At 59.2% G+C, this 65,263-nt stretch overlaps 3 protein-coding genes across 3 annotated transcripts; all 3 read left to right on the top strand.

Moving 5' to 3' along the window:
* Positions 1-12,391: 12,391 nt before the first annotated feature.
* Positions 12,392-17,111, top strand: LOC140914012 (uncharacterized). The gene is made up of 3 exons (XM_073350835.2): positions 12,392-12,849; positions 14,767-14,957; positions 15,730-17,111. The coding sequence occupies exons 1-3, from the start codon at positions 12,639-12,641 to the stop codon at positions 16,264-16,266; spliced, it is 939 nt and encodes a 312-aa protein (XP_073206936.1). The 5' UTR covers positions 12,392-12,638; the 3' UTR covers positions 16,267-17,111.
* A 15,239-nt stretch (positions 17,112-32,350) lies between these two features.
* Positions 32,351-44,586, top strand: LOC140914011 (uncharacterized). The gene is made up of 5 exons (XM_073350834.2): positions 32,351-32,562; positions 38,381-38,766; positions 39,597-39,757; positions 40,296-40,428; positions 42,231-44,586. Exons 1-5 carry the CDS (start codon positions 32,400-32,402, stop codon positions 42,423-42,425), a joined length of 1,038 nt encoding a protein of 345 aa, XP_073206935.1. The 5' UTR covers positions 32,351-32,399; the 3' UTR covers positions 42,426-44,586.
* A 3,733-nt stretch (positions 44,587-48,319) lies between these two features.
* KLHDC8B (kelch domain containing 8B) lies at positions 48,320-64,991 on the top strand. The gene is given in 8 exon segments (XM_078853527.1): positions 48,320-48,444; positions 51,986-52,834; positions 57,061-57,226; positions 58,124-58,175; positions 58,177-58,218; positions 58,220-58,349; positions 58,937-59,038; positions 64,081-64,991. Coding segments are annotated over 7 exon segments (1,080 nt in total). The 5' UTR covers positions 48,320-48,444; positions 51,986-52,443; the 3' UTR covers positions 64,278-64,991.
* Positions 64,992-65,263: the final 272 nt, after the last annotated feature.

The raw sequence follows: 65,263 nt of genomic DNA, 5'->3' as shown, positions 1-65,263 counted from the left end.
GACCCCCGGCCCCCAGTCTCCTCCCACTGACCCCCCCCAGACCCCGCCCCCAGACCCCCGGCTCCCCAGTCTCCTCCCACTGACCCCCCCAGACCCCGCCCCCAGACCCCCGGCTCCCCAGTCTCCTCCCACTGACCCCCCCAGACCCCGCCCCCAGACCCCCGGCTCCCCAGTCTCCTCCCACTGACCCCCCCAGACCCCGCCCCCAGACCCCCCATGAACCCCCAGACCCCCGGCCCCCAGTCTCCTCCCACTGACCCCCCCAGACCCCGCCCCCAGACCCCGCCCCCAGACCCCCGGCTCCCCAGTCTCCTCCCACTGACCCCCCCAGACCCCGCCCCCAGACCCCCGGCTCCCCAGTCTCCTCCCACTGACCCCCCCGACCCCGCCCCCAGACCCCCGGCTCCCCAGTCTCCTCCCACTGACCCCCCCAGACCCCGCCCCCAGACCCCCGGCCCCCAGTCTCCTCCCACTGACCCCCCCAGACCCCGCCCCCAGACCCCCGGCCCCCAGTCTCCTCCCACTGACCCCCCCAGACCCCGCCCCCAGACCCCCCATGAACCCCCCGGCCCCCAGTCTCCTCCCACTGACCCCCCCAGACCCCGCCCCCAGACCCCCGGCCCCCAGTCTCCTCCCACTGACCCCCCCAGACCCCGCCCCCAGACCCCCGGCCCCCAGTCTCCTCCCACTGACCCCCCCAGACCCCGCCCCCAGACCCCCGGCCCCCAGTCTCCTCCCACTGACCCCCCCAGACCCCGCCCCCAGACCCCCGGCTCCCCAGTCCCCTCCCACTGACCCCCCCAGACCTCGCCCCCAGACCCCCCCCATGAACCCCCTGGTCCCCTCCCACTGTCGCCCCCAGACCCCCCATGAACCCCCCAGCCCCCCAGTCTCCTCCCACTGACCCCCCCAGACCTCGCCCCCAGACCCCCCCATGAACCCCCCAGCCCCAGACACCCCCAGCCCCCCAGTCCACTCCCACTGACCCCCCCCAGACCTCGCCCCCAGACCCCCCCCATGAACCCCCTGGTCCCCTCCCACTGTCACCCCCAGACCCCCCATGAACCCCCCAGCCCCCCAGTCTCCTTCCACTGACCCCCCCAGACCTCGCCCCCAGACCCCCCATGAACCCCCAGACCCCCGGCCCCCAGTCTCCTCCCACTGACCCCCCCCAGACCCCGCCCCCAGACCCCCGGCTCCCCAGTCTCCTCCCACTGACCCCCCCAGACCCCGCCCCCAGACCCCCGGCTCCCCAGTCTCCTCCCACTGACCCCCCCAGACCCCGCCCCCAGACCCCCGGCTCCCCAGTCTCCTCCCACTGACCCCCCCAGACCCCGCCCCCAGACCCCCGGCTCCCCAGTCTCCTCCCACTGACCCCCCCAGACCCCGCCCCCAGACCCCCGGCCCCCAGTCTCCTCCCACTGACCCCCAGACCCCGCCCCCAGACCCCCGGCTCCCCAGTCTCCTCCCACTGACCCCCCCAGACCCCGCCCCCAGACCTCCCCGGCTCCCCAGTCTCCTCCCACTGATGCCCCAGACTCCTCCCCCCTCCCCCCACCCATGAACCCCCCAGGTTTCCCATTGACCCCCCAGCCCCCCCACACCCCCAAACCCTCCACTCCAGACCCCCCAGTCTCCTCTCACTGACCCCCCAACCCCCTTGCCTCCCACCCATAAACCCCGCAGGTCTCCTCCCCCTGACTGCCCAGGCCCCCTCATCCCATGACCCACCTGACCCCCACCCCCAGACCTCCAAGCCCTTCCCACTGACCCCCAACCTCCCCCTCCTAACCCCAATTAAGCCGTTGAGCCCATGAGTCCCCCATGCCAGTGAACACCCCTGACCTCTCACTGACCCCCCCAGACTCCACCAGCCATGAACCCCTTGATCCCACCCCCAGACACCCCCACTGACACCCCCAGACCCCTTCACCCCATGACCCTCCAGACTCCCTCACCACATTACCCCCCACCCCCTCAGTGATCCCACCCCGTAGCCCCCGTGAATCCTCCTGACCCCCCCCAAACCCCCAGCACTCTCTCCAGGTTCCTCACTAACACCTCAGTAGGGCCTCATAACCCTGCCAGTGACCCACAATAGGCCCCTTAATTCTCCATTGACCCAAACCCCCACATTGAACCCCCATCAGTTCCCACTCTGCCATGACCCCCAGGGAGTTCCCTACCAGGCTCCCCCTGCACTTCCACGGACGCTCCCAGGAGTCCTCCCTAGGTGCCTCACCAGCCCCCAGGAACTCCCCCCTACCAGGTCCCCCCAGTACCTTCCACTTGGCCTCTCAACACTCCCTAAAATCCCTTAGCAAATACTCATCACCCCCCAGCCCCAAACATTTCCCAATGGCCCCAACCAACACTCCCTTGGAGAGACCATTAACATCCCCCCGCTCCTTCACCAACCATCTCATGGCCCCCTTAAAACCTCTCTGACCCCCACATAAAGCCCCCATTACCTTTCATAGAATCATAGAATATCAGGGTGGGAAGGGACCTCAGGAGGTCATCTAGTCCAACCCCCTGCTCAAAGCAGGACCAACCCCAACTAAATCATCCCAGCCAGGGCTTTGTCAAGCCGGGCCTTAAAAACATCTAAGGATGGAAAAAGAAAAGGAGGACTTGTGGCACCTTAGAGACTAACAAATTTATTTGAGAATAAGCTTTCGTGAGCTACGGCTCACTTCATCGGATGCATGCATCTAAGGATGGAAATTCCACCACCTCCCTAGGTAACGCATTCCAGTGAAATAGGGTTTCCAACCTAAACCTCCCCCACTGCAACTTGAGACCATTCCTCCTCGTTCTGTCATCCGCCACCACTGTGAACAGTCTAGATCCATCATGATTAACCCTTTCTCTCAGTGACCCCCACATCCCTTCACTGACCTCCTCCTTCAATGAATCCAACACCTCCCCTGTGATGCTGTCTACAAACCTGAGATCCTCCCCAGTGGCATCGGTTGAGTCCCCCTGATGTCATCCTCCAGCACCCCATGAATAATCCACTTCACATCCCCTGGCACTCCACTGCTGACTGTCCTTCATTCATTCCTCAATCCACCTCACACCCTCTCACTCTGCCCAGTCTCCACTTCTCAATGTATCCTCTCCACATCTCAGGGACACCCTATTGGGCCCTCACTGATATCCCTGATAAACCCAAACTTCTCCAGACTGACATCGCTTCAGAATCATAGACTATCAGGGTGGGAAGGGACCTCAGGAGGTCATCTAGTCCAACCCCCCGCTCAAAGCAGGACCAGTCCCCAATTTTTGTCCTGATCCCTAAAAGGCCCCCTCAAGGATTGAACTCACAACCCTGGGTTTAGCAGGCCAACGCTCAAACCACTGAGCTATTCCTCCCCCCCCCCGACCTTTCACACGCCCAGTCACCTTAGCCTGCCCCATAGCACCACATCCTAAATATCCCCTTTCTCATTGAATCTGGATTCTGAGACATTAGGAAGAAAAGCATTCAGCGCTCCCCAGAGCAAACCAAGGGCCAGGTGCAGAGAACTAGCACAGCGGGTCCCAGAAGTGCAAGGGGAATCCAGTTAAATACAGAAAACAGAGCAAAGCAATCCAGGAGCAGCGGAAATAGCCGTGTGGGGCAGGAATCCCAATGGACGTTCCAGCCCACGAAGTGAGGGAAGAGAAGAGCATTTCATTGGATTTCCAGTATTTGGCTCTGCTCTGCATAACCCCAGGCATGAAGCTTTTTTCTTCATCTGTCATCTGGTTCTAGGGTCACCCCGTCCGCACTACAGACCTTGCCACAACACTGCTGGGCCTCGGCAGCTGCGTCACTGTCTGGTCTCTCGTGTAGCCGCTGGGTGCGGACAAAGAGAGACCTCTCCCCACAGCATCATGAAACCAGCCCCAACGAGCGGCAGCAGCAACGTCGGTGGGAGGCGCTCTCCTGCTGCCATAACACTGTCCACAGCAGCGCTTTGGGTGTGAAACTTATGTTGGTCAGCGGGGTGGGTTTTTTCACACCCCTGACCAACAAAAGGGCTCGTGTAGACAGAGCCTAGGATGGCTCCAGCTTTATGTTGTGACATTACTGCTAGGCAGATTCTGTCCCTCAATTCACTCTTCAATCCCTCTGCTTCCCATCCATCCCTCCGTGTCTATTTGATATGGCCCCCATTGCAGGAATCTTTGTCATTGTCAGCTCCTGGCCACCCCAAAGCTGCAATGTATCTATGTCTGACAGAGACCAAGGGGTCTTGTCCTTTTCACTTTTTGACAACAGCTGAAGAGCCTGTCACGGCAGTGAAGTGAACACACAGACCATTCACAGGACTAAAGCTCCTGCATTGGGTGAGGGTGGCAGAGATGTTGTAGAACTGATCAATGAAATTGTTTTTAATTATTCACTTTATTAATATAACTACATAAGTAAAGTTTTATGAATGAAACAACATTCATTCATAAAACCAGGTACCCCAAGAACTGGCTAATTGAGTTTCACTTTCAATCCAATTGCTGCTGAAATCGCTGAAACTTGCACGGTTTCAGCATTGGAACTTCTGCTCCCTGTTTGCCGTTCCTTACCCATGTCCATGGTGTAACCCAAACTCCATTTTAAAATGCTCACTCCGTTTTTGCTAAACCCTCTTGTAATCTGATTAGTGTAGTTTCAATGTGGGAATGAGGAATGGATGGATGATGGAATCAATCAGCCTGTCCTGATGAAATAAAGTGTAAACACCAAGGGCTGAAGATGCAGACAACAGCCCTGACAAAGCAAGAGGAGTCCACCCTCAAAAGAAAAGAGCAAAAGTACAACTAAAGAAACATCAAAGCCAGATCCCAGGCTGAAAGTCATGTCTGCAATTGACGGGTGTTCGCTCACACCGGACCCAGAGGCAGCCTGACACAACAAGACCTGTAGACTCTGGATTCATACTAAAGTCTACAAAAAGGATGGGGCAGATGGAAGACTTTGGAGGGTCACATTCTGCTGCCATCATGGAAGGGCATCGGTGCACGCCCAACAGAGACCCAGCCCTTCCTTGTGCCTGGCTTTCCTGGCCAGTTCACCACCACAAGCTACGAACCCTCGCCACGAACTCAAGCTCCATTCAGGACTGGTAACTATACAGCAGCTGCAGAACATTTGATGTGTGTGTGTGTGTAGGTATTAGATATTAGTTATTGGTCTTAAATCAAATTGTGTTATTATAATAAACGTGACATCTTGTCTTGTCCCCTGAAATGATCCTGTGCAGTTTTGTCTGTATAACAATGTGACGTATTCCGCTGAGAAAGAAGTGGACTGATGCTGGTTTGTAGGTGCGGCAGGAAGGGCTGGGCTGGGGTTAAGTTCTTCTACTGGTAAGAAATAATGGAGCTAAGCGCTTAAGGAAACTCCTGAAATGCAGCTGTTAGCATGGGAGTCCGACGTGTGCGTCCCACGCAGTATGAAATAGGGTGCTCACAACTTGCCCGTTTGGGGAAAAAAGTGAAGAAAAATCTCTCTCTCCAGAGTGACAAATGATCCCGAGAGAGGGGCTAAGGGTTAATGAGAGCTGGTGGACTCCAAGTACTGGTGGGGCCTGACTGGGAAGGAGAGCAAATTTCTGACTCTTCCTCAGGAGAGAAGGCTGGCTGGATGGCCTGGTGGCAGACAGGACCAAGTCATAAGAAGAGATGGAGGTTAATGGTGACCAGATATCAACACAATAATATTAACAAGAGGGAAGGAACAGGTGAAAGCATATTTAGAGGAGTTAGATGTATTTGTGTCAGCAGGGCCTGATGAAATTCACTTGAGGGGACTTAAGGAAGTAGCTGAACAATCTCAGAACTGTTAGCGATTATCTCTGAGAACTCCTGGAGGACGGGAAAGGTCCTAGAGAACTGGAGAAGGGCAGACATAGTACCTGTCTTTAAAAATGGGGAACAAGGGGGACCTGGGGAATTATAGACCAGTCAGCCTAACTTTGATACCTGGAAAGATCCTGGAACAAATGATTAAACAACCAATTTGTGAGACCCTAGGACAATAGAGTTATAAGGTACAGGCAGCGTGGTTTTGTCAAGAACAAATCATGCTAAACCAACTTAATTTCCTTCTTGGACAGGGTTACTGGCCTAGTGGATGGGGAAGCTGTAGACATGATATAGCCTGATTTTAATGAGGTTTTTGACATGGTCCCCCAGGACATTCTCATAAGCAAACTAAGGAAATGTGGCCAAGATGAAATTACTATAAGGTGGGTGTCAAGGAGTGTGGGGGAGTCAGGGCTCTGCACCCCCACTTCCTGCTATTCACTGTGACTCTCAGCCAGCCAATAAAACAGAAGGTTTATTGGGCGACAGGAACACAGTCCCAAACAGAGTTTGTAGGTACAACCAGTCAAGTCCTTCTGAGGGGCAGGGAGCTTAGACCCCAGTCCTGGGGCTCCCTGTGTTTCCCCAGCCAGCTCCAAACTGAAATACCCTCCAGCCGTCCCACTGGTTCCTCCTCCACCCTTTGTCCAGCTTCCCGGGCAGAAGGTGTCACCTGGCCCCGACCCCCCTCCTGGCTCTCATGTTACATGCTCAGGTATCTTCCCCCAAGGGACGTCTCCCCTTCCCCAGGCAGACAGTCCCAGTAAAACTCCCCTCCAACACTCCCAGGTCAACGCTCCCGCCTCCCTGCTGCGTCACAGTGGGTGCACAACCAGTTCTCAGTGGTTTGCTGTCAGTCTGGGAGGATGTATTTAGTGGGTGCACCTGGGGTCAGGCCTGGGTCCAGTACTACTCAATGTTTTCATTAATGACTTGGATAATGGAGTGGAAATGCGCTTATAAAATCGGCAGGTGACACCAAGCTGGGAGGGGTTGCAAGCACTTTAGAGGAAACAATTAGAATTCAAACTGACCTTGGGAACATGGAGAATTGGTCTGAATTCAACAAGATGAGATTCAATAAAGACAAGTGCAAAGTGCTACACTTAAGAAGGAAAAAAAGTCAAAAGCACAACTACAAAATGGGGAATAACTGGGTAGGGGCCGCACCGTTGGGCAGATGTGGACAAACTGGAGAGTCCAGAGGACAGCAACAAAAACAGCAAAAGGTTTAGAAAACCGGCCCTGTGAGGAAAGGTTTAAAACCAGGACCTGTCAACCTGGAGAGACTAAAGACTGAGGGGCACCTGAGAACAGTCTTCACGTCTGCGAAGAGGCCGGGGATCAATTGTTCTCCATGTCCACGGAAGGCAGGACACGAAGTGATGGGCTCAATCTGCAGCCAGGGAGATCTCGGGTAGATATTCGGAAACCCTTTTTTCCTCTGAGGGGAGCTAAGCTCTGCAATAGGCTTCCAGGGGAGGCTGTGGGATCCCTGTCACTGGAGGGTTTTGAGCACGGGTTGGACAAACCCCCGCCAGGGATGGTCCGGGGTTACTTGGCCCTGCCCCAGTGTGGGGGCTGCACTTGACGACCTGTTGAGATCCCTTTAACCCACCATTGTTCTGATTCTATGGAAGACTGCAAGCCTAAATGACATGTGGAGGAGATTACTGACAGGAAGGCCCTGCAACACCTCAGCTGGCTAGAGGGGATGCCCCGATGGTGAGCCACCCTCTTGCAACCCTACCTAAAGTATGGGGGACTACGTCCTGGAATGCAGTGGTGACGGTAGAAATCCCACTGAACATGCGATTCCAGAGTGATGCTGTGGCTTGGCTAGCGCGAAGGTTGCCTTGCCAGGTGTCCGGTTTTCAACAGGAGTGCCAAGTCGAACAGGGACTCTGGTAGCTCTCATCAGCACAGTGGACCGGGGCACTAAAAGTCTGTTTGGCCACAGTGGCCAGCTCCACATGGCTCCCGGAAGCAGCTCGCAAGTTTCTCCGGCTCCTAGGCAGAGGCGTGGCCATGGGGGGCTCCACGTGCTGCCCCTGCCCAAGGTGCCAGCTCCGCAGCTCCCATTGGCCAGGAACCATGGCCAATGGGAGCTGCGGGGGTAGCACCTGCAGATGGGGGCAGTGCGCAGAGCCCCTACCCCTAGGAGCCAAAGGGCCATGCCAGATGCTTACGGGAGCTGTCTGAGGTAAGCCCTGCCTGGAGCCTGCACCCCAAACCTCGTCCCACACCCCAAACCCCACCCCACACCCCAACCCCCTGCCCCAGTCCTGAGCCCCTTTCCACACCCAAACTCCCTCCCAGAGCTCAGACCCCCTCCTGCCCCCAACACCTTGCCCCAGCCCGGAGCCCCCTCCCACACTCTGAACCCCTCATTTATGTCCCCACCCCAGAGCTCATAACCCCTCCCACACCCCAACCTCCTGCCCCCTCCCACACTCTGAACTCCTCGGCCCCAGCCTGGAGCCCCCTTCCGCACTCTGAACCCCTCATTTATGTCCCCACCCCAGAGCTCATAACCCCTCCCACACCCCAACCTCCTGCCCCCTCCCACACTCTGAACTCCTCGGCCCCAGCCTGGAGCCCCCTTCCGCACTCTGAACCCCTCATTTATGTCCCCACCCCAGAGCTCATAACCCCTCCCACACCCCAACCTCCTGCCCCAACCTGGAGCCCCCTCCCACACTCTGAACCCCTCAGCCCCAGCCCAGAGCCCCCTCCTACACCTCAAACTCGTCATCTCCAGCCCCACCCCAGAGTCCACACCCCTAGCTGGAGCCCACACCCCCTCCTGCACCCCAACCCCCTGACCAAACCTGGTGAAAATGAGTGAGTGAGTGAGGGTGTGGGAGAGCGAGTGATGGAGGGAGGGGGGATGGAGGGAGTGGGGGCGGGCCTTGGAGGAGGGGCGGGGCCTCGGGGCACGGCAGGGGACCTGACAAGGGTGTTCAGTTTTGTGCAATCAGAAAGTTGGCTACCCTAACTAGCTCAGGCCTTCGGTGTATACTCGGGGGGATGCTGAATGGAGAAGGGAGGGGATCTCTCTCTCTGTAGCACTGGTGAAATGACCACTCTAACATTGTGCTGTGACGAAGTGGGACTGTTCTTAATGTTTCCTCTGAATACTGTAGGGATGCCTCAGTTTCCTCTAGGCATTTCTTAAGTCTCTAGGTGGTGGGATAAGGGGGTGTAATTGTTGCAGAGCAAAGGGCCAGGGTACATAAATGGCCGACACTCTGTCTCCAGGCAGCTGATGGCCTGGGCCCTTCCCCCCTGCAAGGTGAGAGCTGAAGGGTTGGAGAACAAAGGGATCCGGTGACCTCCTGGCCCGGGAAAGGGACAAAGCCCAGAGGAGGAGGGGCGGGAGAGAGTTTCACCTCTGAGAGAGTTTGGGGCTGGCTGGGACATGGAGTGAAGGGCAGACGTGGTTGTCTGGCTCACTGCCCCCCAAAATGGACCCGGCTGAGGGGTCCTGTTCTCTGCTCCTACAAGCTCTGTGTTAGACCATGTTCCTGTCATCTAATAAACCTCTGTTTTACTGGCTGGCTGAGAGTCACGTCTGACTGCGGAGTTGGGGGGCAGGACCCTCTGGCTTCCCCAGGAGCCCCGCTTGAATGGACTGGCTGTGGGAAGTGCCAGGAGGGGCAGACGATGCTGAATGCTCCGAGGTCAGACCCAGGAAGGTGGAAGCTGGGGAAGCTTCTTGCCCTGGAGACAGGCTGCTCCCAGAGAGGAGACTGCCCCAGAGTCCTGCCTGGCTTCGTAGGGAGCCGTTCCAGAGCATGGCCCAGGGACTCTGTGACATGTGCCCTCTACAACACATTCCTAAGGGACGTGCTGGAGTCTCTCTCCAGTCATCAGATCAAGGCTGGATCCCTAGTTACTGGGCTCCGGGCGAGACTTGCCGGGTGCAGCTGCGGGGCTGGCGTTACTCAGGACTGTGCTATATGCACGTGTGGGATGAGAATTAAACGGCAAGAGGCCTGGGGAGGAGTAAGTATGAGGAGAAGGGGCTGACCGTGCCTCCAGAGCTGCAGGCAGGCCTACAAGGGGGCATGCTGCAGCCTCACCTTCCTGGCACTTTGGGAGAAAGAAAAACGAGGAGCCATCTACACAACCCATGGCAGCAAGCCTCCCAGCCAGGCCTCCAGACTGGGTGAGTGGGCTCAGGCCAGGGCGCCTAAGAGAACTGTGTAGACAGCGTGTGGCTTGGGCTCTCAAGCGTGGCGGGGGGCTTCAGAGCCCAAGCTCCAGCCCATGTCAACACACCGGCTACATGGCTGGTTTTAGAGCAAGGGCACAAGACCCTCTAGTGCACGTCTGGGGACCTGGGCTGGGAGACTGACTCGCAGAAGCTGTCGATGAACCCTCAGGGTTCTTCTTGGAGTCTTTGCCTTGGTGGATCCCATCAAAAAGCGGTCCTGCCTTGTCCAGACATGAACAACACCCTGCTACTGGCATATTCCCCTGCTCCCACAGCACCTGCAAGAGCCAGAGCATCCAGGCCAGGCCTCCATCTACCACTGACAGGCTGGCCAACCTCAGGGGTGGAAAAGCAAGCTTTGGGAGGAGATGTTTGCAGACCTCCTGGCGGAGTCCCAGAGGAAAGCCAGAGAAGTGGAGACAGAACATGAGGACCCAGTGGGAGAAAGAAATGCAGCTCTCCCAGGGGATCATGGCCGTGCCAAGAGCAGCCTCACCACGGTGAAGAAGAGCATGGAAAGAGGCAGAGGCAGCTCTTGGGTGCTATCCTGAGCCAGAACGCCCTCCTGCAAAACATAATCCTGCTCGGCCAGCAGGCCCTGCCGTCCCAGCATTTGAGACTTGCCCTGTCCTTCAGCCCCGGACAACGCTGGCTACTGGGAATAGCAGCAACTTCTAACCACTGCATCCCCACTGCATTGCTCCCATTCACCTCTCAGATCCCACCTCCAGCGCTGAGAACCCGTGCACCTGGGAGTGCAGCTCTTTGTAGCCCTGCAATGCCCCTGAGCCGAGGGACTCAGCCCCACGCAGGCAAGAAGAGCCAGAGGCCGGGGTGCACTTGCCTTTGCGCATCACCCCCTCACCAAACTGTGGTATTTGAAATGTTCTTATGGTCGCACTTGGAGCTTTGTTTGCCTGGCTGCAGCAGTGAAAGGTTTGTGTGTAGCTGGTCCCTTCAGAGGCGTAGTCAGTTAAATGTCTTTCCAAATACAAAGACTTTATTTTTTCCATTGGTTTCATTAAAACTTTATTAGTGATTTTTTATTGTTTTTCCCTAGTAAAACCATTCACAGTATGTCTGTTCTGAACCAGGGCTCCATGGCACACAGAAAACTCTTGCAATAAAGCTGAAATAATTCCTAGACTTTGACCAAAGCACACAGGGGATGTTAAACATCACCCCTCCCCCTGTGATACCCAACACCACCCCCGGGGCCTAACATGTTCTGGCATGAGACCCAAAATATGGTCAGTAGGCGTCCAACAGCATCCCACTGGTGCTTATGTTCTCCAGCAGAGGCCTTGGAGCAAGTCCTGCACCCCAGCCTCCCATCCTGTGCTAAGGCTTCCCCCCGTGCTCGCACAAATATTGTGCAAAATGCAACACGCACTTCTAATGGTTGTAACATTTTTTTCCCTGCCGCTTCCAATCTGCTCCATAAACCGTGCCAGCTGCCTTTCAAACGGCCATGTGCACACTCAACCGCCATGCTGCAACTGCTATGGGGATAGTTAAAACAGTCCTTCCTTCTGTCCGAGCAGGCTGTGATTGGCTTCACTAGCCAGGGCATCAGAGGATAACTGAGACTCCCAGAATAACCCGCCCAACCTCCGCTCCATTAATGTCCTGGGGCCAAACAGTCCTTTCTTCATCAATCTAAAGAGAACTGAGTTCTGCTGGTCCCTTCCCGACCACCTGGCAGTCATGGCTTGAGGCACCCTGGAGAAATACTTCTTGCTGTTGATAAGTTCTGCTCCTGGGTGCTGGTGGTGGGTAAAGGATAGGGACATGGGTCCCATCAACTGTGAGGGGGGATTTGATAGTAGCCTTCAACTGCCTGAAGGGGGGTTCCAGAGAGGATGGCTCTAGACTGTTCTCAGTGGTAGCAGATGACAGAACAAGGAGTAATGGTCTCAAGTTGCAGTGGGGGAGGTTTAGGTTGGATATTAGGAAACCCTATTTCACTGGGAGGGTGGTAAAGCACTGGAATAGGTTACCTAGGGAGGTGGCTGAATCTCCTTCCTTTGAGGTTTTTAAGGTCAGGCTTGACAAAGCCCTGCTGGGATGATTTAGTTGGGGATTGGTCCTGCTTTGAGCAGGGGGTTGGACTAGATGATCTCCTGAGGTCTCTTCCAGCCCTGATAGTCTATGATTCTATGACCTTCCCCAATACAGTTTCGGAACCCCATGTGGGCAAACCCATTAATGATTTCCTGAGCATTACCAAGCTTTGTAACCCAGTGTGACGGTACCTTTCACAGCCCAGTGCGACTGTACCTTTCACAGCCCAGTGCGACTGTACCTTTTGAAGGGTTAATGTCTAGCTATTCCACCTGGAAGCAGGCGGGGCACACCCTGACTGTTTCCTAGAAGCAATGCACACATTGCTCTATCCAAGGACAAGGGCTAGATATGAACCCTGAGAACTTGATTGTTTGGACAGCAACTGTGGGAGGTTTTTTTAGCCTGGGCTCAAGGCCTGAGAACCAGGATTGTAGTAGATAGAGGATGGTAACTAAGCATATGAATCAACATCATACATTCCTTTGTGTAGCAGTGTGTAATGCTTAGGGGGAGAAATATAATAAAAGGAGAAGGTGGAAGGCAGGGGGGGCAGAACAGCCCATCTCCGCTGACCAGCCTGCTTGCTTGCAAAAAGCTGTGTTCTGTATCATCACTGAACCGCAACAACTGGCGCCCAACGTGGGGCCCTCAGCACTCACCTCGCCCGGCAAGGGTTTCAGACGCGTCACTCATCCACTTCGTGGATCCCGGTGAGTATTTTTCATTGTGGTAAGTATGGGAAGCTCCCTCTCTGCTTTGCAAGTGCAACACCGCAATGAGCTGCAGTATTTGCTGCGTAAGGCTCAGCATGACTGCCCGGCTCGAGAACTCACTCTCCTGCTACAGGAGGTGCGTGCCAAGTGCCCGTGGTATCCTGAAGCTGGAAGCCTTAAGTTAGCGGACTGGGAGCGATTGGGCCAGACATTGCACAAAGAGCCTCGGGCACCCGTGCAGGCTTTACATGCCTGGCACCTCTGCCGCGACGTGGTACAGCGTGTCGCCTCAGACAGACCCTCCCTCGCGAGGCTGGTGCTCTCGCCGCCCCCGTCCGCCCCTGCAGTCATCCCCCCTCCTGGTGATGCGACACAGCGTGTCGCCTCGGAAAGGCCCTCTTCAGCACCAACAGAGGAGCTGCCGATCCTGCCACCCCCGTCCGCTCCTGCAGCCATCCCTCCCCCTGCTTCGCCCCCAGTGCCTTTATTACCACCGCCTCCCTGGCCTTCCCCACCGGAGCCGGTGTGTGATTACCCTCCCCCCATGGGGCCCCCCGGAGAGTCATCTGCATCTGCTCAGAAGCTTTCGCTGGTGCAACAAATGGTTCACGCAGCGAAAGCTCGATCAGATCTTACAGCAGAGGAGCTGGCTGATCTGGTCTCCGTTTGCCCGGTGACCTGGCAGAATGATGACCAGGGCAACCCCGTGGGCACCTGGACCACTCTGCCATACTCGGTGGTTAGAGAGGTAAAGAAAGCAATTCGTGAATTTGGCCTGACTAGCACCTTTGTGCGTGGTCTCATTGAAGGGATGGGTGCTGGGTACTCCCTAATCCCTGAGGATTGGAAAACGCTGCTGCGCATGATGTTGTCACCCAGTCAGTATGTTATTTGGCTTAGTGAGTATCGGCAGATGGCAGAACGCCAAGCCCAGGTATATAGAGAGCAAGGTATCATTTATGAGCATTTGGCAGGGGAGGGCCAGTTTGCTACTATTGGGATGCAGTCTCAACTCCCTCCGGCCGTCTTCCCCATTATCTCCACCTGTGCCCAGCATGCTTTCAAGAAGGTCCCGGATTCAGGCAAGCCTACCAAAAGCTTTGTCAGTATCCGTCAGGGTGCCTTAGAGTCCTTTTTGAATTTTACCAACAGATTGCAGGAGGCTATCCTCCGACAGGTGGATAACACTGAGGCAGCTCACGAGCTCCTGTTAAAATTGGCAGTTGAAAATGCAAATGAGGATTGCCGCCGTGCTCTCCAGGCAGCACAAGTCTCTGGTATTTTAGAGCTCTCAGACATGCTGCGGGCGTGCCAGAACATTGGCACACAAGCCCACAAGGCTGGAGTTCTGGCTGCCGCCCTCAGAAAAACTGGGAAGGAGGGGAAGCGCTGTTACCGCTGTGGTAAGGAGGGTCATTTTCAGCGGGAGTGCCGCTCATCTAAGGCACCAGCCCGACCCTCAAAGAAGTGCCCCAAGTGTGGGAAAGGTTATCACTGGGCTAATCAGTGTCGTAGCGGGTCGGGAAACCGCGCGACGGGTCCCCCCCGAACCCAGGGCCAAACGGGGGTGTTTCCTACTCAGGCAATCGCTCCTCTGCCTTGGAATCCGTAGACTCTATGAGGGCAGCGACTGCTGGAAGTGCAGGGCTTGATTTGATCATGCAGGAGGACACTGACTTTCAGCTGCCAGGGGAGGTCTGTGCCATACCTACACAGGTGACGGGACCTCTCCCTGCCGGCTTTGTAGGTCTTGTTCTCCCTCGCTCACATGCTGGGAAACAGGGCTTTTTTGTCATTCCAGGGGTCATTGATGCTGATTACACTGGCATTATTAAGGTTCAGGTGTGGACTCATCTTCCACAGTCGCTCCCGCGTGGACGGTCAATTGCACAATTGATTTTAGTCCCCTATCAGGTGCCAGCTGCCGAGGATCGAACTCGGGGTGGAGGAGGCTTTGGATCGACGTTGTCTCACTCGCCGTCTTACAGCATCTTCTTGCCACTCGTCATTTCCCTTACTTTGTTGCTCATATTTGCAGTCATACCCCTCTGCCTGGGCCACTCACTGAGGGCAATGCACGCGCCGATCGCGCGTTGCGTGGTCAGGTGAATTCCCTTTTTTCTGACCCCATTGAAAGCCATGCCTTTTTTCATCAGTCTGCCTCTGTTTTGGCCCGGCAGTTCCACATTCCTGCTGATCATGCACGTTCTATTGTTCGTTCCTGCCCCCACTGTGCTGCTGCTGCTCCTACTTTTTCTTATGCTGTTAACCCCCGAGGTACCGCAGCAAATCAGCTGTGGCAAATGGATGTTACTCATGTACCACAATTCCGCCCCTATTCATTTTTACATGTTTCCGTTGATACTTATTCAGGTTTCCTTTGGGCAACCCCACAACGTGGGGAAGCCACTAACAAAGTTATTCACCATTTGCTGGCCTGCTTTTCTGTTATGGGTCGCCCTTGCCAAATTAAAACAGATAATGCCCCAGCCTACTGCTCTGCAGCCCTCTCCACCTTTTGTGCCCACTGGGACGTCCGTCTTAAACACGGAATCCCTTATAATTCCACGGGCCAAGCCATTGTTGAACGTGCCAATCGCACACTCAAAACCTTGCTAGATAAATAATTAAAACAAGGGGAGCTGCATCTCCGAACCTTAGGAGACATTCAACAACAGATGTATATTCTTTTGTTTACTTTAAATAATTTAACACTGAATGCAGATCAGCAGACCCCTGCGGATCGGCATTTTCACAAATCTGAGGTACTGGAAAGACCGCGTGTCTTTTACCGTCAGCTGCCCGATCCACAGTGGCTGGGCCCAGCACCTCTAATCACTTGGGGTCGGGGATATGCTGCTGTGTCTCTCCCTGCAGGACCGTTGTGGGTTCCAGCCCGGTGCGTGCGACCAGCACTTAAACAACATGGCATGGCACCAGGGGCTGTCGAATCCCATACCAGAGTTTCAGCTGACCTTGGAGGAGACCGCGTTGCCCCCCGAGTCGACAACGGCGGGACGGAAACGGAGGAGGCGTAACGTCCCAAGCCAGCCCGTGACAGGGGGAGCAGTAAAAGCATTGGTCGCCACGGCTCAACGAAAACTGGCAGCAGATCAGCAGCCAGAAACTCCTAAGACTTTGTTTGTGGCGATTCTCGCCCAAATCACTGCTAATTCTGTGATGATTGTGTGCCTTTTGTGCCTGCTATTTTCTGTAGGGGTTGGCTCGGAAGCGCCTCCCCCGTTACAAGCCCGAAGGAGAATAAGATACTGCTCTTTGCTTATGCTAATCTTTTCTCCCAGTATTTTAGCATGGCTAATTGGGGCCCGGCCAACTATACTCTGCCTCGCACGGCTATATCCCTCCACACACCGTACCCGGCCGGGGCTCACAATGTCACCTGTGCGCGTGTAGTTAACTGCACTAGTACAAAGGTGCCATTGGGCTGTCAAAAAATTTCTCAATCCCTTTTAAATTGTTCCCATGCTGTTAATGTTTCATATAATTATGGCCATATCATCCTACCATCAGGATGGGTTTTTACTTGTGGTTCATGCACCTTTAATTATATTCCTGCAAATTTAAGTGATGGCACCCTTTGCTGTCTTAGTAGAATGATACTTATATTGCCTTTTGCTGGTTACAATTGTAGTAAAAGAAGTGTATCCCTTTTAGATGATTATATTGCAGATGTTAAGCTTTTGGTTATTTTGTGTTTGTAATTATTGGGCTTATTTTTTGTTGTTGCTGTGTACAATGTATTCCTTCCTTGTTAAGACTTTGTAAAATTTTTGCCCTGGAAAGCTCCCCAGGTTATGTCCTTGTCTGTCTGGGAGTTAAATAGCATGACAAACAAATTGGCGGCTACCATGAGATGGCCAATTATCAATAAACAAAAAAGGGGAGATGAAGGGTTAATGTCTAGCTATTCCACCTGGAAGCAGGCGGGGCACACCCTGACTGTCTCCTAGGAGCAATGCACACATTGCTCTATCCAAGGACAAGGGCTAGATATGAACCCTGAGAACTTGATTGTTTGGACAGCAACTGTGGGAGGTTTTTTTAGCCTGGGCTCAAGGCCTGAGAACCAGGATTGTAGTAGATAGAGGATGGTAACTAAGCATATGAATCAACGTCATACATTCCTTTGTGTAGCAGTGTGTAATGCTTAGGGGGAGAAATATAATAAAAGGAGAAGGTGGAAGGCAGGGGGGGCAGAACAGCCCATCTCCGCTGACCAGCCTGCTTGCTTGCAAAAAGCTGTGTTCTGTATCATCACTGAACCGCAACAACCTTTCACAGCCCAACGTGACTGTACCTTCACAATCCAGTGCGACAGTACCTGTCACAACCCAGCATGACAGTATCTTTCACAGCCCAGCGCGACAGTACCTTTCACAGCCCAGTGCAACAGTACCTTTCACAGCCCAGTGCGACTGTACCTTTCACAGCCCAGTGCGACTGTACCTTTCACAGCCCAACGTGACTGTACCTTCACAATCCAGTGCGACTGTACCTTTCACAGCCCAGTGCGACTGTACCTTTCACAGCCCAACGTGACTGTACCTTCACAATCCAGTGCGACAGTACCTGTCACAACCCAGTGTGACTGTACCTTTCACAGCCCAGTGCGACAGTACCTTTCACAGCCCAACGTGACTGTACCTTCACAACCCAGTGCGACAGTACCTGTCACAACCCAGCGTGACTGTACCTTTCACAGCCCAGCGCGACTGTACCTTCACAACCCAGCGCAACTGTACCTTTCACAGCCCAGCGCGACTGTACCTTTCACAGCCCAACATGACTGTACCTTCACAATCCAGTGCGACAGTACCTGTCACAACCCAGCACGACAGTATCTTTCACAGCCCAGCGCGACAGTACCTTTCACAGCCCAGTGCAACAGTACCTTTCACAGCCCAGTGCGACTGTACCTTTCACAGCCCAACGTGACTGTACCTTCACAATCCAGTGCGACAGTACCTGTCACAACCCAGTGCGACTGTACCTTTCACAGCCCAGTGCGACTGTACCTTTCACAGCCCAACGTGACTGTACCTTCACAATCCAGTGCGACAGTACCTGTCACAACCCAGTGTGACTGTACCTTTCACAGCCCAGTGCGACAGTACCTTTCACAGCCCAACGTGACTGTACCTTCACAACCCAGTGCGACAGTACCTGTCACAACCCAGCGTGACTGTACCTTTCACAGCCCAGCGCGACTGTACCTTCACAACCCAGCGCAACTGTACCTTTCACAGCCCAGCGCGACAGTACCTTCACAGCCCAGCGCGACTGTACCTTTCACAGCCCAGCGCGACTGTACCTTTCACAGCCCAGAGTGACTGTACCTTCACAACCCAGCGCGACTATACCTTTCACAGCCCAGCACGACTGTACCTTTTCCATGGCATCACACACCGGTATAATAACAGCCCCAACCACTGATCTCCCCAGGCCCAGTTGATTGGCTATAGACTGGTAGCACTCAGGTGCCAATTCCCAGGTGGCAAATGTGACTCTCTTCTCTGCGGATCCGAGGCAGTGTGTGTCAGCTCACTGCTGCCGCAGCGCCGGGACTAGCTCAGCACAGAGCTCCAGAAAGGTTGCCTTCACCACCCTGAAATTCTTGCGCCGCTGTTGGGCACTGCAGGTCTGCAGAGCGATCCTTTCCCACCAGTCAACGCCGGGTTCCCGAGCTCAGAAACAGCTGCTCTTTTGGCAGTGGCTGGGCGTCCTCCTCTTCTTCCTTGTCCTCATCCCGCGTCTGCCACCGCTGCTGAAACGGCTACTGCTGCCACATCGTCTGCTTGGTGCAGCAAAGTCACCCAGCTCCAGGGGCTGACTACAGCCCGGGCAGCCAGCGAGCGGGGCTCTGGATCTTCCTCCTCTTCTGCTGAGGTGGTAACACAGGCTCCCGCACCACTCACTGACAGCATCAAGTCTCCAGAGCGCCGAGCCTGGCTAGCGGCCACGCTGCCCTTGGCCTGTCAGGAGCACAGGAGGGACCACGTAAATGAGTGACCATCCTCACCTCCCAGGCAGGTGGGCAATGCCAATGCACTATGGAGCCCTAATGCTCACCCATGACCCATGGCAGGCTCCGGGCTCTCCAGCTCCACCGTCAAAGCCAGCACGTCCATCACAAAGGACCTGAGTGCTGACTCCTGGATTCCTAGCCACGCCTAAGGACAAAGATCCTCTGGCAGAGTCTGGGCTGGGTTCCAGCCTGTAGCCTGTCTCTGGGGAGTGACCCTGCTAGTGGGCCAGCCCCAAGGACCCCACCCTCCCAGGCTCTGAGACTGGCTGTCGGCCCCCGCGACCCCTGTATCTCTCCACAGCTCCCTGCGGGGAATCCAGCCGAGCCAGACTTCTCCTCCCACTTGGGCCCTGCCAGGAGAGATGCTCCCAGGAGTGCCCATGCCGACGCAGGAGCCTTCTCAGAGGAAGGGAGCATGGCTCAGTTGCCTGGCTACGGAACCTGACTGTCCTTGGCCAGCCCAGAGAGCCAGGGGTTATGCCACAGCCAACCCTGGCCACGCCAGCACCATCAGCTAAGCTGTGAGGGGCTCCCCTGCTCCCACTTGCCACCTCTGCTGACAGCTCCTGTGCCCCTCCAAAGGCCAGCCCTCTTCCGGTCACCTGGCGCCTTCCCTCCCCAGCTCAGTTCACATGGCCCCTGCCAGGTGCTCACGGCGTCTCTTGGTCTCGCTGGACCCTCTGCTGATTGGGGATGGTTTCAGCCAGTCCCAGGCTGCAAGGCTTGGGCAGGTTTCCTGCCCCCTGCGCTGTTCTACGAGCAGCCGCGATGCCAGCAAACGCAAAGCGCGGAGGGGAGCTGAGCGCACGCAGGATTCGCCAGCGTCTTACAGAAAACTCCCACTTGCCCCATTCGCTGGGGCAGAGAGGCCTAGGCCCCAGCCTTTCTACAGCTGGGCAGAGCAACTCCTCATGTCCTAGTCCTAACGGTGACGGCCTGATCTGGGATCTCCCCCTCCCCAGGACACGAGGGCTGGCCTGAGAGCCCACAGCTCGGGGGCACAGCTAGTCACCTGGACGCCCTGATGCAGCCATGCCCACGAGAGGGCATCCTGGCTCCAGGCCGAGGGATTCCCAGGGAGACAAAACAATCATTGAAGCCTCCACATCTCTTTCGCTCCTGCACTGAGGAGTCATTGCACATCCCACAGAGCCTTGGGGATCTCTACACCTGCTGCCAGGAGAACACTTGTCAGGTGCTCATGTTACATTCCCAGACAGGGACATTTTACATCTGGAATCTTATTAAACTTGGCCATCGCACCCCAGCCTCATTGCTGCTCGGTGCTTCCAGAGCAGACAGCACTCTGCTGTGTAGCCAGCGCTGTCCCCTTTCATTCCCACAGCAGCTCAGCGCAGGAAGGGCCTGGGCCCAGGTAAACGACCTCTGACATTCCCCTCCGAGTGCTATACACTCCCTGGTAAATGCAGCGTCTCCCCAGCATCCCTAGAAACAAACTGGAACACCAGCCCCTCCACTTGAGTTATTGGCAGTCTCCACAAGTTCACCGCTGTCATTCTCAAATCTCAGTGAGCTTTTGGGTCTCTCGTCTGTCACAAGTTCTTGTCCTGCTGGTGGAAACTTCTGCCTCTCTCTTTGGTTTATTTCACATTCCGAAAACCAGTTTCTGCATCCCTTTTAGTTCCACTGTCCAACTGACTAGTCAGTTCTGCACGCCCCAAAGCTACTCCTCCCTTAAGAAATAACTGTTCCTATATGATCAATTGAATAACCATGTGTGATGGGGTGTTCACCCCGCTCTGGAAAGCAAAGGGTTAAAAGCAGCCTAGGGAGTCTGTGCAAGGAGCAGCCAATCGGAGAGAGGCTGAACAGAGCAGCCAATCAGGACCTGGCAGGCTGGTAGAAAAGGGAGCTGCAGGGGCAGGGCGGAGCAGGCCCAGCTGGTGCAGGGACCCCAAGGAGAGAAGAGTGGGGTCCTAGCAGTCTGCAAGAGGGCAGCACCTTAGACAGAGCAGCGGAGACCGGGGGCGCTCGAGAGAGCTCCTGGCTGGCTGCTGGGATTTGCAGGCTCCAGGCCCTGAGCTAATCCCCTGAGACAACCAGCAGGAGGTGCCACGCTGGTGGGTGAATCCCAGGACACCATGTAACTGCAAGTCACTGTGCATATGGCAAGCTGTTTAGAAAAAATATTAAATTAGCATAAATACCAACTCCCCAGAGCTAGAAAACCCTTCCTAGCAGCAGCCAGGCCCCACGTCAGTATCACCCGTCTTGGCTAGGCTGCAGGATAAGGCACAGGAACCGGGACTTGGTTTGGCATGTGACAAACATGAGGACAATACCTCTGTGCATCATGTGACCCCGGCACTCCATGCTGGGGTATCGGGAGGTACCCGGTTCTTCAGCTGACTCAGAGCTAGAGTGGGAAGGCTTAAAAGGTCCTCTGAAGGTGAGAGTTCCCAATAACCTCTATTGCTGGGGAATGATCTGAGATCACTGCCTCGGGCTGGAAATCATAGAATCACAGACTATCAGGACTGGAAGGGACCTCAGGAGGTCACCTAGACCAACGCCCTGCTCAAAGCAGGACTGACCCCCAACTAAATCATCCCAGCCAGGGCTTTGTCAAGCCAGGCCTTAAAAACCTCTAAGGAAGGAGATTCCACCACCTTCCTAGGTAACCCATTCCAGTGTTTCACCACCTTCCTAGTGAAAAAGTTTTTCCCAATATCCAGCCTAAACCTCCCCCACTGCAACTTGAGACCATTACTCCTCGTTCTGTCATCTGCTACCACTGAGAACAGTCTAGAACCATCCTCTTTGGAACCCCCTTTCAGGTAGTTGAAAGCAGCTATCAAATCCCCCCTCATTCTTCTCTTCTGCAGACTAAACAATCCCAGTTCCCTCAGCCTCTCCTCATAAGTCATGTGTTCCAGCCCCCTAATAATTTGTGTTGTCCTCTGCTGGACGCTTTCCAATTTTTCCACATCCTTCTTGTAGTGGGGGGCCCAAAACTGGACACAGTACTCCAGATGAGGCCTCACCAATGTCGAATAGAGGGGGACGATCACGTCCCTCAATCTGCTCGCTATGCCCCTATTTATACATCCCAAAATGCCATTGGCCTTCCTGGCTATAAGGGCACACTGCTGACTCATATCCAGCTTCTCGTCCACTGTCACCCCTAGGTCCTTTTCTGCAGAACTGCTGCCTAGCCATTCGGTCCCTAATCTGTAGCGGTGCATGGGATTCTTCCATCCTAAGTGCAGGACTCTGCACTTGTCCTTGTTGAACCTCATCAGATTTCTTTTGGCCCAATCCTCCAATTTGTCTAGGTCCCTCTGTATCCTATCCCTACCCTCCAGCGTATCTACCTCTTGCTCCCAGTTTAGTGTCATCTGCAAACTTGCTGAGGGTGCAATCCACACCATCCTCCAGATCATTAATGAAGATATTGAACAATACTGGCCCCAGGACCGACCCTTGGGGCACTCCACTTGATAGCGGCTGCCAACTAGCCATGGAGCCATTGATCACTACACGTTGAGCCCGACAATCTAGCCAGCTTTCTATCCACCTTATCGTCCATTCATCCATCCCATACTTCTTTAACTTGCTGGCAAGAAAACTGTGGGAGACCGTGTCAAAAACTTTGCTAAAGTCAAGGAACAACACGTCCACTGCTTTCCCTTCATCCACAGAACCGGTTAGCTCGTCATAGAAGGCAATTAGATTAGTCAGGCATGACTTGCCCTTGGTGAATCCATGCTGACTGTTCCTGATCACTTTCCTCTCATCTAAGTGCTTCAGAACTGATTCCTTGAGGACTTGCTCCATGATTTTTCCAGGGACTGAGGTGAAATAGTGCTGAATGGCCCCAGGTTCCCAGACTAAACCCTGTAGAGGGCGAGGGGGGATCTCGGCCCCCTCATTAGCAGAGAGTACTGAGAGACTCCAGGGAGTGGGACGAGGTGGCAGCCCCCTTACCTGAGGAGCTCTCAGTGGGCAGAAGTGAGGCGGAGTTTGCAGCTGAGCAAAGTGCAACTGCCTCCTTGGACAGCAGAAGGGACTGAGGACATCTTTGGTGAGGCCCAGAGACAGAACAGGGGGAAGCCCTGGATAGAAGGGACAGGGACATCCTGGTTGGGAAAAACAGGTGTCCAGGGGAACCCAACAGAGAACTAATAGTGCCCTCAAAGCCCCAGGTGTCACTGCTGCTCGACTGCCCGTTCGCTGCCCCCTGGGACCGCAGAGAGAACCGGAGAGATTGAGGAAATCCCGTCTTGGCCAAACATCCGGCCCGAAGTGCAGGAACGCTGCTGAACTGACTTGGGACATATGGCAAAAGCAGAAAATGAGTGCAGGTCTCTGTCAGGCCCCATACAGCCATTACTGGGGTCAGTGACGTGTTTCCTGGGTTGCCATGGCTATCCTCAGGCCATGATCCAGCCCCCCCGAAAAGGGAAAAGATCTATATTGATGCAGGTGCATTTTGCCACCAGGGATCCAGAAGTGGTCGCTTTTGTGACATTCTGTACCTTGTGGGAGTGCCCTGTAGCCCCCATATCCCTCACTGATCTAGAGTTGTGACCTTGCGCATAAAGCAGGCCGTGAGAGGTATCGGGGGGAGGGTTATGATTTGCTGAAAGTCGTTTTCCTATCCATAGATGCACATCACCAGTGCCTGTGAAAATATAAGAATTGTGTTGTATGATTTTCACTAAAATACACTGTGGGTTTGGGAGGCACCCAGATACTCGCCCTGCACAAACAATGACAAGGGAGGTACCAACACCCGGGAGGGTGCGGAGCAGACATCATCAGCCCTTGTCCAGCCAGGGAGCTACAATGTAGTGACTCACCTGCGTGAGGCCCCACCAGGGGGATTGCTCAGCCTTGCCTGGAGACTCAGCAATGCCCCCAGACTTGCCTTAGGGTGACCAGACGTCTGTGCCGATTTGTAGGTCTTTGTCCTGCATCGGTCGGGATGCCATTTGTCCCGATCTTGCGGCTTCGGCCGCTCCGGTGGGTTTTGTTTTTTGCTTCGTCAACTCCGGCTGCCTTTTTTTTTCCCCCTCTTCCCCCATGTGTCCCAATATTTTCTTCGGTTCATCTGGTCACCAGAGACCTGCCTGGACTTGTGTTCTCCAAGCACATGGGACTGAGGGTATAAAACAGAACACAGGGGCCCATGCCTGGCCTTTCTCCTTCCCCCACTTATGCTGCAAGCAACCAAGACTCTCAGAAGACTGAAGACTCCAGCAGAGGGGACTGGTCCAGGTTTAAGGGACAAACCTGTATATTAAGGACTGCAAGATCCAGTGGGGTGAGAAAAGCTGCTTAATCTAGATGTTGCCCAGTCTAATAAGGTGGAGAGTTTAGACTGCATGCTTATAATTTCTTTTCTTTTGGTAATGTCAAAGTCAGATTCAAGGCTCACAGAATTTGTCAGACCACTCTGTTTATTAGCAAAGCGCTTTGCCAATGCACCCACATATGTGAGCCCTCTGCAGAAGCTCAAGCTAACTTATTTATACAGATAAGCCAAAGCCAATTTAACATAAGAGACAAAAGGAAGCAGAAACTGACAAATATACATACATATCTTATTTGCATACTAACGTTTACCAATCTCCTAGCTCAGTAGGAGCTCTAAGTTAATTAGTTTGAGGACCCATTGTCTCACACTCCTTAATGTTTCTCTTCCTGACAACTATATTTCAACAAACCCACCAGATGCATTTCTTTAATGAATTATAATTTCAATATAATTCATTCTACTTTCACACTGTCTGGGTGTCTTCAGCTCCTTTCACTGCCCCGGGGGCCTGAAAGCTGCTCTGACTTCTGGCACGACACCTGCCTGGCACTTGCCAATTCCAGCTGGACGGACGCAAAGGTTTCTTAAAGCAAACTTTGCAGCTCCAGCTTGTGGGGCTGCGCTTTGTGCCCTGCCCCCGAGGATGTGGGCACCGACAGATGCATGGCCCAGTACCAGAGACACTGCACATTTATTCTTGGGTCTATCTGATCATTTCGACATCCATGAAAGCAAGGCTGACATGCCCTGGAAATCCAGCTGTTTTCTGCCCATGTCCTGTCATACTATTCCCGGTACAGTCAGAGCGTCTCCTGTCCAGGAACCATCCGGGCCTGCTCCAAAGGGGGCCACATGCTGGTTTCTATACAGATCTTCCACAGGGTGCAGTGTCTTTACAGGTCTCAGTGCTGGCATTCCCAGTCCCAGAGGTGAGGGGTATTGCAGCTGGGAGACGTACAGCAGCTCCGGCTTTCAAAGGGTGATCCTGCCTTCGAGCCTTTCAATGCAGGCCGATTAGCGAGAGATACTCAGGGAGAGAACCTCGCTGGGCTGCAGGGCTGAGCTGCTCTGGTGGAAATGACAGACCTAGTTCGAAGCACAATGGGAAGCTTTGTAGAACTGATCAATGACATTGTTTTTAATTGTTCACTTTATTAATATAACTTCATAAGCAAAGTTTTATGAATGAAATAACATTCATTCATAAAACCGGTTACCCCAAGAACTGGCTAATTGAGTTTCACTTTCAATCCAATTGCTGCTGAAATCGCTGAAACTTGCACTGCTTCAACACTGGAACTTCTGCTCCCTGTTTGCCGTTCCTTACACGTGGCCATGGTGTAACCCAAACTCCATTGTAAAATGCTCACTCCATTTTGTAAAAGCTTGCTGCAACCTTCATTTTTGCTAAACCCTGCTGTAATCTGATTCATGTAGTTTCGATGTGGGAATGAGGGATGGATGGATGATGGAATCAACCTCCAGCCCCAGCCTGTCCTGATGAAATAAAGTGTAAACACCAAGGGCTGAAGATGCAGACAACAGCCCTGACAAAGCAAGAGGAGTCCATCCTCAAAAGAAAAGAACAAAAGTACAACTGAAGAAACATCAGAGCCAGGTCCCAGGCTGAAAGTCACGTCTGCGATTGACGGGTGTTCGCTCACACCGGACCCAGAGGCAGCCTGACACAGCAGGACCTGGAGACTCTGGATTCAAACTGAAGCCTACAAAAAGGATGGGGGAGATGGAAGACTTTGAAGGGTCACGTTCTGCTGCCAACATGGAAGGGCGTCGGTGCACGCCCAACAGAGACCCAGCCCTTCCTTGTGCCCGGCTTTCCTGGCCAGTTCGCCGCTACGAACCCTCGCCACCAACGCAAGCTCCATTCAGGACTGGTAACTATACAGCAGCTGCAGAACCTGGGTGTGTATGAAGGAACCTGTGAATGAATGTGAAACTGAATGAAATGTTATAGCTAGAACTGACTGCCTCCCATGATTCTGTTTGTAGTCACAATAAATGTGACATTTTGTCTTATCCCCTTTAATAAGATCCTGCTGGTTTTTATTTTATTGGTATAACAGCTTTGAGGAGCCGTGAAATGAGCCTTGCTTCAGCGCCGTCTCAGCCCTGATGCGGGGCACAGAGCTGGCTCTGGGTCTGTGAGGGGGCCTGCCCTTGGACACATGGCTTGTGGCAGTTCCTCCGGGATCCCAGCCCTGGCCCAGACTCGGATCTGCAGGGCTGGGGCTCGTGCTCTGAACCCAGCTGCGCAGACAGCACTTTGAGGCTGCGGCTCAGGCTCTGCCGTGGGGGGGGGTGTAGGAGGCTCATGCTGCAGGCTGGGGGGATGTACCCAGGGTCGCAGGCTGTCTCTGGCCCCACGCAGGAGAGGAGTCTCCAGGAGAGGGCAGCAGGAGACCGTTTGGTGGCTGACATGCGAGAGCGTCAAGTGTTTTCAGATCTCAGTTTGCTGAGTGCAAGTTTCCTTCAAGCTGCCTGGTGATCAGATCTGAGGGAGGGAGGGCCTGTCCTACAGCATCCACGGTACACACACACTCGGCCTGCTCTGCTTTGCATGCCAGCTCACCTGTGGCCTGGGCCTGTTTGGAAAGCTTTGGTTTCTCTTCAGCAGACCCAGTTTCCGCAGGGCTTCTTCCTCAGGGGCTCCATGGCCTCCACTCCACCGAGCAGCTGTCTTGGTTGCTCCTGAGGTCTCATGGCTACACAACACAGGAACCGAGCACAGAGCTCCTGAACATTGACCCCAACTGCACCCTTGTGTCACATTCCTGGAGGGGATGCACGAGAACCCACTGATCTACGCAGCCCTTCAGCTAGGGGCAGGCGTGTGCCTGGCGCAGCTCCCTGGCGATTCTTCAGAGCAGGGCCTGTCCAGGCTGGGGCCCGGCTAGCTCCCCCGACGTGCTCAGCTGCTGGCTGGGATCGGTGCTGCTTCCCATTCGTCTCTGCCCTCCGCACTAATGGGCCAGGGCAGAGCTCCTAGCCAGGGCCAGCATGTACAGGGAAGCGGAGAGATGGCACATACTGACCAGAGCCAGGGGAGCATGGCACCTGCCGACCATGGCCAGCCCTGGGGCCATGCAGTGAGATATTAGCGCAGACGGCTATTGCCAGGGATGGCTGGCGGCCCCAGGGTCAGGACTGTGATTTACCCAGCCCCCACCGGGGATTGTGGGCCCTGCCTGGCAGAGACTGAGGCAAAGAGAGAGCCTAGTTTGCTGTTCCCATTGGGGGCTCTCTGGAGCAGTGAGCCGGGCAGCACGCGCGGCAGCCAAGGGCACAGGGAGCCATTAGCCCAGACGCTCTACACTGCCACAGGGACCTTCACTCCCACCTGCTCCGCCAGCAGACCCAGGTGCCCCAGGCTCGGCTGAGCGCGGCCCGGGGACACGGTGCAGCGTCCCCCAGTACAGCCAGAGCAGCGTCCAAAGGGCCTGTGGTGACGGTGCTGCCCGTGGGAGGCAGCTGAGGTCACTGAATCAGGGTGAACTGCAGACAGAGCGGGGCAGACAAACCCCAAACGCGGGTGGATATGCCACTCCTCAGAGTTACCAAACCAGCCTCCGTATCACCTCCCTGGGTACTCAGACGTCCACACAACGCAGTGCCCCTAAAGTGCCCGCCCCAGGCCTCCCTCCGGACACACGTCAGATACGATGATGATTACTGAAGATCTTCTCTCATCATATAAGAGAGCAGGTTCCCCCAATCCCAAAGGATCAGGCCCCAGACCCAGGTCCGATGATAACTTAGATCTTACCCCAAATACGCACTGATAGCCAATTCTCGTTAATTAAACTACAGTTTATTCAAAAAGAAAAGGGAGAGAGAGTTGGTAGAAAGATCAGTCTACAGACCGACCTGAGTTCAGTTCTTGAGGTCACGATACCGAGCAGAGATGGTGAATCTGTAGTGGCCAAACGTCCTTTTAGAAACAGCCCAGAGGTTACAGTCCAATGTCCATGTTCAGGGTGACTCCAGTCAGTGACTGGGGATCTCAATCCTTATGGCTCAGGGTTTCCCCTTCTTGAAACCCAAAGCCGATCTGAGATGAAGGAGGATCGTGTCCCAGGGCTTTTATACATTTCCAGCAGCCTCTTGGCCTGAGAAGACAATAGGCTCAACCTTTCTTCTCCCAAACATCCTGGCAATTAGCCCAGGGTAATTTATCATTAAACAGTTCAAATACAGGTTACCCCAACCTTCCCGGAGACAGAGAGACAACAACACTGTTGCCCTCCAGTGTCTTCCTAGATCTTCACACTCCTGTTTTGATCTTTGAATCAAAGCCGTGGCAATAGACAAGACTCGTTTGCTGACATCACAAGCCCTGAGCCAGCATCTCCCCTTCTCTCTCTAGCAGTGCGGGCTGCAGTTCACAGCTCTCCTCCTTTCCATCTCTTCCTAAGCAGTCTCTAAAGTTGGGCCCTGGGTCAGGTCAGTCTGGGAGGTCATTAACTCTTTCTGGCCCTGTGTCACCTGTCAATGAGATATTATATTATACACATAACGTCACACCTTTATTCTAGTCTAATGGCCACGGCGGGGCAGGAGGCCCCCCAGCCAACTGTCCCACGTCAGAGGGGCCATGGCCAGAGGGACTCCCTTGTATAGGAGTCCACACCTCTCTCGCGCCCCAGCTGAGTGAGGAACCAGTGTGGGCCCTGGGGCTGCCTGGCTGCTCCCAGCCTCTCTCACACCACCAGCTGGGTCAGGAACTGGTTCCTTAGAGCGATCCTCCTCTTCCAACTGATCAATCAGCTGTGCCTTGGTGAGCTTTCCAATGCACAGCCCCCTCTCTCTGCACAGCTCTACAATGTCCTTCTTAAGGGGGTGGTTATAGGCCATCTCCCCGCTGTTCCCACGTGGTCACGGACTCACAGGCCTGTGCTCTCTCTGCTCCCCATGGTCCCTAGGAGGAACCGCTTCAGTGTGACAGCCCTTCTAGGGGGTCCACTCTCTCTCAGGGTTAAGCCATAGGCCCCTCCGCCTCCTGGAACCGCACCTCTCTGAGCCTTCAGCACGCCTGTCTCTCGCTACTCCCCCTTCGCTTTACTGCTTCCCAGTCACTTACTGCAGGATGCTCTGTCCACAGGGTGCAGTTTATCCCACCTCTACCACCAGGTGTCACGGAGTCCCCGGGCGATGCTCTGGAACTGCGCCGTATGAAGCCAGGCAGGACTCTGGGGGAGCCTCCTCTCTGTGAGCATATTGTCACCAGGGCAAGAAGCTTCCACAGCTTCGACCTTCCTGGGTCTGACCTCGGAGTATTCAGCATCCCCTTCCTCCCCATGTGCTTCCCGCAGCGAGTCCGCCCAGGCAGGGCTCCTGGGGAAGCCAGAGGGTCCTGCCCCCGAACTCCGCAGTCAGATGTGACTCTCCGCCAGCCGGGGAAACAGAAGGTTTATTCGTCGACAGGAACACAGTGTACAGCAGAGCTTGTTAGCACAGAAATAAGTGACCTTCAGTCAAGTCCATCTTGGGGGAACCCTGGGCCAGACGCCCTGGACTCCCCCCTCCATCTCCCCAAGCAGACTGCCAGCTTCCAGCGACCCGAACTCTGACCCCCCCATTGCTCTTCCTCCTTCTCTTTGTCTTGCTTCCCGGGCACAATGTCACCTGGTCACATCCCTCACCTGGGTCTCAGGTTCCAAAGGGCACTGGTCATAGCATAGGTGCAGGCAGCTGGAGCCGCCTCACCTGCCCCAGAGGTCTCAGCCAAAGTCACACGCCCCTGTTCCCACCCCCGAGGTATTGGTGCAGCACACAGGGAAACTGAGGCACACACAGTATTCATGCAAAACAGTAAAAGTCACCTAGGCTCAACAGTAAGAATTACATACAGCAAACCAGGGAAAATCCCCACTTCATCACAACCTCAGGCTGTCTCCTGGATGCCACTCTGTGGGCTGGCCACCTGCCGCCTCCTCCATGGCACAGAGCCTGGAGCTGAGTGTTGCTCCCGGGGCGAGGAGAGACTTGGACCCGGCACCTGCCCCTGAAGCTGCATGGCTCCCTCTCGCTGCCAGACCTGTGTCGGGGCCTTGCCTGCCCCAGGACAGACCATCTGGTGAGTGTCTCTGGGAGGGCCCTGCAGCCCAAGAGGCTTCAGGCATTGCTGTGAACCAGGCCTTCTCAGCTGCACACGGGTCTGGTCAGGTCCACAGTTGCCCTTTTCCCACGGGATCCTGCAGGAAGGAGGAACAAGAGTCACAGATCTCATTCAATCCGTGACACTCCAAAAGCGGCCCCTGTTTTTGGGTGCGGGCTCCTGAGGCGGCCTGCCCTGCACTCCCCAGGCAGAGAGGGAAAAGTGGGCAATCCCACGGGGGAAAGGGAAGGGAAACGTGGGTCTGCACTACACATGCCGAGCCACACCCAAGAGCCGCCCTGGGAAAGCCAGAAACAAAACCAAGTGCCAAGTGTCAGAGCCAGAGCAGAAGACAAGGAGCCACAGTGGGCCTGGACCCCAGAACGACCCAGGGCTGCCAGAGACCCACGGCACCTAAACACGAATAGTGCCACTTCCTTGGCTCGGATCAGCAGTGATAGGGCTATGGGACGGGGTGGGGGCTCTCTCCTGCCCTTCCCAGGCCTGGACTCAGTGGTCTACCACATCCTTTTAATCTCTGACTGATGGACCATGGAACCCGCTGAGCAGCCAGCCCTGCCTGGGCCAGCTCCAGGCCCCTTCCCTCTGGGCACTGCCTCTTGACCCAGCCAGAACCAGCCCTTCCCCCAGCTGGGGCAGGAGGCGACTGCCCGCGCTTTGGGGTGGCGTTGGAGTGTGCTTGGGGCGAAAGCTTTCTGGGCAAAGGCTGGCGTGTGGCAGCACCCAGCACCGGGGACCCCAGATGCCAGGATCCCGACTAGGGCAGCCAGCGCCAAGGTCAGACCTGGGGCTGAGAGTAGCAGAGACATTCGTGGTCTGAGACATCTGGGCTCACTAGCAAGCAGGACCGCCCGTAGGCAGACACAGCCGCGTAGGGCCCCATGAAGTGTGGGGAACCAGCCCCGTGACCAGCCCTATCCCCTGGCTGGCCCTCTCGCCCGCTGCACCTACTGCAAGGGGCAGGGCCATCCCTAGGGCCCTGGACAACTCCCTCCGTCCCACCTCTTCCCCTCCCCGCCACTCCACCCCCAGCCCACCTCTTCCCCCAGCAACCTCGCACTCCCTGGCAGCCGCGGGAAGCGGAGCGGAGCGGGCTGGAGCCAGGCTGCTCCGCTTCCCGTCGCTGCTGGGGAGTGCGGGGGGGCTGGGGTTGGGGCGGGGCTGGGGGAAGCAGAGCGGGCTGCTCCCACCCCCCAGCTAATCTCCCGGGCCACTCTGGGGCCCCCAAAGTGCCCCCCCACAGCTCCTGCCCCCCAGGCCCTGGGGCGGGGGGAGGCCCGGGGGGCTGTGTAGGGCACCCAAAGGGCTCGGGACGGCCCTGCTAGCTCGGGTCAGAGTCCGAGCCGGGGCTCAGCTCACCCGGATCCCCGCCGGGGACCGGAGGCTGGGCGCGGTGTCACGGCCTGTGCCGCGGGAGGCCCCCCGAGGTGAGCTCTCGGCAGCGCCTGGGCGGCCCCCTGGACCGGGGCGGCGAGTTGCACGGCCCGTGGTGCCCGGGCTCCAGCAAATTCAGGGCCCGGGGGCTCCGCCAACGTTCAGGGCCGGGTCTCTCCTTCGCGGCCCCCCACCAAGCGTCTCCTCCCCCGGGCGTCCCTGCCCGCCCCGGGCCCTGGGCGGCTGCCCCTGCAGAGGGAGGCGGGGAGGGGGCGCAGGGCGGCCCCCCACCCCGGCAGGCGACTCCTGAGCAGCAGCCTGGGGGGCCGGGGGGACCCCTCCCTCAGAGCTTGCTGCTGCCGATGGGAGAGGGCTGGGGGGAGTCCCCCTCGCTGTCCCCCCACCCCAGCCCCGGGGCAGCCTGGGGGGGAAGGGGGCGGTGCCTGGGGGGGAAGGGGGCGGTGCCTGGGGGGAGGGGGCGGGGCGCTGGGCGGGGCGGCTCCGCCCCCAGCGATTTCGGAGGCGAGTGAAAGGAGGCCGCGGAGGGCCCGCAGGGGGCGCTGCACGTGGCAGCACCCAGTGCAGACGAGCGGGGACAGTCTAGGCGGCGGCCGGAAACGGCGCCCGGGCTCTCTATGGTGGCCGGCGCGGAGGCGGAGGCGGAAGCGGAAGCGGGCGCCGCTGGGCGGTTGCCGGGGAACGGCCGGCCCATGAGCGCGGCGCGCGCTGCCCGGCGGGGCCGCCGGAAGCTGGTGCTGCACGTGGACGTGAACAACACGCTGGCGGTGCTGGACTCGGCCGCGGGCCAGGGCCCCGGCGCGGCGCTGGGCGGCTTCCTGGGCGGCGCGGCCTGGGGCGCGCCCGGCCCGCGGGGTGAGGGGCCGGCGCCTTCGGGCTGCTCGGGCGGGGCCCGGCGAGGGGGGCCAGGCCGGGGCTCAGCGGGGGGGGGCGGGTCGGTGCGGGGGGGGGCGGGGCGGGGCGGGGCCAGGCCGGGGCTCAGCGGTGGGGGGCGGGTCGGTGCCGGGGGGGGCGGGGCGGGGCGGGGTCAGGCCGGGGCTCAGTGAGGGGGGGGCGGGTCGGTGCCAGGCTGGGGCTCAGCGGGGGGGGGCGTAGGGGCTCAGTGAGGGGGGGGCGGGTCGGTGCCGGGGGGGGCGGGGCGGGGCGGGGTCAGGCCGGGGCTCAGTGAGGGGGGGGGGGTCGGGTCGGTGCCCGGCCGGGGCTCAGTGGGGGGGGTGGGGCGGGTTGGTGCCGGGGGGGGCGGGTCGGGTCGGTGCCAGGCTGGGGCTCAGCGGGGGGGGGGGGGTAGGGGCTCAGTGAGCGGGGGGTGGGTCGGGTCGGTGCCAGGCCGGGGCTCAGTGAGGGGGGGGCGGGTCGGTGCCAGGCTGGGGCTCAGCGGGGGGGGGCGTAGGGGCTCAGTGAGGGGGGGGTGGGTCGGGGCCAGGCCGGGGCTCAGTGAGGGGGGGGCGGGTCGGTGCCAGGCTGGGGCTCAGCGGGGGGGGGGCGTAGGGGCTCAGTGAGGGGGGGGTGGGTCGGGTCGGTGCCAGGCCGGGGCTCAGTGAGGGGGGGGCGGGTCGGTGCCAGGCTGGGGCTCAGCGGGGGGGGGCGTAGGGGCTCAGTGAGGGGGGGGTGGGTCGGGTCGGGGCCAGGCCGGGGCTCAGTGGGGGGGGTGGGGCGGGTTGGTGCCGGGGGGGGCGGGTCGGGTCGGTGCCAGGCTGGGGCTCAGCGGGGGGGGGTAGGGGCTCAGTGACGGGGGGGTGGGGCGGGTTGGTGCCGGGGGGGGCGGGTCGGGTCGGTGCCAGGCTGGGGCTCAGCGGGGGGGGGGTAGGGGCTCAGTGAGGGGGGGGTGGGTCGGGTCGGTGCCAGGCCGGGGCTCAGTGAGGGGGGGGTGGGTCGGGTCGGGGCCAGGCCGGTGCTCAGTTGGGGGGGGTGGGGCGGGTTGGTGCCGGGGGGGGCGGGTCGGGTCGGTGCCAGGCTGGGGCTCAGCGGGGGGGGGTCGGGGCTCAGTGAGGGGGGGGTGGGTCGGGTCGGTGCCAGGCCGGGGCTCAGTGAGGGGGGGGTGGGTCGGGTCGGGGCCAGGCCGGGGCTCAGTGAGGGGGGGGTGGGTCGGGTCGGGGCAAGGCCGGGGCTCAGCGGGGGGTGGGTCAGTGCCCGGCCGGGGCTCAGCTCAGCGAGGGGGGTGGGGCAGCGTGCCAGGCCGGGGCTCAGTGAGGGGGGGGTGTGGGGCGGGTTGGTGCCGGGGGGGGCGGGTCGGGTCGGGGCTGGGGCTCAGCGGGGGGTGGGTCGGGGTCAGGCTGGGGCTCAGTGAGGGGGGGGTGGGTCGGGTCGGGGCAAGGCCGGGGCTCAGCGGGGGGTGGGTCAGTGCCCGGCCGGGGCTCAGCTCAGCGAGGGGGGTGGGGCAGCGTGCCAGGCCGGGGCTCAGTGAGGGGGGGGTGGGTCGGGTTGGTGCCGGGGGGGGGGGTGGGTCGGTGCCAGGCTGGGGCTCAGTGAGGGGGGGGCGGGTCTGTGGCGGGGCGGGTCGGTACCAGGCCGGGGCTCAGTGAGGGGGGGGTGGGTCGGGTCGGTGCCAGGCTGGGGCTCAGCGGGGGGTGGGTCGGTGCCCGGCCGGGGCTCAGCTCAGCGGGGGGTGGGTCGGTGCCAGGCTGGGGCTCAGTGAGGGGGGGGGCGGGTCTGTGCCGGGGGGGGCGGGGCGGGTCGGTACCAGGCCGGGGCTCAGTGAGGGGGGGGTGGGTCGGGTCGGTGCCAGGCTGGGGCTCAGCGGGGGGTGGGTCGGTGCCCGGCCGGGGCTCAGCTCAGCGAGGGGGGTGGGGCAGCGTGCCAGGCCGGGGCTCAGCACACCAGCTGCCTGACCCTTGTCCAGGCCTTTCTGGGAGCGATGGCGAAGGAGGGTTTTGGAGGAGGAGGAGGAAGCTTTGTAGGTGTGGAGGGGAGCGCTGCCTCAGCGTGAGGGGGTCTTGGAGAAAGCACACAGGTGCTTGTTTGAAAATGTCAGAAGGGGCAACGGAGGCTGGCAGCGTGGACTGATCGGGACCAGAGTCAACCTCTTAATAATGAACTAGAGAGGACAGTCACATTTCCTGCACTCCATAGCCTGAAGGGACCGCTATGGTCCTCTCGTCTGAACGCCTGTATAACACAGGCCCAAATCCCTCCTTTTCAACGAGGTAGGGTGGGGGTAGGCCATGAAGGGACTTGTAAGCGAAGGCACATGGCTTATGTTTGATGGGATAGAGAAAGAGGAGCCAGAGGAGGAGTGCAAAGGGGGGTGAAGAAGTGACATGGTCAAAGCAACATATTAGGAAAATTATCTTTGCATCAACATTATGAATGGATGTGAGCAGGGCAAGATTGCATTTTCCAAGGCTAGAGAGCAGAATGGTGCAGAAATTGAGATGAGAGATTGGAGGAGAGTTTGAGCTGTGTGGATGGATAGGATGCAAAAAAATGCAGCAAGGTATAAACAGAGCCTGGAGGTGAGGAGCTAGGGAGAGGTCCAAGTCAAAGACAAGTGTCTTGTCCACATGACTGAAAAATGAGAGAGCAGGGAGAGTTTGGGGGAGAAGATTAAGAGCTTTATTTGAGCCATGTTGCCATGTTGATCTTGAGCTGTGTGCAAGATATCCCTGAAGAGAGGTCAGAGACAGGTAGAGATTGTCATTTTGACAGGAGAGGGGTGTGCAGTAGATCTTGTGACTCAGCACAGAAATGGGAGTTGAATTTGGTTTTGCACACGAGATTAGCTCGAGATAAGGTACAGAGGAAGAAGAGAAAGGGACCCAGGACAGAACCCTAACAGAAAGCTGGAGGGGAGAGGAGGACCCCCCCGGAGGCACTGATGTAACTATTAAAGAGATAGGAGGAGAACTTGGGGGCGGAGACCTGGGAGCTGAGGGAGCGCAAGGTTTGAAGAAGACCATGGTGAGTGGTGCCAACAGCAGCTAACCAGGAGGATGAGGCTGGAGTCCTGGCTCTGAAGTGTGGCTAGGCCAGGGACGGGCAACCTTTTGGCCTGAGGGCCGCATCGGGTTTTGGAAATTGTATGGAGGGCCGGTTAGGGGAGGCTGTGCCTCCCCAAACAGCCAGGTGTGGCCCAGCCCCCTCCCTCTATCCGACCCCTCCTGCTTCTCGCCCCCTGACGGGCCCCCCGGGACTCCTGCCCCATCCAACCCTCCCTGTTCCCTGACAGCTCCCCTTCGGGACCCCTGCCCTATCCACCCCCCTCCCACTCCCTGTCCCCTGACTGCCGCCTGCTTTCCTTCCTGACTGCCCCCTGGGATCCCTACCCCCATTCAACCCCCCTGTTCCCTGCCCTCTGATCACCCCAACCCATATCCACACTCCTGCTCCCTGACCACCCCCCGAACTCCCCTGCCCTCTATCCAAGCCCCCCGTCCCCTTACCGCGCTGCCTGGAGTACCGGTGGCTGGGCCACACACCATGCAGCACAGGGTCCGGCCGCCGGGCCGCGCAGCACAGAGACCGGGTCTGGTCGCCCGGAGCATTGCGCTGGTGGCACAGTGAGCGGAGGCTGCGGGGAGGGGGAACAGCAGGGGAGGGGCTGGGGACTAGCCTCCTCGGCTAGGAGCTCAGGGGCCAGGCAGGAGGGTCCTGTGGGCCGGATGTGGCCCGCGGGCTGTAGTTTGCCCACCTCTGGGCTAGGGAGAGGACATTAGACACCTTGGCATGAGCAGTTTCCATGGAATACAAGAGGCAGAAGCTGGACTGCAGGGGGTCGAGGATGGGATTGGAGCGATAGCAATTGTAGACAGTATGCTCAATGAGTGTAGAGTGAAGAACATAAGAACAGCCAGACTGGGTCAGACCAAAGGTCCATCCAGCCCAGTGTCCTGTCTGCTGACAGTGGCCAATGCCAGGTGCCCCAGAGGAAGTGAACAAAACAGGGAATCATCAAGTGATTCATCTCCTGTCGCCCATTCCCGGCTTCTGGCAAACAGGAGGAAGGAAGGAAGGAAGGAAGGAGATGGGGCAGTAGTTAGAGAGGCAAGGGGGAGTCCAGGGTTAGGTTTTTAATGATGGGAGAGACGAGCATGCTTGTACTATGAGGGGTGCAAGTGAGAGGTTGAGGAAAAGAGTAAAGGAGGGTTTAAGGATGGGGATGGGTCGCTGGGGCAAGTTATGGGGTTAGAGGAGGAGAGCAGATGAAAAATCATAGGACTGGAAGGGACCTTGAGAGGTATCTAGTCCAGTCCCCTGCACTCATAGTAGGACCAAGGATTATCTTCTAGACCATCCCTGACAGGTGTTTGTCTCACCTACTCTTAAAAATCTCCAGTGATGGAGATTCCACAACCTCCCTGGGCCATTTATTTCAGTGCTTAACCACCCTGACAGGTAGGAAGTTTTTCCTAATGTCCAACCTAAACCTCCCTTGCTGCAATTTAAGCCCATTGCTTCTTGTTTGCATCTGTGATGGGAGAAGGAGACAGTGGTGGGAAGGGAAAGCTAGCTGAGGGGAGAAGGACTGTCCTCTCATCAGTCTGTTTTCTCTGGGAAGAAGTTGACAAGGTCGGTGTAGAGAGAGAAATGGAGGAGGGTTTGAGGTGAGTCAAAGGTGGTGAAAAGGCCGCTGGGTTTGCGTGCATGGGATGCAGTAAAGTTGGAGAAGTGGAGCTGTTTAGCCAGGAAGATGGTAGAAGAGAGATCACACTTATAATAGATTTCAGAGTAACAGCCGTGTTAGTCTGTATTCACAAAAAGAAAAGGAGTACTTGTGGCACCTTAGAGACTAACCAATTTATTTGAGCATGAGCTTTCATGAGGTACAGCTCACTTCATCGGATGCAGTTTCCACGGCATGCATCCGATGAAGTGAGCTGTAGCGCACGAAAGCTCATGCTCAAATAAATTGGTTAGTCTCTAAGGTGCCACAAGTCCTCCTTTTCTTTTTACTTATAATAGAGGAATTTAGCCAGGTGACAGGATTTCTGCCAGAGATGTTTTGCTGCACAAGGCAGGAGTGGAGGAAGCGGATGTTGGAGGAGAGAGAGGGCTGAGGGTCAGCAGGGAGGAGAGATGGGAGAGAGGAGCAGAAGAGGTGGGGGGAGAATGAAACATGGAGAGAACCAAGAGCCATCTCAATGGAAGAAAGGAAAGGGGGGACAGGGCAGAAGACAGCAGCGAAGTAGCTAGTGCTGGTGCCCAGGAAGTCGCAGAAGGGCCAAGTGATGCGGTGTGAGGAGGGGGCTGCTGAACAAGATCGGGTGGTGGTTGGAGAGGGAACTTGGCAAAGGCAAGAGCAGTGCTTGGCGAAGACTCAGTCAAGGGGACAGGCGCTTGGTGAGTTATAATTTGAGTCACACATTGATTGACCTCTGTGCCTCCTTGCTGGGCACTGTTGGTCTCGCACCCCAGCAGCAGAGAGAATGGATCCGTGTATGGGAGTGACTGTATTTGAGTAGAGCTGGTTCCTACAGGGTAGGGCTGGGCCTTTACTGGTGGAGGAGCTGAGAACGGAATAGTTATGGGAAATGGATTTCCCTTCCTCTCCCCGTCTCCCTTCAGAGGGGAGGGGCTGCTGTCAGCAAAGTCTCTGACCTCCCGTTTCTCCCTCAGCCACGTAGCTCGCCTGTGTTGCAGGGCATGGCTTTCTCTAGCACTGTGCATGAGAGCAGTGGGTGTGAAATGCCCCCTCTTAGGGGGGTTGTCCCAACTCTTCTGTTGCTGTCTGTTTCAGGTGAGTGGCAGTGGCTGAGCGACTCCCCCTCTTTGCTGCCTCCCTGCCCCGGCGCTGTCAATTTCTGTTCTCAGTATGGCCGCGATGCGACGTTCCCTGACACGGCGGTGGGGCGGCATTTCAGAAGTCTGCACGCACGCTGCTTGCAGCTCCTGGAGTGGCAGGGCCAGCCGCACGACGTGTTCTCTGTCAGAGGCGAGCATGCCAAGCACTATCACTTGATCCTGCCTGCCTTCTTCCGTCTCCTGGAGACGCTGCACCAGGAGGGGAGGCGCTTTGCTGTCATCTTCAGGACCTTTGGCACAGACCTCCCCCGCATTCTCCATGCAGTGCACTGTGCCTTGGAGGGGCAGCACCCCCAGTTCCCTGCCCTGCGAGACCTCTCGGTGGGTGCACCTTGGAGGGCCTCCCCGGAAGCAGAGGGCTGAGATCTTTATGGATTCTTTTTCCCTGCAGTAGCTTCTTTGAACATACTCTGAGCTGCCTTTCCAGGCAGCCCCGTACTCCATAAACCAGACTCCCACTCGAGCTGCTGCCTTATTAAAATGCTGACCTTCGGGTAGCAGCAATTTGCACAGCTTCTCAGAAGAGCCTTTTAGCTGGAGAGTGTGGGAGCAAGTGAGCACTATACAAATCCCTCCTCAGGCTTGTGAATTTCCATGTGCTTGTGCTCCCCACGGAGTCTCTGTGAGGGAGGCGGTCACCTGGCCGTGTGGGCCAGGTTCGGTAAAGAGATTCCTGTGCCCTCTGGTATGGCCAGGGGAACCTTCTGGTTGGAGCATAGATGGTGATGTCGCCCTCCCAGAGCAGTGAGTGGGACTAAAAATCCCAGGGGTCAAACCAGCTGTTCTGTGGAGCCTGTGCATACTCCTGAGGCATGGAGTTGTGGGGCGCACACACCTGTTGCTGTGGGAAGTTAACCAACTTATAGAAATGGTCCTTCGCATACAGCTGATTTCCAAGCTGGAGGCTGGATTCTGTCAGAGAGTCTGACAGATGCAGCCAGCAGCCCATCTGCTTCCATTGCCCCTGGGGGGTGAACTCTTCAGGCTTTGATTGTTCCAAATGTCTCGCTCCCCTGTGGAGAACTGCCCTTCCCCGTAACATGCTGCTCATGCCGCCTCTGGCACTGGAGGCTGTTTGGGGAGGTAGCGGTTGTCACTGTGTTATCCGTGTTGCAAACTGTCCATCCTGTCTTCTCCCAATGACATTGCAGCTCCCGGTGGAGCTGACTGCGGGCCGAATACGCTGCAGTCGGCGCGAGGTGGTGCTGAGCCGGGGTCCAGAGCACATTTCCACCAGGGACGATGGGAGGAAGCTGTATAGCTGTTTCAGCTCCCTGCAAGGCTTGGGTGGCTTCCAAGACCACTTTGACTGGTGAGACCTAAGCGGGGCCTGGGACGTGACTTGAGCTTCTTTCCCACTCCTTGCATAGTTCCACTCTCCCTGCCAACCCATGTCTCATCCTTGTGAGTCAGCCCCCATGTGTTACCCTCAGGAATTCCCCTTGCTCCCTGGGGCTCAGGCCCACGGGTCGGCTGGTCTGCTGTCCTGGCTGCCTGTGGCACAATCTTTATTTAGCCAAGTCGAACAGAGCTAGCTTCTTTCCTTGTAAGCCCATTTCCTCCTGTCCCTCTTGCTTGTCTCTGAACTCCCTCCAATTGGTGACTCACCCTGGCTAGGAGTGAGGGCAGAATCCCTGATGGCTTGCCCCAGAGCTTGAGAGAGAGAACAACTATTTCCTCCTTGCCCCATTTCCTGTCACTGCAGGGGAAGATGTTATCCAAACCCACTCAAAGTCTCCCGGGTTTGGATTGTCTTGAGCCCCTGAAGACAGTCTGACTGGGTCCAGGCTCTGTGTTGCAGGGAGTCAGCTCCCTTAAGGGCACCTGTTTTCCCATTTGCTGTATTTCAGGTGGGCCAGAAATCAGTTCTCCTCCCAGGGTGGGAAGCCCCTTTGGATTGACCCATACGACTCGAGTGTGCACCACATCTGCATCGATGACAACATTCGACTGGACGATTCAAACACCATCATTTGTCCCCAGGTACTCAGCCCTGCCTTGCACTGGGCTTTCAGGCCCCTGGCGGGGATTGCCAGGCCCCCTTGCTGGAGAGGGTGGTTTGCTGGACTCCTCTGCCCTAGACAGTCCCCAAGGAGTGCAGCAGGGTGGAACTGGGGGCCAGGAGGCTGGACTCGGAGGGAACAATCCGTGCATCTGCTGAAGATTAGAATGAACTCATTTGTTGGCACGAAACAGGAAGTGTTTTTTCCTGCACTTGCTGCATGACAATCTCTGTCCTCCGCTGGCATGAGTCACTCTTACTCCCTGCTGGGACCCAGTTGCCAGCCAGCCTCCCTCTGAGCGAGGCTGAAGCTCGTTCACGCTGCTGGATTTAAAGGGCAGTTTTCACACTGGAGCGCAAAGAATATTTATAGAGACAGGAATGTGCCTGGCCTGTCACTCGCTATTGTGGCACTGTTTGGGTTCGAATAGCAGCCTGTCCTTCCCAGCACAGCAGAGGAGCCTGTCTCCTTTGCTGAGGTGCTGTGGGAGGGAGCGTGGCAGACCATCGGGAGGGGCTAGCAGCAGAGGGGTGGCAGGGCAAAAAAGGTTAATTGGACTTTTCACCAGCATGAAAGTCTCTCTTGACTATTTGCTGTCTTGTTCGTGATACGGACTGTTATTGGCCCCAGGAGAGCCCTTAGCCGGAGGAGGTTGTTTTCAGAGAAACAATGTTGAAGGCACTTAGTGGAGCAGGAATCTCCTGCCTGCAGGCAGCTTCTCCCTGATTGTCTGCTGCCAGGAAGCCAGGTTCACCCAACTCATTTGCTGAATGTCCGCTTGAGCCCCATTTGCCTGCAGGGAACCTGTCCCTTCGCCACCCAGAACCGAGGCCCCATTTTTTTAAAGAGCAATGCTGTAGAGATGACTCAGGCAGCTGCCCGTTCTCTGACTCCAGACAGGCTTGTTGGTCTGTGGGTCAGAGAGAGGGCGTTCTAGCCACAGGCTCGGCTGGGCATTCTGTTGTCAGCGCTCTGCTGGCTGCTGATGCGGGAGTCAGACTAGACTCCAGCTTGCTCTCCGCTAACTGTACCAGCCCTGCGATGCCCCCTGAAGTAAGAACTTGTTTCTGTCGGTGAAAGCACCAGCTATACCTCAGACAGCCAGGGAGCCCAGCTGTGCGTGTGGGGAACAGCCTTCCTGTGCGACCAGGGTCCAGTCGCTTACCCTCTCTGTGCCCGGGCCCCAGTGGTCCTGATCCATGTCATGGTGCTGGGATGGTAAATCCACTAGGGGCTGTGAGCTACTCAGGCACTCCGGGGCTGGGGCCATGCAACAGCCTGATCAGCTAAAGGAGGGGCTGTTCTTGGCCGCACTTTCCTGGTGTAACTACTCTGAAGTACAGCTTTCTTCTACCTATGTTTTGTGCTTTGCCCTCCCTTGGGAACGGCTCAGCGTTGTGGTTTGGGTAGCCAGTTCCTGCCGTGGGAGACTGGTGCAGAGCGGTGGGGAGGGAGGCAGGAAAGGGGGGTAGAGAAACCTGATCTTTTGTTGATACCATAACGGAGGAGGGGTGGCAGCTTTCTGCCTCTGCCACCCTCCCAGCTCTGGAGCAGATCCACGCACTTCACCTTACAAGTGGAGAGGAGGATTGAAAGAACCCGACTTAAAAAACGAACCCTCTCCAGGACATCTGCTCTTCATCTCCTGGCAGTGCACTTGTGCAGAGGGTGGCCCTGGCACCTCCTGTCCTGCTGTTCTCCGGCCCCTCACATGTGCCACTGCTCAGGGATGGAGTAAAAGCCTCAGCTTCACCATCCCTTCTTCTCTTTTCCCTCTTGCAGGTGTTTTCAGAGAGAGGAGGCAGCTGCACCAGGCTGGCTCCCACCTCAGAGCTGTATGATGTCTGCCTGGTGCAGACCAATCTCCTGGAGGCCATTGCTGATGAGAGCTATTTCCTCCGCTGCGTGAGAAGATGCGAGGAGAACTATGAGCGCTACCTGGCCAGTGCCGAGAGCCAGCTGTGTGACACAGAGTGAAGTCACTCCGGACCTAGCAGCTCGGGGCGGGATGTGAGGGCCTTGGCCAGTTCCCCCGTGGGCTGCTCCCAGTTTGCTGCTGTCTGCAGTTTGATTCCTAGACAGGGCCACTGACCCCATCCCACCCACATCCCAGTGGAACCAATGCACTTGCTTTTAGCTGGCCTCCCCTTCTTCCAGCCTGGCGTGTGCTTCTGAGCTGGAGGCAGGAAGCTCCAGACACCCTTCAGAAACGCAGGTGTCTGCCTGATGCCCTGCAGGAGGCAGCCGCTTCCAGCCGCGCCCGTCACAGCAGCACTTCCTCCACTCTTGGTGGGGTTTGGGGTTTTTGATCGTGCCTCTCGAGATGCCTGGCTGGGGCAGTGCTCCTGCGGGTGATGGGTGTCGGATCCACCGTGGCTCTGTGTGGAAGGGACCATCTCTCTGTTCTGTCTGTACAGTAGGGTTGGCGCTCTAGCTGTGCTGCAGTACAAATAGTCGTCATAATCCCCTACCGTGTTTTCCTTATTGCGCGACGTGTCTCGCATTGTACAGGCGTATTTCGTTGGAATACCAGTGTGCCTGTAACGTCACCCCTGGACAGCAGGGCTCTCTTCACTCAGACCTGGCTGCGGGGCAGCTCACAGCAGGCCTACAAGTAACGGGGTAATGCTCTCCGTCGCTTCTGAAGGGAGACTCCTGCCCCTTGGGTCCCCATTCTCTCCCCCCCATCCCCGGTGCAGAGGGAGCAGCACCGCTTATGGGAATGTTGCTAATAAGACTTTGATGCGGAGATGAAGACAGTGACAGGGCACTGGATGGGGACTTGGTGACCTTCATTCTAGTCCTGTCTCTGACCTGCTGGGTGATCTTGGGTGCGTCTACTATTCCCCGGCTCTGACTGCTCCCCTGTGCTCCACCACTTGTGTGGAACCTGTGTTCCAATCTGCTTCGGCACAGAACCGTGCAAAGCCCCTCCAGCTGGTCTGGCAAAGACAACACCTCTGAGGAGATGCAGAGGCCAGAGTAAAACCGTGTGTGTGTGCTGTTCCACTTGGAGCTACAGCAGCTCCTGGGGCTGAAGGGGGATGTGGTGAGAGATTCTCTGTTACATCCCTGTTAGAAATGCTAGTCAAGCTCACTCACACTTGTGAAGTGCTCTTTAGAGTCATGGGAAAAGTTACACTTGATCTTAGCCAGATTAAAAATCTGGTTACAAAACCCCATCCAGCTCGGTGCCCATTAGAGGGTGTTGATGAAGGAGATTTTCCAGTGGGTGAGTTCAGGATGCCTTCTGCATGTTCCCACCTCTGGGCTCATGAGCTGCAGTGGCCCTGCAATCCAGAATCCATGGTGTGGTGGTGGAGCACTGTTCTGTGGAGTGTAAACACTGCCCAAGGAGCACTCGGCTTCAGCACGCTGGGGCAGGGCCCCACCTCCTGCAGAGTCCGACTTTGGAGAAGACGGAACTCAAGGTGAGTGTCCCAGGCCCCCATCTGGGCCATTGGAGGGGGCATAGGAGAGCCCTGAGGGCATGCTCTACCTTTCTTTGCGGTAAACCACCTTGAATGCCCTGAGCCAGAATGGCTCTAGTGCCCATTGTGTTAAAATGGAAGCAGGGCATCCATGCCCAGCCCCACAGCTGCATCCAATATAACCCGATGAAAGGGCATGCCAGGTTACACTGGTAAGCAGGGTCTCTGGCAGAAGAGCAGTTGTCTTTGTGGAGTGTTGTATCAGAGATCCAGAGGCCCCACCTTTGTGCGGGGATGAAAGTGAACCGAAGCTTCAAAGGCTCGAACAATAGCCTTACCTTCCTGAGAGCCAAAGTCTAGCCGCGCACCCGGATGCCTTGGCTGCTAGCACAGCCAGGCAATTGGTGAGACCCTGCAGCGCCATCGCAAGGGTAAAGTGTAGGTTCTGTTGGCAGAGACCTCTCCCCACACAAACCCGAGGGGTAGCTAGGCTTGGCAGGACCTGACTGTATTGGTAAATGGCGATAAACCGATTCTTATGGACAGATTTTCCCATCAGTTTGTATCTATCTGTCGATGATGGTCCGGCGGAGTCAGGACACTGCTGCTTGAGAACTTAATTTGATCTAAAGCTGTTTACTTTGTATTTTGATGGGCTGTTGACACTGTTGTAATGGTTATAAAGCTTTACCTTTGTGAATCTCAAAGTCTACTGGCATTAATTCCTGTCTGCCCTCCTCCATAATCTCCTGCAATGGGGACAATCTAAATGGGTAAAAACTCCTTAAAATACCCAGTGACATCTATAGATTATAAAATACAGTTTGTCCAAGCCTAGGTCTAGCCCCAGAGAGACCTACTTTTGGGACTCGATCTAGCTTCCAGCAGCCGTGTTGCTCGCTCGTAGCTCAGTGTGGCAGGTGGGCAGACCCCCAGGCTGAAGGACGAGCATCTCCAGTATCGTCTAGCTGGAGCTTTGACAGCTCGAGAAGACTGGTGTAGTCCAGCTCACCCCGCGGGGAGCTGACAGTGCTCCTGGTTTGTGTCCCATGTAGGGCAGTCGTGTTGCCAACGCTGCCTGATAGCTGGCAACGCTTGTCTCCGGGGAGGCCCCGGGGCCTCCTCACACCTCAGTGCGTCTAGCTGCACCTTACACGGGAATCCAAGAGTTCCAGACTGGGCTCTTCCTAGCTGCTGCTGTCACAGCCCAGATTTGTGCGAGGGTAAAAACACTCGGTGCTTCTCAAGGCCCTGGAACAGACTGATGGCCATCTCCACCAGAGGGAACCTGTCATGGTGCCTGCAACTGCTGGGGGGCTGCCGGGCCAGGTCCAAGTCGAGCTCAGAGTCCGCAGTGATTCCTCGGCATGAGTGTGGCACAGAGCTGATCCCACAGCTGGGGCCAGGCAGTGCACACCTGGAAGAAGCAGCAGTTCAATTCAACAACCAGGACGGGTGAGGAGATGTGAATGAGGACGTGTCATTTACCCCTGGGCAGTGGCTACAAGAGGCCGGGGAGGCTATGCTGCCCTGCTCCCACTCGTCCTCTTCCCCCTGGCCCTGCCTGTACAGCTCCCCTTCCTGCCCTCTTCCCCCAAGAGCCCCTTGCCCCCCCCCTCCGAGGCCCCCTGCCTGCCGAGGAGCTGTGGGGGCGGGGGTCCTGGAGGAGGGGGTGGAGGGGTGAGCCGGAGCGCCTCAGATGAGGAGGTGGAGGGGGTGGGCCAGAGGGCTTGGAGGTGGAGAGGAGAAAGCAGTGGGTGGGGGAGGGGAGGGGAGGGGAGGGGGGCCTGGGGGTGGAGCGTGGGGGAGGTCTTGCTGGAGGAGGCTGAGCAGGAACAGGCCTGGGGGTGGGGCAGGGCCATGGTCCCGGTGCCACAGGCCCCCCCTCCCACTTCCAGGGAGCTTCTGCTGGCACTCATGCCCAGCCTCCCCAGTGCAGGAGTCCCAGGCCACCCCTGAATTGACCCCTGCCCAAAACACTCCAACCAGGGGTCACCCAATGACATTATAGGCAGCAGGTTTAAACAAACACAAGGCAGTGCTTCTTCGCACACCGCCCGCCCAGCCAGTCTGCGGAGGGCGCCACAGTCTCCAGGCCAGGGGGTGCGAAGGCCAAAAGTGTAACTGGGTTCAAAAAACCAACTAGATCAGTTCTGGAGGATGGGTCGGTGACTTATTGACTTGAACTGGGACCATATAGAACATCGTTGCAACCCAGGTCCCGTAGTGGCACTAAATCTTGTATAAAGGGGGTCAACTAAGGTGTCTCAGACAAGGTGATGGTTTGCTGGTTAGGATGATGCTGTCTGTGTGCGTCTATCATTTTGTAGTTAAAGTTATGAATATTGGCTCTGTCCTGTCTGTAGTTCAAACCTGTGCTCTGCTTCTGGGGGACACCCCAGACACGTTGGGGTCAGCTCTGCCTAGCCTGCTGGACGGCCCATTAAGGACCATCAGCGACACAACTGACCCAGTGAGAGAAGGCAGACGCGCCTGGGGACTCGGCCAGGCGTGCAGGGACCTGCCTAGGGACCGAACTCTGAGGTGTTTCCAGGCCATGGATGGGCAGCTTGTCCTTGGGACACAGAAAGCAGAGACCACACGGCAAGAGACTTTCAAAAGCTGCTGCAGCTCTTCCAGCTGGTCTTCAGTCCTGCTTCTGGCCTCTGGAGGGACTTGGCTACCCTGAAGCTTTGACCCAAGGACTGAAAGACCCATCCCAGCCGGGGATGTTCTCCAGAGACTGGATTTGAACCTGCCGTTTATTCCATCGCTGCTACAAGCCTGACCCAAGAACTTGGCCGTCACTGGATGTCATTGATTCCATTGAACCCGTTCTAGCTCTCGTCTCTGTCTTTTCCGTTTATGAACAAACCTTTAGATTTTAGACTCCAAAGGATCGGCAGCAGCGTGATCTGTGGGTAAGATCTGATTTGTGTATTGACCGGGGTCTGGGGCTTGGTCCTTTGGGATCGAGAGAACTGTTTTTCTTTTACTGGGGTATTGGTTTTCACAACCATCTGTCCCCATAACGAGTGGCCCTGGTGGGGTTACTGGGAAACTGGAGTGTCTAAGGGAATTGCTCGTGTGACTTGGGGTTAGCCAGTGGGGTGAGACCAAAGTCTGCTCTGTTTGGCTGGTTTGGTTTGCCTTGGTGGGCACAGAAACCCAGCCCTGGGCTGTAACTGCCCTGCTTTGAGCAGTTTGTCCTGAATTGGCACTCTCCGTTGGGTCCTGCCAGAACCAGCCTCGTTACACGGTCCACCAATGGCTGTTAGCCAGGATGGGCAGGGACACAAGCCCGTGCCCTGGGTGTCCCTAAGCCTCCAACTGCCAGAAGCTGGGCATGGGCGACAGGATGGATCATTCGATAACTGCCCCGTTCTGTTCATTCCCTCTACAGCACCTGGCCATGCCAGAGCCAGGACACTGGCCCAGACGGACCACTGGTCTGACCCAGCACGGCTCTGCTGAGGTGAGTCTCAGTGCCCCAGCCAGGTGTGTGTGTGTGTGTGTGTGGGGGGGGGGGGGTGTCAGGGATTGTTGGTTCCTGGGGGGGATTGCTGGCTCTTGGGGGGCGGGTGTCAGGGATTGCTGGCTCCTGGGGAGAGGACGGGGGGCACCCCAGCCAGGTGTGTGTGTGGGGGGGGTGTCAGGGATTGCTGGCTCCTGGGGGGATGAGGGGGGCACCCAGCCAGGTGTGTGTGGGGGGTGTCAGGGACTGCTGTTTCCTGGGGGGACGAGGGGGGCACCCCAGCCACGTGTGTGTGGGGGGTGTCAGGGATTGCTGTTTCCTGGGGGGACGAGGGGGGCACCCCAGCCAGGTGTGTGTGGGGGGTGTCAGGGATTGCTGTTTCCTGGGGGGACGAGGGGGGCACCCCAGCCAGGTGTGTGTGGGGGGTGTCAGGGACTGCTGTTTCCTGGGGGGACGAGGGGGGCACCCCAGCCAGGTGTGTGTGGGGGGTGTCAGGGATTGCTGTTTCCTGGGGGGACGAGGGGGGCACCCCAGCCAGGTGTGTGTGGGGGGTGTCAGGGACTGCTGGCTCCTGGGGGGACGAGGGGGGCACCCCAGCCAGGTGTGTGTGGGGGGTGTCAGGGATTGCTGGCTACTGGGGGGACGAAGGGGGCACCCAGCCACGTGTGTGCGGGGTGTGTCAGGGATTGCTGTTTCCTGGGGGGACGAGGGGGAGCTGCCCAGCCTGCCCCCCCCCAAGCCTCCAGCTGTTCAGCGGGGGCAGGATGAGAGGGTCAGTGTCTGTCCCAGCCGGGGCCAGCCCCCGCCCTCGCTTCACCCGGGTTGGCGCGGCTGGCGGCTGCCGTGGCCGCGGGGGGAGCAGCGGGCGAGGCCGTCCGAGGCGCGTCTCCCCGCAGGGGCTGGATGGGCCGCGCCGGCCGCGGGCTGCGCCCCCGCATTCGGCCGCGGCTCCGGAGCTCGGCGCAGCGCCCGGCGCGGGCAGGGTTAAGGCGCGGGGTGTTCCCGGCGCTCAGCCGCGCCGCGCGGGGAGCCGGAGCCGAGCCGAGCCCAGCCCAGCCCAGGACAGCCGCGGCGGACCCGCGCCCCGGAGGTGAGAGTCTCCCTGCGCCGGTCCGCGGGGCCGCTTCGTGTGCAGCCGGGCCGGACCGCTGCTCCCCGCCCCGGGACCCCCCAGCCCCCCGGGCTGCCGGGACACCCCCCCCGCGCGCCCCCCCAGGTCCTCGGGCGCCCCCCCTCGGGCTGCCGGGACACCCACCCCCCCGCGCGCCCCCCCCAGATCCTCGGGGGTCCCCCCTCGGCCTGCCGGGACACCCACCCCCCCGCGCGTCCCTCCCCAGGTCCTCGGGCGCCCCCCCTCGGGCTGCCGGGACACACCCCCCCCGCGCACCCCCCCAGGTCCTCGGGCGCCCCCCCTCGGGCTGCCGGGACACCCACCCCCCCCGCGCGCCCCCCCCAGATCCTCGGGGGTCTCCCCTCGGGCTGCCGGGACACCCACCCCCCCCGCGCGCCCACCCCAGATCCTCGGGAGTCCCCCCTCGGGCTGCCGGGACCCTCCCGCGCGTCCCCCCCCAGATCCTCGGGCGCCCCCCCTCGGGCTGCCGGGACCCTCCTGCGCGTCCCCCCCCAGCTCCCAGGGTCCCCCCCCAACCTCCCCCGGGCTGCCAGGACACCGTCCCCGCCCCCGGGCTGCGGACTCCGGGAAAGTTTCTGCCCCGGCCCCGCCGGTGCCGTGAGCCAGAGGGAGCCCGAGGCGCCCCGGGGTGCGAACCGCTCCGCAGCGGGGCCGGCTGGGCAGGACGCGGGTCCCGGGGGCTTGGCCGGAGCCAGCTGCTCTGAGCGGCTCCCACGGGCCGGGCGGGCTCCCCCGCGGGTGGCGGCCCCAGGGCGGGCCTGGGCTTCGGTTCCGATCACCCCGTCTGGGGTGTGCGCGCCCTGCCCCCCACCCAGTGCCCTGCCCACTAGCTGCTGGGGGGTCTCTGCCCAGCCCCGGCCCCCTCTCCAGCCCCCTGCCCCAGCCCCTGCTACCCCGCGGCCTGCCCCCCACCCCCCCAGCGCCCTGCCCCCCACCCCCCCAGCGCCCTGCCCCCCACCCCCCCAGCGCCCTGCAGGGCTCAGCCCAGGAGCTGCGAGCGGGTCCCAGCCGTGGCGGGCGATCCCAGGGCCTGGTGCAGCGCGGCCCGTTGGCTGTGCCCCGCGGAGGGCGGCGCACGCGGGGAATGGGAAGATGCAGCCCCCGCCCGGCAGAGCAGGGAGCCCAGGGGGGCACCAAGTACCGGGTCGGAGGCTGGCTGAGCACCCGCGTGCTCAGTGCATGGTCAGCGGCCTGGCTCCGCCCCCAACTGCCCATCCCACGCCTGTCAGCTGGGTCAGAGCCTGGGGCTGGGGGCTCTCTGGCTCCAGCTCGGCCTGGGAGGGGCTGCTGGAGGGGGAGGGTGTCTCTGGCTCGAGCTCGGCCTGGGAGGGGTTGCTGGGGGGGGGGGTGTCTCTGGCTCGAGCTCGGCCTGGGAGGGGTTGCTGGGGGGGGGGTGTCTCTGCTCGAGCTCGGCCTGGGAGGGGCTGCTGGAGGGGGAGGGTGTCTCTGGCTCGAGCTCGGCCTGGGAGGGGTTGCTGGGGGGGGGGGTGTCTCTGGCTCGAGCTCGGCCTGGGAGGGGTTGCTGGGGGGGGGGGTGTCTCTGGCTCGAGCTCGGCCTGGGAGGGCTGCTGGAGGGGGGGGGTGTCTCTGGCTCGAGCTCAGCCTGGGAGGGGCTGCTGGAGGGGGGGGGTGTCTCTGGCTCGAGCTCAGCCTGGGTGGGGCTGCTGGAGGGGGGGGGTGTCTCTGGCTCGAGCTCGGCCTGGGGGGGGCTGCTGGAGGGGGGGGGTGTCTCTGGCTCGAGCTCGGCCTGGGGGGGGCTGCTGGAGGGGGGGGGGTGTCTCTGGCTCGAGCTCGGCCTGGGAGGGGCTGCTGGAGGGGGGGGGGTGTCTCTGGCTGTAGCCTGGCCTGGCCTGGGCTGCGGGGGGTCTCTGGCACTAGCTTGGACTGGGGCGGTGGGGGCTGCTGTGGGGGGTCTCTGGCTGTAGCTTGGCCTGGACGGGGGCTGCGGGGGGTCTCTGGCTCGAGCTTGGACTGGGAGGGGCTGCTGGGGGGGGGGTCTCTGGCACTAGCTTGGCCTGGGGCGGCGGGGGCTGCTGTGGGGGGTCTCTGGCACTAGCTCGGGCGGGGAGGGGTGTCTGGCCTGCTCTGCAGATGGCAGGAGCCTGGCTGGGTGCTCACAGCACGTCTCCTGGCCGTACAGCTCTGCATCCCGAGAAGCAGGGCCAGCTCCACCCAGGGCAGCCAGGGCCGTGCAGCTGAAGTTGTTTTCCAGCCACCTGGGTGGGCTGCACTGTCCGGCTGGGATTTGGCACCCCAGCATTGCGGTGTTACCCGTGCGGCTGGCAGCGCGGCTCTGACGCCCCCGGGTGCAGCTGTGTCTCTGGCCGGCTGGGCCCAGGGCTTGGGGGGTGAAATGAGAACACGCCTCCTGCGGAGCCTGGGCTCTGCCCTGACTTGGCTCCAGGAGCTAGCGCCTGCCGCTTTGCCTGGCAGGATGCAGCAGGCAGTCCTTGTGCTCAGGGCAATCCCTGGCAATGGGAGGTGCTGACTCTGCTGCTGGGGGTGCCTTGCTGTTTCCATCCCCCTTTGACATCTTCCCTATGGCGGCCTGCAGCAGCCTGGCTTCCCAGGCATGGGTTCCTCGCCGGGTGCACTGGAGGGAGCCCAAAGCTGAGACCTCAGCAGGGACCCGCCCTCCGGACTTTATGGATCTCTGCGGATGATGCAACTCTCGGCCATGAAGCTGTTCAAGGGGAAGATAAGTGAGCTGGGAACTCCTTGCTGTGGCGATTCTCTGACCGGGGCCTGGGTGTCCATTACAGGCTCATGATGGCACTGGGGGCAGGCCTGGAGACCTCCCCAAAGGAGCAAGACACCCGCCCGCCACTCACTAGGTTGCTGTGGGGGAATCCAGCTGCTGGCTCCCCAGGAGTTTGAAACATCCGGAGTCTGAACAGAGGCCCAGGCACTTCCTGTCTTGGGTCCTGCATCCCCCTCCTGGGGCGGATCCTCTATGTAGTGCCCTGTGCTGAGAGTTTACCCCATGCCGTCCCTGCCCAGTCCCTGGAGCCAGGGCTGACTCCAACATGCAGTCCCTGTGGCAGGCTAACGCTTCAAGGGCCATGTGGCAGGTGCAGCATTAAACACACGCTTTGCACAGACTCTTTCCTGAGTCCTGTGAGAAATGCAGAGCTCTGCATAAACCCGACATGTTGTTCCCTGCCTCAGTTTCCTCACAATTCCAGGGCACCGTCTGGGCTGGGGTCAGGTCCTCTGGAGACACCCAGAGTCCTGCTCCAGTGTCTGGCTTGTGCTCTCTCCCTAGGTCAGCTTGCTTCCTCTGAACTTGCTCCTGCCCAAACTTCCAGGCTCTGGGGGTTCCCAGGGGGCAAAGGCAGCTGGGACTCCCGGCCCTGGCTGGGCCTGGCAGGCAGCTGCTCAGAGAGCTGTTTGCGCCCGCGTTGTCGGATCGCCTCTCTGCTCCCCGCCTCTACCAGATGCATTTTCTGCAGCGGATGGTCCAGAGCCTGGCCCCCTCACGTGCCTTCTCCCCCTTCAGGCAGGAGCTGGTGGAGGGAAGAGGAGCTGCAGAAACTCCAGTCTGAGCAGGGCCAGACCTGAGGCACAAACCACGCACCAGGCAGGAGTGTCCAGCTGCCACAGCAGAGCCCTGCTCCAGAACCGCTGCACCTGTCTGGCTGGGCCAGCGGAACTGACCCGCGAGCGGCTGAGTCTGGGGTGTGTCCTGCCTGTTACTGTAAGACGATGCTAGCGGCTCTGAGTGGGAATCGACCTCTCCCCGCCCTGGGGATCCGTCCCACCGGAGCCAGTGGCCGCCGGGCACTACCGGCCTGGGCCCCCTCCCACAGGGCTTGAGGTGGAATTGCCCTCACAGGAGCATTGCTGCAGCTGTTGGCTGTGGGTGGAGCTGTCTGCCCAGAGCAGAGCCCTGAGGATGCCCCGCTGGGAGGGGGAGCCTCGGTGAGAGGTGCTGCAATGGCTCCCCCCTGAGGTACCATGCCGGTTCCCGCTATGGCAGCCGCCACTGCCAGGTCTTTCTTCTGGGAGGTCTTCCCTCCCATGCCCACCTGCCGGGTGTACTGCAGCCCTGCGTACCAGGACGGGCACCTCTTCGTGGCGGGGGGCTGTGGCCAGGCGGGGCTGCCCCTGGACACCGTGGAGATGCTGGATGTGCTTTCCCAGAAGTGGACGGTGCTCCCTCCACTCCTCACACCCCGGGCCGGGGCGGCTGCTGTGGCCGTGGGGAAGCAGGTCCTGGTGAATGGGGGGCATGGATTCCAGACAGAGCCCCTGGCCTCCGTCGAAGTCTTCAACACAGATGAGGGCAAGTGGGAGAAGGCGGCGGCCCTGGCCCAGCCATCCATGGGCGTCTCTGCCATCGAGAGAGGTGAGCTGGGCGGGGGTATGTCACTGCCTATTTGAATGAAAATGCCCCCTTAACTGCTTCTGGGGCACCCAGCCCCCTACCCTTTCCCCTGGAGCCTTGGGCATTTGCCTCTGCCCTCCTGCCCACCCCGGGCTCCTGGCTCTCCCCTCCCACTGCTTCGGCCTCATTCCCATCCCCGGCTGCAGGCCCTGAAGGGGCAGAGGGCCGTGGCCCCACCGCGGTGGGTGTGGCAGGCAGAGCTGCAGCTCTGAACCGCTGGGGTGTGGGCGGGCGGCTCAGCATGTGGGCTGGGCCAAGGCAGGGGTCACAGAGCCACGCTGGGTCGGTGCGTGCCAGACAGGTGTCTGTTCTGGGTGCTGGAAGCAGGGGGTGTCCCCCACCCGCTCCCCAGGCCTGCACCCTGTGCCCGCCCGTCACACAGACCTAGGGGGGGCTGTGCTATGCAGAGCATCCTGGGGAGCCTGTCCCCAAAAGATGGGTGGCCAGGGAGGCCCCCGGCCTGCTGCGAGAGCCCTGGGATGGGGCAGTGTCCATGCTCACCTCTGGCCCAGTGGCACAGATGGGAACCAGCAGGCCTGTGCCCCCGGAAGGGAGCCGGTGTCAGGCCGTTCTCGTGGCAGTGGTGCTACCTGACCCCACGTGCTGGGGTGCTTGGCCCTCCACCAGGATCCCTGTGGTGATGTGTGCATGCCAGGAGCAGCTCCCTTCCTGCGTGCAGGGCCCTCCGCCCCGCTGCAGCCCCCTCTGCCCTGTGCCTTTGCCTGGGCAGGGCAGCAAGAGGTGGGGTTACAGAGCTGCCCTCACGGGCACCGGGGTGAGCAAAGCAGCCAGGGCATGTGGTTGCGAGCGGCTGGGCCCCTTAGCCCAGTAGATGCTGCCCAAAGGTCCCAGGCCTGAATCCTGGGCTTTCCTAGGATCTGGGGCTAAGGGTGGGAGCGGCACTCCCAAGGGTGCCCCTGGCCCATCCCCCGCCGCCGAGGCACCCCACAGTGCATGCAGCAGGCTTGGGCAGGAGTGCTTTGGGCTCGGCGGGTTCCCTCTGGCTGGGCTTCTCCCGGAGCCCCATTGCTGCGGGCCCTGGGACGGGACATGCCAGGAGCGGCCTCGGCAGGGCCCGAGAGAGAGCGCGCGTGTGCTGCAGATGCCCCCCGGCCCCTGCCATCATCTCGCTGCACAGATGCCCCCCCCCGTAGTCTCTCTGCCCCCCCCCCATCCTCTCTCGGAGCCTGACCACGGGGGCTCATCCCATGGGGGGGAGCCGGCGCTCCGGCTGGCGGGGGTTGTGGTTGCGCGAAGCGGGCAGAATGGGGTTTGCCAGGTGCACGTGCTGTAAAGTTGCTGACTTGTGGGGGGGGTCAGGTCACAAGTGCAGTGAGGGGGGGTAGTCTTGGGGCTTTCAGTTCAGCACCATCTCCCCCTGTTCCCCCCAGCCTCATGCAGCTGCTGCCCCAGAGCTCGGCATGGGCCAGTACAACGCTGACACAAGCCAAGCCTAACTCGGTGCTGGGGGTCGGACCCGCACCCAACAGACAAGGGGGAGGGCTGCTTTCCTTGTGGAAGTTGGCAGCACTGACTGAGCTGGGTCAGGCTGGAGACACCGGTTCCCCCCTGTGTGGATTGCAGTAGGCGATCCCCCTGATCCTGCTGCGCACAGCCCCAGGCCAGGAAAAAGCCGGGCGGGAAAGCCATGTTGGCACATTGTTGGGGGGCGGCTCTCCCCGGGCAGTCGGGGCTGGCCCCCGGGGGGGGGGAGGGTGCTCTCCCTGGGGCAGTCGGGGCTGAGCGGGGGGGGGCACAGGCGGGTCCTGGAGCCCGAGGTGGCCCCAGAGTCCGGGCTGCTGCATGTTCCCCACTCTTAGCTGATGAGAGCTGCCCGGCATTTTCCAGCCGGCCCCGCTGCCAGGGCAGCGTCCAGAGGGAGCCTGGCCCAGACTGGCAGCCCCTCCATGTGACCTGGGGCACGGCCCTTCGCCTGGCTGGGCTGCCCCTCCCCCGCCGCTGGGGACTGGCCCAGCCAGGGGCGGGCGTGAGGGTCTGCAGCAATGGGGCACCCTCCAAACGTAGGCTGAGCCCCTCCGAGGGGTGGTGGCTTCTCCTGAGCTGCTTGCCCGGGGCACCCCAGGGACCTCGGGGGTGAGGAGAGGCCTGTTGGCTGGGGCCTGGGGGGCAGGCCTGCAGCCCCTGCTCCCTGGGCCCTGCCCGCTGTGGCTTCGCACGGCAGCCAGAGCAGGGCGGGGGGAAGCAGCCTTCGGGCAGATGGCTGGGTTGCCATGGCGTCTCCAGGGAGACGCGCCAGGGAGTATAATTAACTGCCAGGCCCCGGGTCTGGGCTATTTTCAGTGTGGTCCGGGGGGAGCGGGGTGCTGGGGCCGGGCGGGAAACTGCCAGGCAGCAGGTGCCGGGGCCCAGCCCGCTGCCCGCCCCGTGCGGTGCCATCCCCGGGGCTGGCAGGGGCCCCCGCTGCAGGCCTGGGCGCTGGAGGGTGGGGGGAGGCGTGGGGCACTCGCCCCATCAGTTGCCCTGGGACAGGCCAGAGCCAGGGTCCGGGACATGGGGTGAGGGGAATTCAGGGGGACTGCAGCTCCCACCCCACAGGCGGGCTCCCCGCTGTGCCGGCCCCGGCACAGGCACCAGCCACCCTTTCCCCAGCCGGCACGACCCCCCCCCACTGACCCCCATCCGCCCCCGGCACCGACCCTGTCCCCCTGCGCCCTCCCCCCCGCTGACCCCATCCTCCCCCCCTGGCACCGACCCTGTCCCCCCTGCGCCCTCCCCCCCATTGACCCCATCCTCCCCCCCTGGCACCGACCCTCCCCGCTGACCCCATCCCCCCCCGGCACCAACCCTGTCCCCCCTACGCCTTCCCCCCACTGACCCCATCCCCCCCCAGCACCGACCCTCCCACCCCTGTGCTGTCCCCCCCGCTAACCCCATCCCCCCTGGCACCAACCCTGTCCCCCCTACGCCTTCCCCCCACTGACCCCATCCCCCCCGGCACTGACCCTCCCACCCTGTGCTGTCCCCCCTGCTGACCCCCATCCCCCCCCCCCCCAGCACCGACCCTCCCGCCCTGCGCCCTCCCCCCCACTGACCCCACCCCTCCCCCCTGGCGCCGACCCCTCCCACCCTGTGCCGTCCCCCCGCTGACCCCATCCCCCCCGGGCACCAACCCTGTCCCCCTGCGCCCTCCCCCCGCTGACCCCATCCCCCCCCGGCACCGACCCTCCCCGCCCTGTGCCGTCCCCGACGCTGACCCCATCCTCCCCCCCCCCGGCACCGACCCTGTCCCCCTGCACCCTCCCCCCATTGACCCCATCCTCCCCCCTGGCACCCGACCCTCCCGCTGACCCCACCCCTCCCCCCGGCGCCGACCCTCCCGCCCTGTGCCGTCCCCTCCGCTGACCCCCATCCCCCCCCGGCACCGACCCTGTCCCCCCTGCGCCCCTCCCCCCACTGACCCCATCCTCCCCCCTGGCGCCGACCCTCCCCGCCCTGTGCTGTCCCCCCCGCTAACCCCCATCCCCCCCGGCACGGGACTCTCCTGCCCTGTGCCCCTCCCCCCATTGGACACCCATCTCCCCCCCCCCCCGGCACTGACCCTCCTGCCCTGTGCCCTCCCCCCACTGACCCCCCCCCAGCACTGACCCTCCTGCCCTGTGCCGTCCCCCCCCGACCCCCATCCCTCCCCCCCCCGGCACTGACCTGTCCCCCTGTGCTGTCTCCCTTCCTCCCCGGTTTAAGGCCTGCCGTGGATTCGTGGGCTTGCTGCCCCTGGCCGTCCTGTGCCATCGTGCCCTCCTGCCACGGGCACAAGAGCTGCCTCCTGTGCTCCTGGTTGGAGCTGCCCCACCGGGTCCTGGGCTCTGAACTGTGCCCCACTGCTGGTGGCTGGGGCTGCCTGGCTCTGCCAGGCCCAGCACTCTGGGGGGACGTGGGCAGCAGAGCTCAGCGAGCCAGGGCTCCTCAGTCGGCCGCTCACCCCCATTCCCCACCAGCTCCCCGCCGGCTCCCCCGCTCTCTGACGGCCCCCCCCATCCTCCGCTGGCTCCCCCCATCCCCCGCTGGCTCCCCTGCTCTCTCACAGCCCCCCAACCCGCGCCAGCTCCCCGCCGGCTCCCCCCATCCCCTGCTGGTTCCCCTGCTCTCTCACACCCCAACCATCCCCCACTCTTTTGCCCCTACCCGGTCCTTGCTTTCCCCCCGTCATTTCCCCTCCTCTCTTGCAGCTGGTTTGGTCTATGCTCTTGGGGGCATGGGCGCAGACACCTCTCCTCAGGCACTAGTGCGGGTCTATGAGCCAGCGACCGCCCACTGGCAGCTTCTGCCCTCCATGCCCACCCCCTGCTATGGGGCATCTGCCTTCCTGCAGGGCAACAAGATCTTCCTCCTGGGTAAGTGGCACCATCTGGCACGGGGACAGTGGGTGAGATGGAGGGTGCATGGGTGCAGCATTTCCCCTGGGGAGCCCCCCACATCCTGTGTCCTGCCCCGCTGCCCACAGCGCCCCCTGCTGGGAGCCCCTCACACCTAGCGCCCTGCTCTGCCCCCACAGTGCCCCCTGCTGGGAGCCCCCCTCAGCCAGCACCCTGCCCCGTCCCCATGGCGCCCCCCTGCTGGGGAGCCCCTCACAGCTAGCGCCCTGCTCTGCCCCCACAGCGCCCCCTGCTGGGAGCCCCCCTCAGCCAGCACCCTGCCCCCGTCCCCATGGCGCCCCATGCTGGGAGCTCCTCACAGCTAGCGCCCTGCTCTGCCCCCACAGCACCCCCTGCTGGGAGAGGCTGGGGCTGGAGCAGCAGGGAACTTCCCCAACAACCAGTGCCCCCACCCCCCACAGCACCCCCTGCTGGGAGAGGCTGGGGCTGGAGCAGCTGCAGGGGCGTGGTACAGCTCCAGACTCCCAACTGGACTGGGGCAAAATCTCTCCTCATCCCAGGGCTTCGCTGGGCCCTGCCTGTGGGGCGTCTCTTTGTTCACAGCCCCCCGTGCCCCAGAAGCCCAGCTTGGCTCTTGGCTGCTCTGCTGCAGAAACATTAATAACCTTTAATAAACATGCAAATGAGCCTGGCGAATCTCGGCCCAGATTCCGGCTCTGGGTGCCCAGGGTGTCCCGCAGAGACCTGCCCCCCGCCCAGCCCCCCCCCCCCCCCCCCGGGCACAATCCACAGCCCATGGTCTGCAGAGCACATGCAGCCTGGTGTTGACCCCCATTCCTTGTGACAGGGCGATGTGGGGGTGGGGGTGAAGGCCTTGGCAGCCCAGACCCCTCTCAGCATCTCCTCCCCCACAGGCGGGGAGGCAGGGCAAGCTGCCTGTCACTGCCTTTGAGGCCTTCGACCTGGAGGACAAGGAGCTGGACACGTTATCCCAGCGTCCCCAGCCGGCGGGGCCTTTGCCAGCTGCGCCATGGCCGACGGCTGCTTCTTCAGCCTCGGGGGCCTGCAGCAACCGGGACCCCACAACTTCTACTCCCGGCCCCACTTTGTCAACACGGTGGAGATGTTTGAGCCGGAGCAGGGTGAGCTGGCATGAGGATCTTGTGCAGCATGGGCGCCCCGTGTGCCTGGCCAGCTGGGGGTGCAAAGAGAGGTGCCCCTAGCCGGGTACCCAGAGAGTTGGAGGGTCCCCTCCGACCCAGCTCTGCGCTTAGCTTCCTTGTTCTGTACGTGTCCTGTGACCCGGGGGTGGGGTGCAGAAGGAGCCTGGCTCCAACTCCTGGAGTTTGGGGCTTTGAACCTCTGCCGCTGGCCCCACGGCTGAGGCACTGCCCTGTGCCGGGAGGCAGGAACGGCAGGTGGAAATCCCCTCCCAAAGCCCGTCCTCCACTCCCACCCTGTCGGCTGCTCTCTCCCCTGGTAGCAGCGGGGGGGGGGGGCCTGCCCCAGCTGTCTCATGCCTGGGGAGGGGGGCGGGGGTCCCATTCCTGTGCGCAGAGTTACAGCGGGCGAGTCTCCGGAGGCGTCTGGCCCGGCTCCATCCCTGCTTTCAGACCCATCAGGGAGGCGCGCGGGGAAGGGCCGGGAGAGGGGAAGGTGCCCAGCACCCAGTGAGGCTCTTTTCCCACCCGCTGCAGCAGGACGAGCCTGACCTGCCTCTTTCCTGCAGGGGCCTGGAGCAAGCTGGGCCGCGCCGTGCGCATGCGGGAGAAGAGAGCTGACTTTGTGGCAGGCTGCCTCGGCGGGCGAGTGGTGGTGGCCGGAGGCCTCGGTAACGTGGTGGGAGGGACGGGGGGGGGGTCATGCTTGTGCTCGGGACTTGCTGGAGGGTGTAGCCACTGGCAGGGCTGAGCCAAGTGGCAGCCTCTCGGGGAGGGAGCTGTGAGACAGACCTGCCCCTCCCAGGCCCATGTCAGGGGCCGTGCCATCTCGCACACACTGCTCTGTCAGTAGAGCTGAGTGGCTGGCCCTTCCCCTTCCTCCTGCCACAGGGCACCGAGTTCGAGGGGTTTCTCTGCGGGGCTGAGAGCACCGTGAATCCTGGGTCCCAGTCTCTCCTCTGGCTCCAGGCCTTGTTCCCCCCCGCAGCCCCTGCTCCACCAGTCTCTATTGGAGGCACTGGGATCATCTTGTCGTCGTGCTACCCGTGGGCAGGGTTCCCTCAGGGGCCCCTCCCTGGCCATTCTGGCCCCCCGTGCAGTCAGACTGGAGATGGGCCAGATCCCCAGTTGGGGAGGGTGAGGAAGAGCAGGGACGGGGCCCGACTTTTGCTTCTGTATAAACGTTGGTGCCTTATTAGGTCTCACTAGCTGGCACCCGCTCACGGTGTGGCATCCATCGAGGTGTTCCCCTCACTTCTGTGCCCAGCCGCGGTGACCTCCAGCAAGGCACATGCCCGCTGGAGCCGAAGCTGCTGCAGGGCCAAGGGAGCGCCACACCGCCAGCTGTGCTGTCCTGCTTATTCACCTCCCCGGGGTGGGCCAGGCCTGGGGAAAGTTAGACAGGGATGGAGACAAGGGGGGAGCCCTGCAGGCAGCAGCGCCCCATGTGGGATGTGTCACGAAGCAGGAAGTGGGGAGGACTGACTTGGGAATGTGGGGGGGGGGGTTTACTGGGACTGTCTGCATGGGGGATGGGATCGCAGGGGGTGGCTTCGCTGGAGGAACAATACCTGAGCCCAGGAGGGGGGTTGGGGGCGTGGTGACACCTTTTCACCAGGAAGCTGGACAAAGGCTGGAGGAGGAGCCGGGGGGGGGGGTTTGAGTTTGGAAGCAGACTGGAGAAACAGAAGGAGCCCCAGGACTGGGGTCTAAGCTCCCTGCCCCCCCCACCCCTGATGGACCTAACTGAGGGGCTCCTGTTGTCTGTACCTACAAGCTCTAATTTAAACTGTGTTCCTGTTGTCCAATAAACCTTCCGTTTTGCTGGCTGGCTAAAAGTCGCAGTAAATCGCAACACGTGGGGGGTGCAGGGCCCTGACTCCCCCACACTCTGTAACGGGATGCGAGGCCAGTGCAGAAGTACACCGGCATGTCTCCCGCAGCTGGGCTGGCTGGTTGGGATGGTGCCTCGGAGCCACAGCATTGTCCGAAGGGGATGCTGAGCTCCGGATCTCTGAGGAGACTTTACCTGGCTGGTGAGCAGTCAGCAGCCTGGAGCTGAGTGCTGGGTGCCAGCTGAGGAAGGCAGGCTTTGCCTTTCCAGCAAAGTGAAATCACTGGCAGCTGCTGGCTGCAGCTATCGTGGGCTGCTGTTCGTGGGAGGGCGCTGTTGCCGCTCTCCAGGGAGTGCCTGGTGTAGGGGGGATACAGCAGCATAGTTGGATAGGGGGCACTGTTCAGCTACTTTCTGCAGGCCTGTGTCTAGGAGGAACACCTAGTTGTTCCTGGTCTCTGCCCCTCTCGGCTCGGAGAACTGGACCAGGGCAGGGGAGGAGCGCACTGGTGTGGGGCAGATGGGTGCTCCCTGGCTCTCCCAGCAAGGGTCTGTTAACTTGGGGAAAGCAAACAGCTGAATTTCTACAACGTGCTGCAGCAGACACAGGGCAGAGCTGCTCTTTGTGGGCAGCCCAGGTGCCTTGTAGTGTCCTGCGATGACTATAAGGTGTATAGAAAGCTGGCTAGATCGTCTGGCTCAACGGGTAGTGATCAATGGCTCCATAGCTAGTTGGCAGCTGGTATCAAGCGGAATGCCCCAAGGGTCGGTCCTGGGGCCAGTTTTGTTCAATATCTTCATAAATGATCTGGAGGATGGTGTGGATTGCACTCTCAGCAAATTTGCAGATGATACTAAACTAGGAGGAGAGGTAGATACGCTGGAGGGTAGGGATAGGCTACAGAGGGCCCTAGACAAACTGGAGGATTGGGCCAAAAAAAATCTGATGAGGTTCAACAAGGACAAGTGCAGAGTCCTGCACTTAGGACGGAGGAATCCCATGCACCGCTACAGACTAGAGACCGAATGGCTTGGCAGCAGTTCTGCAGAGAAGGACCTAGGGGTGACAGTGGACGAGAAGCTGGATATGAGTCAACAGTGTGCCCTTGTTGCCAAGAATGGCATTTTGGGATGTATAAGTAGGGGCATTGCCAGCAGATCGAGGGACGTGATCGTTCCCCTCTATTCGACATTGGTGAGGCCTCATCTGGAGTACTGTGTCCAGTTTTGGGCCCCACACTACAAGAAGGATGTGGAAAAACTGGAAAGCGTCCAGTGGAGGGCAACACAAATGATTCAGGGACTGGAACACATGACTTATGAGGAGAGGCTGAGGGAACTGGGATTGTTTAGTCTGTGGAAGAGAAGAATGAGGGGGGATTTGATAGCTGCTTTCAACTACATGAAAGGGGGTTCCAAAGAGGATGGATCTAGACTGTTCTCAGTGGTAGCAGATGACAGAACAAGGAGCAATGGTCTCAAGTTGCAGTGGGGGAGGTTTAGGTTGGATATTAGGAAAAAACTTTTTCATTAGGAGGGTGGTGAAACACTGGAATGCGTTACCTAGGAAGGTGGTGGAATCTCCTTCCTTTTGAGGTTTTTAAGGTCAGGCTTGACAAAGCTCTGGCTGGGATGATTTAGTTGGGGATTGGTCCCGCTTTGAGCAGAGGGTTGGACTAGATACCTCCTGAGGTTCCTTCCAGCCCTGATAGTCTCGGATTCTCTGATTCTCCTGCTCTGTGATGTGTGGCACAGCCAGAGCCGTTCCTATTCAGTGGGAACAATGAGCTCTGCAAATGGACAGAAAAATCGATTTGGTTCCATTCCTGGCTCTTTTGTGCCGGGTAAGTTACCCGCGCAGTGTGGGGGCTGGGAGATGGGCAGCAGCGCGGCGGGACTCGGATCTACAGGCAGCTTGTGAAAGCTTTTCATCTCCCACTTGTTCACAGCTCAGCACCCCGCACAGCGTGTGAGAGTGACTGGCACAGTGGGGAGCAGTACTTCGTCGCAGTCTCCTCTTGCGCCCCTCTCGCAGCTGTGCAAAGCACTAGTGTGAACGCTGTGTAAGGGACAGAATTCACCTCAGGAAATACACCACCTTAACTCTGCCCCCCGTGCTCATCTGCAGAGCTCCCTGCCAGACCTCTGTCCTCCCGCGATCTCAGTCCCACAATGCTGGCGGACGGGGAGTTGGGGGCAAGGCCCTGTGATAGCGCACATCCTCAGAGTCCTAAGGTGTTCATGGAGTGGATGGTGCGGCGGGGCCCGCGGTACAGCGCGATCCCTCGGCCCTGTGGGGATGGCTGAGGGGATGGTGCGGGGGGCCCGCGGTACAGCGCGATCCCTTGGCCCTGTGGGGATGGCTGAAGGGATGGCGTGGGCAGGGACCAGCTGTGGCATTCAATTTTAAGAACATGGAACATGAACTGGTAGGGACCCGCAGGGCTCTGATCCCTGCCCTCACATCCCAAGCCGCCCTGTCAGACAATCTCACGCAAATGTGTCCAGTTATCTCTTAAAACTAGTTATGTTGTTTCATAGAATATGAGGGTTGGAAGGGACCTCAGGAGGTCATCTAGTCCAACTCCCGGCTCAAAGCAGGACCAATCCCCAATTAACTCATCCCAGCCAGGGCTTTGTCAAGCCGGGCCTTAAAAACCTCAAAGGAAGGAGATTCCACCCACCTCCCTAGGTAACGCATTCCAGTGTTTCACCACCCTCCTAGTGAAAAAGTTTTTCCTAATATCCAACCTAAACCTCCCCCACTGCAACTTGAGACCATTACTCCTTGTTCTGTTACTTGCTACCATTGAGAACAGTCTAGAACCATCCTCTCTGGAACCACCTTTCAGGTAGTTGAAAGCAGTTATCAAATCCCCCCTCATTCTTCTCTTCCACAGACTAAACAATCCCAGCTCCCTCAGCTTCTCCTCATAAGTCATGTGTTCCAGTCCCCGAATCATTTTTGTTGCCCTCCGCTGGACTCTTTCCAATTTATCCACATCCTTCTTGGAGTGTGGGGCCCAAAACTGGACACAGTACTCCAGATGAGGCCTCACCAATGTCGAATAGAGGGGAACGATCACGTCCCTCGATCTGCTCGCTATGCCCCTATTTATACATCCCAAAATGCCATTGGCCTTCTTGGCAACAAGGGCACACTGCTGACTCATACCCAGCTTCTTGTCCACTGTCACCCCTAGGTCCTTTTCTGCCGAACTGCTGCCTAGCCATTCGGTCCCTAGTCTGTAGCGGTGCATGGGATTCTTCCGTCCTAAGTGCAGGACTCTGCACTTGTCCTTGTTGAACCCCATCAGATTTCTTTTGGCCCAATCCTCCAATTTGTCTAGGTCCCTCTGTATCCTATCCCTACCCTCCAGCGTATCTACCACTCCAACTGGGTGGCTGTCCCAAAGCTGCCCCCTCTAATGGATATAGCCTTCCAGTGACCACCCTGACATATTCCTGGCCAGTTTGTCCCCTTGGTTCTTGGGCCAACTTTGTCCTTGAGCTTTAATAGCTCTTTGTCCTCCCTGGTGGGTCTCTAGCTCTGAGCTCCCCTCTCGGTCTTCTCACTGCTGGGCCAAAAAGCTAAGCTGTCCCTGTCTCCTCTCATGAGATGCTCCCCATTCTTCTGCACCGGATCCAGTTTAAGTTCCTCTTTCCTGACCGCAGGTGCCCAGAGCTGCACACAGCATCCCAGCGGAGGGCTAGCCTGTGCCTTGCCCAACGGCACTCAGACTTCTCTGTCTTCACAGCTGAGGCTTGCCTTTTTCACAGTCATGTCCCACTGGTGGCTCTTAACCTGTGACTGACCCACACCCAGGTCTCTCTCCTCTGTTGCTGCCCATTGATGGTTTAATGTCTCATCTCTTGCAGGGAACCAGTCATTCCCCCTGGGCTCAGTGGAAGGATTTAGCATACCAAGGAAGAAGTGGGAGCTGCTGCCCCCCATGCCCACTGGTCGTTGCTCCTGCTCCAGCTACCAGGCCCCAAGCCTGCTGTTTGTGATCGGAGGGGTGGCGCAGGGCCCCAGCGGCGCAGTCGAGGCTCTCTGCCTGCGGGAAGGGGCCTGAAGGGAGCCCCCGGCAGAAGGATCCCACCAACAGAGCTGAGGGCAAAGTGCCTGAAGCTGGCGACGGGTGCCATGCAGAGCAAACTCTTTGGAGCTGGTGTGTAGCTCGTAGTTACTGACTCGGGGCACCAAAGCAGTGACGTCGTCTTTTGCTCGTTAGGCTTTCAGAAGCTGAAATTAGTTTTCTAGTGTAGCTCAGAGATGGGAGCAGTTGGTCTGTGCGTGGGGGACAGGAGAGAACCAGGGCAGGGCAAGCCGCAGAGGAGTCTGGAAGGAGTGTCAATGCCAGGGGGTGGGGTGGCGCCCCAGAGTAGCTGAAGGGACTTCGCGATCCTGGGGAATCCAAAGCTGGCTCTCCGGTGTCAGGTCCTGTTGCGAACACTGCACTTCAGGGCAGCCGCCGCCTCGTTCATGGAGCTCCAGGGTCCATCTGTCTGTCCCTCAGCAGTCTCTTGGGAGGAGAGCCAGCCCCTGGGTGGGGGAGCTGGTTTGAGCTGCCTGTTGTCCAGTGTGAATGTCTGTGCTGTCTTTGTGCAGATGTGTCTTATGCTGCGCAGTGAGGAGCACCGGTGACTCGCGGGAGGCCAGAGCAGAGCAGGGAGTGCTGTATTGTTGTAGCCCTGGTCTGTGTCCCATGTAGCACATATGGTGCCCCGTAGCTCAGTGCCTAGGAGGTGCTGTAGCCCCTCAAATAAATGAAACAAGTGGAATGTGACTCTTGGTGAAGCCGTGTCCATCAAGGTCTCTCCTGCTGCTTGATCTGACAGTGCCGGAGTCCGCAGGGCAAAGTGCCTCTGCTTGTTCCTGGAGGCGCCCCTGGAAGCCACTCAGGGTCAAGCCCTCAGTGAGAGTGAAGGGGCGTCCGTTCTCCCTGCTCCAAGGAGGTTTGAGACCGTTACTGAGAGGGGACCAGGCCCTGAGATTCCACCACAAGGAACAGGCAGTTCAGAAACGCCATCTGGCCTAAGCAGTACCAAGTACGTCAGT

This window comes from Lepidochelys kempii, chromosome 7 (assembly GCF_965140285.1).
Source record: "Lepidochelys kempii isolate rLepKem1 chromosome 7, rLepKem1.hap1, whole genome shotgun sequence".
In the NCBI taxonomy this organism is placed as follows: domain Eukaryota; kingdom Metazoa; phylum Chordata; order Testudines; family Cheloniidae; genus Lepidochelys; species Lepidochelys kempii.
Note: the sequence above shows the minus strand (reverse complement) of the source record. Positions and strands in the feature narration are given on the sequence as shown.

Coding starts and splice junctions, on each gene's coding strand:
- LOC140914012 (XM_073350835.2), top strand. CDS start 12,639: ATGCTTAGGGGGAGAAATATAATAAAAGGAGAAGGTGGAAGGCAGGGG. Junction 12,850..14,766: donor CATCCACTTCGTGGATCCCG/GTGAGTATTTTT, acceptor GTCCCCTATCAG/GTGCCAGCTGCCGAGGATCG. Junction 14,958..15,729: donor ATCGCGCGTTGCGTGGTCAG/GTGAATTCCCTT, acceptor CTCTCCCTGCAG/GACCGTTGTGGGTTCCAGCC.
- LOC140914011 (XM_073350834.2), top strand. CDS start 32,400: ATGAGCGCGGCGCGCGCTGCCCGGCGGGGCCGCCGGAAGCTGGTGCTG. Junction 38,767..39,596: donor CTGCCCTGCGAGACCTCTCG/GTGGGTGCACCT, acceptor ATGACATTGCAG/CTCCCGGTGGAGCTGACTGC. Junction 40,429..42,230: donor ACACCATCATTTGTCCCCAG/GTACTCAGCCCT, acceptor TCCCTCTTGCAG/GTGTTTTCAGAGAGAGGAGG.